The sequence below is a fragment of the Cantharellus anzutake genome (genome assembly GCF_015039405.1).
Source record: "Cantharellus anzutake strain C23 chromosome Unknown EI90scaffold_71, whole genome shotgun sequence".
NCBI lineage: Eukaryota > Fungi > Basidiomycota > Agaricomycetes > Cantharellales > Hydnaceae > Cantharellus > Cantharellus anzutake.
The window spans coordinates 306,977-379,065 of NW_024067021.1; the positions used below are offsets into that span (position 1 = coordinate 306,977).

Below are 72,089 nucleotides of genomic sequence, written 5' to 3' on the forward strand. Positions count from 1 at the left end.
GTGATACAATAATGTGTATTTTACGGTGGTGTGTAAGCAGTTACCCGGAGGTTCCCACTTACCCACGTGACTATATGTATCTAATTTACATATGACTCGGGGTTCGGGGCTATTGCCCTGACATAATGGGTGCAGCGCTCCATTCCGAGTCACTGAAGCTGAGTCCCTTCAACACCCTGTCACCCTTGGAGCTCCGCCCCACCTCTGGCCTGTCTCCAACCCACCATCGGACAACCCAGAACATCAAGCTCCATCAGACACACCTGCCTGGGTAGCGATCGGATCTTCCCCAGGTGGGTTCATGACACCCTCTTGCACCCTCAAAATTTATTTTCCAAAACAAAATGTTAAAAAATTCCATTCCATTCTCTCTGCTAAATATATCACTGACCCCATATTTATATCTATTTTTTTCACACATATTTCACTTTTAATTTCACTTGCACCTGTTATATCCATACAATCCTGACCTCCACTCCAGGCTCCTGGAACTCCAAAACTGACTCTGGAGCCCCACTTCCCTTCTCCTTGCCGACTCCCAAGAGGTTATCCCACCTCCGGCTCTGACACCACCTTTGGTCTGACTCCGGACCATTCCGGGTCCAACTTCAACCTTGACACCTTCCAGACAAGTATGCAACTATGCTCCTGACTCCGGACCTCCACTCTGGAATCCCATTCGCATCTCCATCTTGGAACTCTGGTCTTAGCTCTGACCTCGGACTTTGACCCCACCTCCGCTTATACCCATTGTATTGGTTAGCCGATTCCATTTATTTACCTTTGCCAATATTTCGGAGTTTAACTTCTGAGTTTGGACTTTCCGGACTTACTTTGGACCTTGCAACTATTGCATTGTCCCATTCAATTCCGCTATTCTCCCTCATTCCCGACTCCCATCCTCCTTCCATCCTCCTTGGGCCTTGGCCCTTCACTCCTCCTTTGGGAGATGTCAGAATACAGCTGGGAGGGACATGTCTGGACCTTTCCCTGGAAGGGAGGCCAGAGGTAGAGGACAAGTGGAAGGACTGTGGCCTCAGCAACTCAGAGGGGAGTGCATGCCTATGTTCGGTAACGCTTAGTGTTGGGTCCTTAACTTCAGAACGTGGGGGTGCGAACTCTGGGGGAATAGTCGTTGTTGTCGATTTTGCACTGAGGTGCCATCAACTACAGTACATGACTTATATACATAATACAAGACAAATAGGAACAAAGGGAAAACCCAAGGGGGACTTACCCACTTGCTGGGTCAGCGAGCTTGTGAGAGAATCTGTTACGGATACGGAGTCTCCAACGACCATATCCATCGCATAGTCAAAGACTTCTCCTCTCTATCGCTCCCCCTCTTTCTCCCTTTCGTCCTCTATCCCAATACCCTGCCCTCCTTACTCGTTCTACCCCTTTCCCCCCCTCGTGCAAAGCTTTCCCCATTGGGGTTTGGTGCTGGCCGAGGTTGCTTGTGTTTCGTGGGATTTCCCACAACCTTACCATTTGTAGATAGTCACGCATCTTGTACGGAAACTGCCGAAGGCGGTTCCCGCTAACTAACAACTGCTCTACAACTGTCTTGTGTGTCATCTTCTGTAACAACCCTTCCTGTGACTCAACTGAACCCGTGTGACTGTACAACTCACAACATGTCTTATAAGTCTGGTTATGTCGAGTCCTCTAACGGCCCTCACCATGAGAACTCGAGGTCGCGAGTCGAAGACTCTCGACATATGTATCATCCTATGGAATCTGTACCCTACGGGACCTCATCACTCTGCTCTCCCCCCAGTGCTCGACATATGACATCACATCACGATCATGGAGATCGTGAATACTCTGAGGCCCACTTTCCCGTGATGCCGGCACGTTCGCTATGTGAATGCCAAGTAGCCGCCCATCCACCATCTGTTCCCTCCTTCGTCAGTCATCATGTTCCCCCGCCAACGGTACATTCCCTTTGGGAATGCCAAGTCACCAAAGGCCCTGTTAGTCAATCCTCATTGCACGCTAATGATATCAACCCGCTACCGGTACGTTCGCACTGCAAATGCCAAGTACCCAATGGCAGTTATACGAAGTTCTCGCCCACCTCACAAGTCATGACCTCGCACATGGTACGCTCCATTGAGGAGCGCCAAGTACCCGTGGCTGACCCATCCGTCCTGACATCTCCGACTACCTACCATCAATCCCTTAATAGCTCACTACATCACCAATCATGATCGATGGGAATTCACTCGTCCACTCCCATGCAAGACTGGGATCACTCATCGATTACATATCCCATTATGGTACAGACTAGATACGACCTTCGTCATCCCACTATAAGAACGGATCGAGGAATGGGGATTTTCCCCCATCCCCATAACAGAATCGCCTTATTGAGCGTTGTGGAGTGGGTAGGTGAAGGGTGGAATTAGTGACAGCTACTAGAAGTGGGAAAACCTTTGCAGAGTGAGTGGCGGTCCTAGGAGGTCCATAGTAATATTGGGTAGATAGAAATATTAATAAACATGTAGGATGAGGATAAGAGGTACTGGAGAAGGTACCGGAGATTGGAGGCGGAGGTGAACCAGAGGTGAACTGGAGGGCATAGCAGAGGTGTGGGGGGAGGATGAACCAGAGGTGGACCAGAACGGTGGTGGAGTGGAGCAGAGGTGAGATGGAGTTGGTATGGATGTGACAGCTATGCTCGATCCTTAACTCTGCAGTGGGTTTTCTGCAAGGTCCGGGCTCAACAAATCCACTACCCACTCGTTGCAGGCTAGATTGCTGCCCTTATTCCTAGTGTTTGAATTCCACTCACTCTCACCAACTCTAGTGCATCCTAGCACCTTAGAGAATTTGGGGGAGGGGAGAACTTCTTTTCAAAATCCGGTATGTACAGGATTATAAGAAATAATTGATGGGGAATATTGGTGCCATATGGCACCTGCATACCTTATTAGGCACAATAATAAAAAGGGTAACAGTAACAATAAAAGAAAATCTGAAATGATGGCAAAATAAGAAAATATATAGAAAATAAGCGATTTCTCAACGGATTGGCGGAACTAAGAGCCGAAATTGAAAAGGAAGCCGGGGATAACTCCCACGTAGCCGATAAACATTTTTACCAATTTATCAGATGCTGTGGGAACGAGTGAGGCCGGAATTCTGGGTTACCGCTTGAGATTCCCATGCCCACACATACTCGTGACCTGCCATGCCTAACTTGCCCAGCATAGAACTCCGTCAATTCTCCACCGATTAGGATGTTCTTGATATCGTCGGAATTGTACGAATTAGGACTATTTCTAGATGTCAAATTTGTATCGGGTTGTTGCATGAATGGAAGGGGTTTTCTAATCATGGAAGCAGGTATCCGAGCCGAGTCTGTGTGTGGGCGATTTTCCTGCCTACAGCAGCATGGGGTGCAGTGGAGGGGTCAGGTGGTGTGTGCCCTGACAATTATCCACTGGACATCAGTCAACCACTTCCTTGGATAACTTGGGCTGGGATGGATGGAAGGGCGTTGTCAGGATACAGCTTGCTATTCTCACGGCTCCAGGTGGGTCAGTCACTTGCAGCCAAAGGAAGCCATGCAACTTCATCGAAGTGCTCCACAATCTCTGTCCTCACCTTGTTGACCAGGGTGGCAGGAACTGTGAGGCTTTCTTTGAACATTCCCCATACCTCCCAGTATGCCATCCGTGGCCACCCACTGGTTGACCAGGGAGCAACAGCACCTTTTTGGAGAAAAACAACCCAATGTTCTGCAGTACTGGATTCTCACACTCTGCAGTCCATAAACACCTTTGCCAGATTGAGGGACTTGAATAGCCCCAGAGTGGCCCCTTCTGATTCCACCTTGGAGAGTCAGAGATGTGTGCCTTGACTGTGCTTGACTGTTGGTGACATGGCAAACACATCCCTTGCAAAGGAGCTCCACATAGACTTGAGCACATTGATATACCGTCTCATGTCCTCAGTCATTCATTCTCCAGGGGGGAGATCATTGCCATCATCATGTCCAATGGAGAGCGGTGCTTCTGTCACCTCACCCAGATCAAAAGAATCACCCAGGCCTTCCTCCATCACTGGGGCCTGGATGAGCTGTGTAGGCCTTGTACTCCTTGGGACATGGTGTCAGGGCAATAGCCCCAAACCCCAAGCCATGTGTAATTACGAGGTACATATAGTCATGTGGGTAAGCGGTAACTTCTGTTAACTGCTTACACACACCGTAAAATACACACCTTCGTATCACTTATGGCTCTGTGTGCTGAGCTACCCCACTGAGACCTCACACATGGTCTGGGTGCTTTTCTGCTGTGAGCTGGATCTGCGATGTCTTCAGATGGAGCATTTGAAGGTCATGCCCAAGCAAGGTAGGCCAGGCCTCCTGGGGAATCCAGTGCCATGGTGAATGCATGAACTGAGGGCAAGCCATGTCAGGCTGGAGGACCAGTGCCCAAGTCATGAACATGCCAAATGGCATGTGGGAGAACTGTGGAGATTCATGACCATTACCCTCCTCCCCTCCTTCTGGCTCCCAGTGATGGTCAGCTGCCCTCTCACAGAACAACTCTGGGATTCATGCAGGCGCATCAGTGAAGTGGTCAGCTTCAGCATCTTCTGTATGTGGGAGGGCATAGTCTGCCAAGGCCCTGAAAGCAGGAAACAAACTTGGCTGACTGTTAAGTACATTCATCATCCAACATGCTGTTGCTCTCAGTGCTAGGGATTGTTCTCTTCCCCATCACTGATTTGTTGCCATGAACATAGAGCATTGAGTGCAACCAGACAGAGTTGTTGAATTCCCTGCCACATGCAAGCGATCATCATCGGTCTTCTTTGACCCCCACAGTGATGCATACAAGAGATATGGGGCAGTGCACTTACCAGATCACATTGGGGGGAATCACCAGTGTCATGTGGAGCAATGTGGCTAGAGAGAGCGTCTGTTGTGTGCATGCCAAATGGGAACTTGGGCCTCAAAGCAGGCTGTAACCACTGTGCATTGCTTGTCCATAGATGGAGTACATGCCCTTGTACCTGTCATATCCCGGATCTTCCACCTCCCCCTGCTCTATCCATACATGACTCCTATGACCTCCCCCAGCCCTCCCAATCTCTCTCTGCTGCCTCTGGTTGATGCCAACGACCCTAGGACTACCTCCTCCGACTCTCTCTGACACTGCTACCCACCTATGTCCACATCACCTCTGGACCTCCACCACCATACCTCCACCTCCTTGGACCCCTTGTTCAAAGGAGATGGGCTTGCTTGTTGTTGATGAATCCCAACTTGTCATTCCACCCTCCTTCCTACCTCTGGTCTCCACACCTCCAGTACCTCCTCATCTCACCTCCTGTCAGGGCACATACCCTGACTTAGCCCGGACCCGGACCTGCGTCCGGACCCGCTCCACTTCCCGCGCACTTCCTGCGCCGCACGCTCCGCGCGCCGCATGATCCGACCCCGGATCCCACCTCATGTGACTTCCGGGTATCCCTGGAAGTTTTCGCCATATTGGGGCCACTGTGGGAAAGTGAGAAGTTAACCTTCTTCTCACTTTCTTACCCACAGTAGGCAAGTGTAGCCTACTCTTCATTTATCTATACACTTTCTTACCCACAGTAGTTATGCCCTGAGATGGGCTGTGTTTACAGGCTAGACTGTGGACTGTAGAGAGGGGTCATGGGGACCCGGGGTCCGTCCCCTGACACCTCCGGTCTTGATAATCCTTATTGTTTTATCATTTGATATTTTCTACAACCCCAATCTTCCAGACTACAACTTCCGGGCTCCGGACCTTTCCGGATGCCTCTTCTCTGTAGTTCCCTGCTTGTTCATAGACGCTTCCAGACCTTGCCATTCAGTTGGCTTTTATTTCTCTCACTCCACAAAACCTCAGACGTAATTTGGGCTTTTCACCTATTCCTATTTGTCTTGTGGACTTCTTTCTATTTACTTCCCCTTCCCCTTGGTAACCTTTGTTTACCTTCGGATCCAATTGTTTCCACTATATGTATGTGCGTACCCCTCTAGTAAATAGTTCCCCAGTTATAATATAAACAGTCTTCAGCCCTCCAAAACCTCTTCCAGGATGTCTATGGCATCCCACTTGTCTGCTGCTCCTAAGAACTGAGTAACAGGCGCTTGTCAGGGCACAGCCCTCAACCCCACACACCCTCAGACACCCTTTCCCCCTCCTAACCACCCTTCCCCCATTTTCCCCCATTTTTCCCCCACTGTTCCACAATGGTACCGGTACGCAAACCCATGGGAACACTCTGGGCAAGTGTCAGGGCAATAGCCCCGAACCCCAAGCCACATGTAATTAGATACATATAGTCACGTGGGTAAGCGGGAACCTCCGGGTAACTGCTTACACACCACCATACAATACACATACTTGTATCACTTACGGCCCTGTGTGCTGAGCTACCCAAAGACCTCACAGCAAGCAACTCGCCCAGAAACCAGCACAGCCACAACCGTGGGAATGTTCTGTGCAAGCAGCTCGCCCAGAATCTTCCCACGGTACCTAATATGGAAACTCGGGAAAGACCTGACAACTGCACAGTTCCCAGGCTCCTTTTGTAGCGGCCTCACAGGGGGTTGAGAAGGTTACCCTTCTTCTCAACTCATTCCCTGTGAAGGCAAGTGTAATTATCTATTTCCTAATGCACACCAACTCATTCTCTGTGAAGCCCAGGGCAAGTCCCCTCAGCGACTTTGAGGAATTAGTGGCTGGAGAAGACTCTCCAGTGCCACTCCTGGACCTCATTGCTACACCTCCTCTGGACAAGGGGCAGACCCTGACAGCGCTCCCAGAGATGCCTTGGTATAACACCCAACAAATTGCATGACAAACGATTGACCCTCACTAACACCTCCACCGTTAAGTAGTGAGGGGGGGGCCTCCAGCCCCCTTCTGCTGGCAGCCTTGGTTCCTCCGTCGCCAGCTCCCCTGGAAAATTGGGGACAATGAGAACATACCAGGTGCAGTGCTCCATTCCAAGTCACTGAAGCCAAGTCCCTTCACCCTCGGAGCTCCACCCCACCTCCGGCCTGTCTCTGACTCACCATTGGACGACCTGGAACACCAAGCTCCATCTGACAGCATCGCCTGGATAGCGATTGACCTATCCTCTAAGGAAAGATGTTCGTGACAGTACTATGATGATCCTTTTTCTGGGTCCTTGGATGTAAGGACTGCATCTGCACTGAGTCCTTTGGTGACCCCAGTTTGACTTAGGTGGTAGGTGAGCTGCTTGTCAGTGTGGTACACACTCAGGTAGGCAACATTGTATGTGTTTTGTCACTTGGCTGGCAATAACAACTCCATTAGGGATCTAACTTGGTGTGCTCAATCTGGTCCTACCATGAGTTGGAACCCTGAGATTTCAGTAAACTGGGCCACTGGATCCCTGGCATTGTTGGAGTGGCCTCTTTCAGTGCACCATCAGTGTTCCTCCCCTGTCCAATCAGGCAATATTTCTGCTAGGAGGTGCCAGTGCCCATTGCTCCTCCAGAACAATGATGGTGGCTCAACTTTCACCTTGATCCCAACATCCACATATCTGCTGTATTCATCTGATATAGTGCACCAAGGTTGAGGCCAAGAGACATGTTTCCAGTTCCCTCTCAGACTGTGAGAGAAAGAGCTCATTGGACTCATTGTCAAATTCTGCATCATGGCAGCTGATGTCCTTGTGTCCTCGAACATCAGTGAGGAAGAATGCGAATGCTTGTTGACCCCAATCCTGTTGTGCCAGTCGGTACTGTATTTGGTTGCCAAAAGTGGTGATGTCTGCTGCAGCGAGCATCACAGATCCAAATGCATGGCTGTTACAAAAATGGGGCTGGAGGCGCCCATTTTTGTCTGTTCTAGGCACAGGAAGAGGGAAGGGTGAGGGGAGACAATTCATAAGGTTTGACAAGTGATACATGTTGTTATCAGGTAGTGTGGCAGCAGGTTTTTCGTTGATTATTGATTGGATAAACTTATTACTATACAAATCATGTGATACAGAACCCATAAGAGTCTAAAATAGCATTTCTATAACAATGGCTCCCAGAATTGGTTAACATCTCAGCATCATAGGACACAGGCCAGGAGGCTGCAGCTGATGGGGCAACAGCTAATGCAGCTGGGTGCATGATGAAGAAGATGTGGATGGAGGTGCATTCACTAAGATCCAAGACCAACATTGGGGATCTGGTGCATACTGTTCCATTGGTGTTAGTGTATGAAGGCTGAAGAGGAAAAGGAACATGGTACTTTCCCCTGGGAAGTGATCAAACCTTTGTACATCACACTGGATGGTATTCTTGTAGAGTGCCACAGGATGAACATGAAGGGGTGCTGTGACATGTTGGAGGGATGTTGTCCAGCATATCAAGTCTCTTGTCAGTCTGAATTCTGTCTCATGGTGCAGTGAAAAATGAAGTGCATCAACATATGCTTGGTGGCCATGGTCTGGGTGCCTTCCACTGACTGCAAGGTGCATGAAACGTACCAATGCCTTGGAACACCCTTCATCCTGAACCTCTCCCTCCCTGTTGGAGAAAAGTTTGAGGCATTCATGATTGAACTCCCTGATGGTGTAGTCCTGAGATGGGAGCAGATCATTGGCACTGTCATGGCCATGGGGATGGATGACAGGGCTTGCCATGCTGAACTATAGAACCAAATGGTTATATGCTCCCCATGGGAGATGAAGTGTTCATCTTTGCCAGACTTCCATGGCATGCAACATTCCCACAGCTTGTTCAGCACAAGGCTCTGCTCCCACCTGCATTCTGTCATATGCATGCATACCCGATCCCGACCTGACTCCCAGACCTCCTTCTTCACCACCTCCAGAGTCCTACCCTACCACTGCCCATTCTGATATTCACCTTCAGTTCTGACACCACACCTCCTCTCACCTCCCATGTCACCTCCACTCCTCTGTCCCTCTCCTGTCCTATCTCCATCCACTGTAGGAGGGCACAGCAAGTACCACACAAACAAGGCCAGAACCACATTTTTCGAGGCTCCAACGAGCACCCTCAAGCCTCCGACACAGGCACAATGCCCACGGCACATTTCCACATTTTTTCCAATTTTTTCCATGCTTTTTTCTCAAGACTCATATTGCCACTTCCCCAAAATTCACGGATATCCACCATTTCCCCCATATCTCCACCAAATTTCCACCAATTCACACGATTTTGAGCTTGAAGGACAGCGACGGATCATGTCAGAGTGAGGAATATTGTCAGAGATCTGGGATGCTGTCAGAGACTGGGAATATTGTTGGAGTCTGGCAGACTGTCAGAAGACAGATAGACGACGGATTGGGTTCTGTCTGAGTTGAGGTCGGAGGTGATGCAGAGGTCTGTTGGAGCGCGCACGCGGATATGCGGGCAGAAATATGCGGTGCGTCCGGAAGTGCTGTTCAAGGTTAGCAGAGTGGGATCGCGGCCTCAGTGACTCAGGTGGAGCGCTGTGCCCTGAGCTTGACGTTTGGGGGAGATCCCGTATTTACGGATTGACACTCACAGCGGACTTCAAACAAGACTTGCAGGCGGAGCAGACCTATAGGAGGAGCGCGGACTCCGCGAGCACGGACTCAGAGGGGGGGAAGCCCCCTTTGCAGAAGGAGAGACTCAGACCAGACAGGGGGGTACTCTAGTTGATTTCAGACTGAGGTCCCCAAAAGTATTTACAAGGTATATAAATAGGCAAGAGGGAATATAGAAAGGCCGGTCAGTCCGGCACAGTCCGGCGTGGAGATAAGCGGGGATTGTCAAACTAAATAAGGACAAGAGCCCGGGAACTGGAAACGAGGAACAGATCAATAAACAATAAGTGGCAAGGGTTATTGCTGAATAACTGAATGAGATCAATAACCTAGTGCCAATAAAGAGGGGATCAAATGCCGATATTGGCAGGGAAGCAAACAATAAATGGCACTCAGCAAGGAATGAATGATAAGCTGCCAAGTGACAAATGGCCAGAGGAAAAGCAGAGGTCAGCGCGCGGCGCCGATACAAGTCCGCAAATAAGCGGGGTCGGTGCGGTGCCGACACAAGTCTGCGAACAGAGGTTGATCTGCCAGCACTGTCACACAAGGACAGCATGAAGGCCAACAGAGGTACAGAGGGGAGTGGGAGTGTTGACCTGACCAGAGGTGTCAAGGGAAACCAGAGGTGGCCAGAAGGTGCAGAGATGGGCAGAGGGTGTGGAGTGGGCAGAGGGTGCGGAATGCATGGAAGCGGGGCATGGCTGTGACCACATAGCGGGAAGTGATGAGTGTGGTTCAGATGGAGACGAGGCAGGCATGACTGAATGCCGGGAGCGCCAAGGGCTCAGGAACTGGAGGTAAGGTCGGAATACCGGCAGGGTCTAGGTTCTGATTATTGGCCAAGTCTCATGCAGTAAGGCAGGGGGCCAGACATGGGGTTGGGGGCTGGTTAGGATGGGTTTCGGGTCGGCAGATTCGCCTATCGGCATTGGTTCGCCGCTGACGGAGCCCCAGGATTTGTCGGTCGTGACAGATCAGGAGAAGAGGATGAAAGGACGGGACGGGAGTTAGGATGACGGATATGCGGTGGAGAAGCGAGATTGATGGCTGATATTGACCATATGGGCCTCAATTATTGATTTTATTGCTACCTTGTTGACACTTTTTTGCCTTATTGTTTCTTAGCCAAGTTCTCAACATTCTTCCTGTTTCCATTGACACCATCTATCGGCTATTTTCTCTTATTCTTTTGTTCTGATTTCCCTTTTTTCTATAAATATGCCCAGTTTATCTTGTACTTATGTTGTTGGACCCCTCATCTGTGCCACAAAGACTGTGGTGTTGAGCGACCCTTCCATACGTTTAAAGAGCTTAGTCTGACTCCCTGACGACTGTCCAAGAAGGACCAGGGTGAGTTCTGAGTTTTAAAAGAGTTTATTAGTATCGTGCACTTGCACCGGGACCGTGTGTGGCCTTACTGGTAGTAAGATTTTCTTTGCCCCCTTTTTCTTTTCTTGTTTGCTGCTGGGTTACATCCCTAGCATGCTTACACTGCTCCGATACTCACCTCAGACTGAACACTACTCCTCTCGCCACCCTCCTCCTACTCCTCCCACTCCTCTGCTCCCTCCTCACAACACCTCCACCCTTCCATCATCCCCCTACTCTTCTCCCGTCCACTCCGATACTCACCTTCAGACCTGACAACTCTCCTTTCCGCCACTCCTTCCCTCTTCCCTCTGGTCCTCTCCGCCCAACTTCTGTTACCACTTACACATTACTGTACTATACACATCTTCGTATCAATTATTGTTCTGGTGTGCTGAGCGACCCCTGAGACCTCACACTTTTTTAAGTGTATGAGGTGTGTTTCAAAATAAACACAACCACACAACTTTACATCAAACTTTACACACACTGACTGAATAGCACTAATGGCATCAAAACATACCTGTAAGGGCAAGGTCACATCTGCAGCAACAAAAAAAAACAAATGGTTCATAAAACTGCAATCTCCCATTAGGGGAGATTCACAAAAGCAGCCATTGTAGGCAGGCACAGCTGGTACTGCACAAACAAACCAAATATCGTGATTCCCCCATCCCAGCACATCCCCACTTCATGAAACACATCTCACACGACCTCATATACCATTCCTACCCTTCCATGATTTTTTCCTATTTCTCCAGACACATTTCCAGTCCCCACAGACCAAATTCCCATGCCCACCAGCACAGCCACACTCAGATTGGACTTCACTTATCTCAGCAACCACTGCACTGATTTGGACGATATTGGTACTACTGGAAATGCGCCATTTAGATTTGTTTTCCCTCCCATTTTCGATATTGATTGTTGCCCATATGGTCCACCTAAGCACATGGGTACATCAAATATTTTTTATCATTTTCCCTGATCATTTCTCATATATACTGTACATGAGGATATATCTACCTTCTCCTTTGGACTAGAAACTACCAAGTTTGCCCCTCCCAAGCTAGTAGGGAGTAGTATGACAAAGAAGATGACCAAGAAGACCTCTGAATCAGTCCTCATCTTAGTGTCACCCAGAGAGGTGGGGTGAGAGATTGATTAGAGCCACCCATGCACCATAACACACTGGACCATTTTCACCAATTCCCATTACCCCTTTTTCCTGACCTGCTGGATACCAATCCAGTCCCCATCCTTTCCTGTTTGCCTGGGTTAGATCCCTAGCCCACTGTAAGGGGGCAAGGGATCTACCACCCTAACAAGAGAGAGAGGGGGCCACAGAGTTGGGAATGCTCAGGGGAGGTTCAGATGAAGAGGAAGAGGGGGGGGGAGAAATGGTCCAGGTGTGATGTGATAAAAAAGATAAACTCATAAATCTCACTAATAATCAAACTGATGGGGAACTCTGCCCCTCTCTTTGGCTTCATATTCGCTGCTCTGGGCATGGGTAAACTTCTTGCTAAAACTTCATGTTTGTTGGGGAGCACCTGGGTCACGTGACCCCTATATACATGGACCATGACCTGACACTGGGTGAGTTGCTCGCCCAGAATCTTCCCATGCTCTTGGCTGTGGGCAATTGCCCTTCAGCTTCACTTTTTCCGCCTCCATTTTTGGGGGCATAGTGATGCCGAGAGTTCCCTATCTTCTTTGATAGGGAGATTTTCTGGTTCCCTCACATTTTGTAATGTGAGGTACTCGTCCAGGCTGATGAGGTCGTTACAATTTCCTAGGGGTTCCCATGTGGTGTCCCCTAGCTCCCATTTGACCTTAAACCAGAGTTTGTTATGAACCCATGCATGGTTTAAGATGCGAACTACTGCTTTGTGATCAGGGTCTTCCCTGAAATCATAAAATATGTTTACTTCCCTATTTGGGAAGATTTCTTGGTCGTTCGGCTCATGAGGCGCAAGCCAAGATATGTGGAATCTTGGGTGGACTCCACATTGTTCAAGTTGTGGTGGCAACTTGAGAATGTAGTTTGACATCTCTGGAAATATTTCCAGAATTTCATAAGGCCCTATATACAGGGGCTTTAGTTTGCCTGCCCTTCCATTGGGTAGGTTGAACTTATCCATGGATAAGTATGCGAGCTCACCTTTTCTCAAAGGCAGGTCCGGGTGTCTTGTCTTATTCACCTGGATTGTTTGGGCAGTGCAATTGTGTATTATCGTGTCGTGTGCTGCCATTAGGTTTTCCTTCACCTTTTGGGCAACAAACATCACTCCTCTCACCATCCTCCTCCTCTTACTCCTCCTCTTGCTCCTCACGACACCTCCACCCTTCTGTCTGCTCCAATACTCACCTTCAGACCTGACACCATTCCTCTCCTCCACTCCTCTCTTCTCTCTCCTCCCTCCAACCCTCTTCCACCAAACCTCTGCCAAGTTACGACCCTCTACTGCTGTCCCATACCCTGTACTCAGACACTGCTCGTACCTTCGCTCCGAGATTCTGTCATAATTCTGACCTTGGACTTTGACTCCACCTCGGCTTAAGTCCATTGCATTGGTAACCTCATACTACGTAAACACCATTGCCAACATTCCTCGGACTTTCAACCCTGCCTCCATAACCTCCGTAAGCTCTGCAACCTCCAAGCTCCATGGATCATACTCGGTACTTTCACTGATTGTAATGTATCTTTCGCGCTTTCCCCTCACCCTTATTTGGACTACTGCTTCTCTCCATTCTAGCCAGTTAGTCATCATCCCCACTTCACCTCATCTTCCTGCCCCTCTGGGCTTTGCCCTCCCTATCTCCTTTCGGATGTACCACAGGTTCTAACCTATGACCTTTCGGTGCCACTCCACTTCTGTCATCCCTTTGTTCCCGTTTGGACACCTTTGTTCCGTTTCGGACCCCCTTTGATTTCCTTGTGCTTTCGTCTCCCTATTATATACAGGCACTTGTACATACTCGTTTTGGACCTTCAGTCTAAAATTGACCTGAAAGCCCCCTAGAGACTTCCTGCTCACTGCCTCTGAAATTAAGGACCAAATGGACAAACAGCAATGGCACAGCACTCTGCATGAGTCACTGAGGCCAAGGTCCCTCCTTGCTAAGTCTCCGGTTCCCCTCCGGAATTGTCCACCCTTGCCCAGTTCTAACAGGTAGACCATGAAGTCTTACAACTTTGCAAAGGAATATGAACGCTAGTTCTAATGCATTCATTGTTGTTTGTATTGGGATCAGGTGGACATTGGACATCAACCTGCAGATGATTACCCAGAGGTAATCATATCCCAAGCTTGTTGGGAATGGACCTGTGAAGTCCATGGCTATTGACGACCACGGTGTTTCCGGGGTTGGGAGTGGGTGAAGCAGTCCAGGATTTCTCTTGGTGCTTTTCTTTGTTGTCTGACAAGTTCTGCAAGACCTGCAGAACTTGTGAGTGTCCTTCCTCCTTGATTTCCACCAGAAATATCGATGGAGGGTTTCCACTGTTTTCTTGGACCCTGTCACGAACCTCTTTCCTTAGAGGATAGGTCAATCGCTATCCAGGCAGCGCTGTCAGGTGGAGCTCGGTGTTCCAGGTCATCCAACGGTGAGTCAGAGACAGGCCAGAGGTGGGGCGGAGCTCCGAGGGTGATGTTGAAGGGACTCAGCTTCAGCCACTCGGAACGGAACGCTGCACCCAGTACATTCTCATTGTCCCCAATTTGCCAGGGGAGCTGGTGATGGAGGAACTGAGGCCGCCAGCAGAAGGGGGCTGGAGCCCCCCCCCTCACTACTTAATGAAGGAGGCGTTAGCAAGGGTCAATTGTTCATCATGCGATTTGTTGGGTTTTATACCAAGGCATCTCTAGGAGCACCTGTTACTCCGTTCTTAGGAGCAGCAGACAAGTGGGAGGCCATAGACATCCTGGAAGAGGTTTTGGAGGGCTGAAGACTGTTTATATTATAACTGGGGAACTATTTACTAGAGGGGTACAAGCAGACATATAGCGGAAACAATTGGATCTGAAGGTAAACAAAGGTTACCAAGGGGAAGGGGAAGTAAATAGAAAGAAGTCCACAAGACAAATAGGAATAGGTGAAAAGCCCAAATTACGTCTGAGGTTTTGTGGAGTGAGAGAAATAAAAGCCAACTGAATGGCAAGGTCTGGAAGCGTCTATGAACAAGCAGGGAACTACAGAGAAGAGGTGTCCAGAAAGATCCAGAGCCTGGAAGTTGTAGTCCAGAAGATTGGGCATCAGCAAACCTGGATGCGGAGGCCTGAGAGCTCATAGAGCTCTCAGAGCTCTCAGAGTTTCAGTACTTTGAAATTGCAGGTCCCCTTCTCTCAGAGCTCCCCAAGGTATATTGGTCCTCCAGAGTGTGGTGCTGATGACTCTACCAAACTATACAGCGGGTCCCGGAAGAGTCCGATAAACAAATAAGGAAAGAACATCACATGACAATAAGGAAATGGAAACATTGGGCTCTAGACACTGGAAATGGAATCAGAAAAATAAGGAGTGTGTATGAGAAGCATATGAGAGTGCATGCTGTGTGTCTAGGATGTGGGGAGTTTGTTGAGCATGGTGGAATCACGGGATTTGGCTCGGTACACCGGCAAATCCCCATTACAACGTAAACACCATTGCCAATATTCCTTGGACTTTCAACCCTGCCTCCGTAACCTCCGTAACCTCCGTAACCTCCAAGCTCCACAGATCATCTTCAGCACTTTCACCGCTTGTAATGTATCTCTCATGTTTTCCCCTCATCCCTATTTGGACTGCCGCTTCTTCTCATTCTAGCCAGTTAGTCATATCCCCACTTCCCCTCATCCTCCTGCCCCTCTGGGCCTTGCCCTCCTTACCTCCTTTCGGACGTATCACAGGTTCTGCCTTATGACCTTTGGTAACACTCCGCTTCTGTCATCTCTTTGTTCCCGTTTGGACGCCTTCGTTCCGATTCGGTTCCCCTTTGTTTCCTTGTGCTTTTGCCCCCTCCATTATATATATCGGCGCTTGTACATACTTGTTGGAGGCTCAGTCTGAAATCGACCTGAAATGCCCCCTAGAGACTTCCTGCTCGCCTACTGTGAAATTAAGGACCAAATGGACAAACAGCAATGGCACAGCGCTCCGCTTGAGTCACTAAGGCCGAGGTCCTTCCATGCTAAGTCTCTGATTCCACTCCAGAGTCGTCTGAATCCGCCCATTCTAACACCAGTGATAAAATCGACTAGAGTTTCCCTCTTCTAAGTTCTCATTGCCAGTTAGTAAATTAGGGCACAGACATGTAACTAGGCACAGCGCTCCTGGTCTAAGTCGCTGATGTCAGGAACATGGGGAGGAGGGCAGTGTCCCTGGACCTTTCCCCAGAAGGAGGCCAGAGGTAAAGAATGGGTGGAAGGAGCGGAGCAGTGGTGGAGTGGAGCAGAGGTGAGGCGGAGTTGGTATGGATATGACAGCTGAGGCCAAAGCCCTCTGCCACAGGGACGTTTCCTTCATCCTGCATCCAGTCTCTGACAAACTCCACACTTGCTTTGTTTAGGCAATGCAGTCGTGGAGGGCACTTCCTTTTCATGGAAGAGTCTGTTCGCTGATTTTTCCTTACTTCCTCAGCGAACTCTCTCATTTCAGTTTGCCTTCTCTTCATAATCTTGGGGACCTCCTCTGAGGTTGGTGACCTTGCCTTGTCTGGCATGGTGTGGGGTTGTGCAGACAGCGGAAGTTCTTTTTGAGCTTTCGCACTCTCAGGCATTCCTTTGTGCCTTCTCAGGCCTTTAGCCTGAGAAGAAGTTGTTCTTTGTTTCCTGTCCTCCATTCGGACGGAACCCGGAACAAGTCCAGTAATTTGTCAGATAGCCGATGCGGAGGTTCTTCCCTCTGTTCCCCTTTGTCTGCCTTTGGGGCTTAACTTGGGGAAACAGGGGATGGCTCCAGGGGATAGTGGGGCCCTGGAGTTTCATCCAATCAACTTTTTGGGCTGATTGTTTGGCACTTACGCATTTATTGTGCAAGTCGATCACCTCCTCTGGAGGCAAGAGATCTTCCCCAACTTGGGTGAGATCAATGTGACATGGAGTTCTAGGGGTATTAGGCCCCGCACTTACTCCACATACATTTTTAAAACCCTCAGGGACCAGCCCTGAAGTGGTTGTTTTTTTTGGATCTTGTTAATCCTTGTCATCATCTGATGATGGCTGTTGTTTTGAATCTCCCATAATGGGAGATTGCAGTTTCTTTATAAACTGCTCATTCTTCTTTATCGTTGCTGCAAAAGCAACCTTGCCCTTGTGGGTGTGTTTTGGCACCATTGGCACTACTGAGTCAGATCGTTAAGATGTTGATGTTGCAATAAAGTTGTGTGGGTTGTGTTTTTGTAAAACACACCTCATACACTTAAAAAAGTGTGAGGTCTCAGTGGGGTTGCTCAGCACATGAGGCTGTAAGTGATACGATGGTATGTATTCTACAGTGTGTGTAAGCAGTTAACAGGAGTTCCCACTTACCCATATGACTTTATGTACATCGTAATTACATATGGCTCGGGGTTTGGGGCTATTGCCCTGACACCACTCCAACTCCCAACATCCCAAAGGTTGAACATCCAAGTCCAAAAATCACCCTATAACTCACCTAACTCAACCCCTCTGCTGGTTGCACTCCTTACATATACGATCCCTCTTTCTACACTGGTTGTGCTATACACTTCCACTCTCTTATCCCCTCTCCTCTTCCTTCTCCTTCTCCTTCTCTCTACTCTGTCATATCCATACAATCCCAACCTCCACTCCGGGCTCCCAGAACTCTGAAACTGACTCTGGAGCCCTACTTCCCTTCTGTCTCCTTCTCCTTGCTGACTCCCAAGAGGTTATCCCACCTCCGGCTCCAATGCCACCTTCGGTCCGACTCCGGAACATTCCGGGTCTGACCCCAACCTCGACACCTTCCAGATGAGTACACGACGCCTATGCTCCTGACTCCGGACCTCCACTCCGGAATCCTGTTTGTGTCTCTGTCTCTGGAACCTCCGGTCTTAGCTCCGACCTTGGACTTTGACCCCACCTCCACTTATACCCATTGTAGTTAGCTCATTCCATTTAATTATGTTTGCCAATATTCCGGAGTTTAACTTCCAAGTTCAGACTTTCCGGACTTACGTCAGACCTTGCAACTATTGCATTGCTCCATTCAGTTCCGCTATTCTCCCTCATTCCTATTTGGGCTGCTGCTTCCTTTCTATTCAGTCAGCTGGCCATTCCCCACTCCCATCCTCCTTCCTTCCTCCTTGGGCCTTGGCCCTTCACTCTTCCTTTGGGAAACACCATTGAGTCAAACCCTTGACCCTCAGTGTTGTTCCTCTTTCCAGCTCCCTTTGTCTCCTTTCAGAGTACCCTTGCTCCTTTTGATTCCAGACCCCTCCTTATATACAATGTACATAGTAACTGTCAGAGACCAGGTCAAGACAAAGGAGTGTCACTGTGGCAGAGGGCTTCAGCCTCAGCAACTTGTGCCAGGAGCGCTGTGCCAAGTAACACATCTGTGCCCTAACTTACTAACTGGCAACCAGAACTGAAGGGGGGTAACTCTAGTCGATTTTATTACTGAAGTGCAACCTATGTACAAGTTAGGTATATATAGTTACAGCAAAGGCGGGTCTGCAAATGGTGGAGCCAAGCGGAGCGGAGCTAACAGGGTTAAACATTAGCCGATTGAATATTACTGATGAGTCGGGTTATGGGGTTAACGGAAAGGCAGGCGATAACCCAGAAACAGAAAGGAGGGATAGACCCAAAGGTGGGCTCTGCAGGGCAAGCGAGTGTATTGGCCAGTGGAGGTGGGAGTGTGCTAGGGGACGTCGGAGCTGTCCGGAAGCCTTCGGGGCTCCGTACTTAGGGAGGTGTAGGTAATAAATTGAAAGGAGGGGGTGGTGACCATCGAGGGGTACTGAGGGGATTGCAGGATACAGGAGCTCCAAGGTTGGTGAAGAAGGAGTGGAGATGGACCGGAGGAATCGGAGGGATCGGAAGTCGATGGCTGGGGATGGATATGACAGTAACTTGTAACCTCAGTCCGAAATCGACTTGATTTCCCCCCAAGAGACTTCCCCTCTGCTAGATCCGAAATTAGGGACCCCCAGGACAACCAGCAATGGCACAGCGCTCCACCTGAGTCGCTGAGGCCAAGGTCCTTCCATGCTAAGTCTCCAATTCCACTCCGGAGTCGTCCAAATCTGCCCAATCTAACATACTCCTTGGGTTCCACCACCCTCTTCTCTTTCTTCCCTACTTTCAGTTCCCCCCTTCTTCAGTTCCCACCTTGTCTACTTGTCTACTTCTCTGGTTGTCAGGTCCCCTCCCTAGTTCCACAGTTCCAGTTCTCACCACCAGTTCCACAGTCCCCAAGTCTAGTTTTCCTCTTCTTCCCTTATCCACTTCCACCCAAGTCCACTTCCACAGTTCTCTAGTTACCCTGTTACGGGGATGGGGAAAATTCCCCATTCCTTGATCCGTTCTTATAGTGGGAAGACGAAGGTCATGTCTAGTCTGTACCATAACGGGATAAGTAATCGATGAGTGGTCCCAGTCTTGTCTGGGAGGGGACGATCGAATTCCCATCGATTGCGATTGGTGATGTAGTGAGCTATTAAGGGATTGATGGTAGGTAGTCGGAGATGTCAGGATGGACGGGTCAGCCACGGGTACTTGGCACTCCTCAATGGAGCGTACCGTGTGCGAGGTCGCGACTTGTGAGATGGGTGAGAACTTCGTATAGCTGCCATTGGGTACTTGGCGTTCGCAGTGCGAACATACCGGTAGCGGGTTGATATCATAAGCGTGCAATGAGGATTGACTCACAGGGCCTTCGGTGACTTGGCGTTCCCAAAGGGAACATACCATTGGCGGGGAAACATGATGACTGACGAAGGAAGAAACAGACGGTGGATGGGCGGCTACTTGGTGTTCGCATAGCGAACGTGCCGGCATCACGGGAAAGTGGGCCTCAGAGTGTTCACGATCTCTATGATCGTGATGTGACGTCGTGTGTCGAGTACTGGGGGGAGAGCGGAGTGATGAGGACCCATAGGGTACAGATCCCATAGGACGAAATACATGTCGAGAGTCTTCGACTCGTGACCTTGAGTTCTCATGGCGAGGGCCATTAGAGGACTCGATATAACCAGACATATAAGACATGTTGAGAGTTGTACAATCACATGGGTTCAGTTGAGTCACAGGGAGGGTTATTACAGAAGACGACACACAAGACAGTTGTAGAGCAGTTGTTAGTTAGCGGGAACCGCCTTCAGCGGTTTCCATACAAGACGCGTGACTATCTACAAATGGTAAGGTCGCAGGAAATCCCGCAAAACACAAGTAACCTCAGCCAGCACCAAAACCCCAATGGGGAAAGCTTTGCACGAGGGGGGGAGGAAAGGGTAGAACGAATAAGGAGGGTAGGGTATCAGGATAGAGGACGAAAGAGAGAAAGAGGGGGAGCGATAGGGAGGAGAAGTCCATGACCATGCGACGGATATGGTTGTTGGAGACTCCGTATCCGTAACATACCCACTTATCCACTTCTTGTCCTCCTGTCCTGTTGCCTTGTTCCATTCCATGTTGTTAGGTTCTCAAGTTCTCAAGTTCCAACCTTTTCACATTTTTGCTTCTTGCCTTGTCTAGTTGTCCAGTTGTCCAGTTGTCCCATTCTCACCTTGTTGCATCCAGGTCCTCAAGTTTGTTTCTCAAGTTCAGTTCTTCTTTAGTTGCCCAACAGTTCTAACCTTCATGACCTCTCTCACCTTCCACCTTCTTGCTATTAAAATTTTTCCCAAGTGGCTGTGCTCTCACTGCCATTTCTCTTTTTGCTTTTATAACTTTCACAAAAATCACTCCTTCCTATCCCTATCAACCATTTCAATTTTCATCCATCCAGTCAAAAGTTATTCCACTTTTAATTTCACTTGCACCCTCTTGCACCCTCAAAAACTTTTGTCCAAAAAAATATATTAAAAAATTTCATTCCATTTTCACTCCTAAATATATCACACTGAAAAAGACCCCATATTTATATATATTTTTTTCACTCCCATATTTCACTTTTATTCACTTGCACCCTCACTGCACCCTCTGCACCCTCTTGCACCCTCAAAAAAAAATTTCATGAAAGAATTCCAAATAAAATACTTTTCCGTTCTATCTACTCAACATATTCCACTCCAGAAGACCCCGCATTTTTCCCTATTTCTTCCATCTACTTATCAAATTATCAACTATTTTTTTGCTCAAAAATTTATTTTTCCCATATCTCCTTACCTAGAGCAGCTATTCACATGCTCTTTTTTCATCTTGTATATCTCGCCAACAACTATCTGGAATGCCTATTGCCGCCCCTAATTCTCAAAACTGACCAAGAAAAATCAAGGCTTCACCTTGATGGTGCAGGGTGCAGAAATGTTGGCACTTATAACTTTTCAACCACTGCACCAAATTTCAAATAATTAGTACCGTCAGAAAGGTGTGATTTTTCTCTTTTTCTCAAGCCCGGAAAGTCCCGAGGGTGCAGCGGTTGCCAGGTTCTTCTATAGATCCTGCTTCTTGTCAGAGATGGGCAGAATCACTGTCAGAGTCAAGGTACTGGCAGAGACTGGGTTACTAGCAGAGGTCTGTTGGAGCATGTGTGCATGGATGTACAGGCAGAAATATGCAGTGCATCTGGAAGGGCTGTTCAGGGTTTGCAGAGTGGGATCACAGCCTCAGCGACTCAAGGGGAGCTGTCATATCCATCCATGGCCATCACCCTCCACTACCTCCAGCCCTTCTGGATTACCTCCACTCCTTCATCACTAACTGTCATATCCATCCCTGGCCATCAACTTCCGATCCCTCCGATCCCCCCGGTCTACCTCCACTCCTTCTTCACTAACCTCGGAGCTCTCATATTCCACAATCCCCTCGGTACCCCTCGATGGTCACCACCCCCTCCTTTCAATTTATTACCTATGCCTCCCTAAGTATGGAGCCCCGAAGGCTTCCAGACAGCTCCAACATCCGCTAGCGCACTCCCGCCTCCACTGGCCAATACACTCGCTTGCCCTGCAGAGCTCACCTTTGGGTCTATCCCTCCTTTCTGTTTCTGGGTTATCGCCTGCCTTTCTGTTAACCCTGTAACCCGACTCATTGGTAATATTCAATCGGCTAATGTTTAACCCCGTTAGCTCCGCTCCACTCGGCTCCACCATTTGCGGACCTGCCTTCGCTGTAACTATATATACCTAACTTGTACATAGGTTACACTTCAGTAATAAAATCGACTAGAGTTTACCCCCCTTCAGTTCTGGTTGCCAGTTAGTAAGTTAGGGCACAGACGTGTTACTTGGCAGAGCGCTCTTGGCACAAGTCGCTGAGGCTGAAGCCCTCTGCCATGGAGACACTCCTTCGTCTCAACCTGGTCTCTGACACTAACCTCCAATGGAGCCTCCAGATCCCACAACCACCTCCAACTCCCCTGATGGTCACCACCCCCCCAATTCAATGTACTACCTACGCCTCCCTAAGTATGGAGCCCTGAAGGCCTCCAAACAGCTCCGACATCCACTAGTGCACCCCCACCTCTGCTGGGCAATTTAGTTGCTTGCCCTGCAAGCCTACCTTCAGGCTGATCCCTCCTTTCCATTTCTGGGTTATAGCCCATCATTCCACTAAACCCATAACCCAACTTGTCAGTAATATTCAGTTGGCTAACATGTAACTCTGTTGGCTCCACTCCGCTTGGTCCCACCATCCATGGGCTCACCCCTTACACTATGTAACTATACATAACTTGTAGATAGGTTACACCCTAGTGATAAAATCGACTAGAGTTTCCCCCCTTCTAGTTCTCTTTGCCAGTTAGTAAATTAGGGCATGGACGTGTAACTAGGCACAGTGCTCCTGGTCTAAGTCACTGAGGCCAAAGCCCTCCACCACAGGGATGTCTCCTTTGTCCTGTATCTGGTCTCTGACAGTGTTTTATCACTCCCTGACAGTACACATCTTGTATGGCACCCAAAGTTCCCTGCACTCATTCACAACTATGTACATTAGTTCCTAACTCAGTGTCAAAAACCCGGATTGTAGGGGTAAATGCGTGAGTCCGAATGCAGGCAGGGCTCAACTAGAGGGGGATCCGAGAGCTCCGGTAGTGGACCAAAGCTTCTCCAGGAAGCCCGGTTCTGCTGGATGGTACAAGAGGCTCTAAGAAGGATGTGGCCTCAGCGACTCGGAGGGAGCGCTGTGCCTCCGTTACATCTCAGTTAGTCCTTGTATTTCTTATGTCTGAGGTATCTTGTGGAACGGGAATGGGATTCACTCAGAGGGACTTTGGGTAACATTTTAGTCGAGATTAGAACTGAGTGTCACAGCCGTGCATTCCGGCCCGTTCCCGGCCCGTCCCGATGCTGCCCAAGCCCGTTACCACTATGCGAGCGTGAGCGCGAGCCCCGACCTCAGCCCTATCCTCCATGAGGACTCCCTGCTCACTCCCCCGCTTGCCCCTAGGCTCCCCTGCACCTGGCCGACTCCCCCACAGCCCCACCAACCTTCCTGCCCCGAGTCCGCCTCCGGCACCATGCCCAGTGCGACTCCTCTACCCCGCCCACTTGGCCCCTACAGGGCTGCTATCATCCCCGCACCCGACTCCGGCCCAACTCCAAGTCCAGCGCTGCTATGATACCATCGCCGCTATCGCGGCCCTACACTCTTTCCTTTATTTATCTGTTATTGTTTGTTTTGACCCTCGGTCATTGCCGGCCACTATGTGGCCAACCCCACTCCTTATTCTTGTTTGCTTCCGGACCCTTCGGCCTCCGGCCCGGGTCCGCTTCCATTCATTTCTTCCTCCTATATATATCCTGTATGATACTTTATTGTACCTTAGCTCTAATATCGATGTGACCACGACCCCTAAGTCCTGACCCCAACAAGGCAACCCCAGTGAGTCCGAAATGAGGGCCAAGAGACAACTAGGGGGCACAGCGCTCCTTTAGAGTCGCTGAGGCCAAATGCCCTACCCCCGGGCCTTGTTCGCGGCATCATGGCCATTGCAGCCTATAGCGGCCTGCATAGGCGACCTTCGGTGCCGACCCCGGACCAGTGTCTAACACTGAGGGACTACAGGTTCTAATCTACGGGTATTTATAAAGTGGAATGGAAAGGACTTAGTCAAAGTCTGAATGACAATGGGACAACACCGAAAGGTGCCGAACGATATCTTTAATGGGGAACCGAGGTGTCGGACCAAGGAGGGCAGAGTAAGAGGCTGGAAAATGAATGGGAACGAGAAATGGGTAAGGGGGGGTTAGCCGACTGAATGATAAGAAGAAGATAGTTGTGCTAAGAATGGAAGGTGACTAATAAGTGATGATGTGGGTGAGATCACCGAAGGATGCAGGTAACTCCGAAAGTGGAGTTGCGTATCCAAAGGATGTTGGGTGACTCAAATAAATGAAATGGGTGGAGGAATGGTTTAAGGGTATGTCACGGGATGTCAGAGGTCCGTTGGGATATCGGAGCAAATCCGGAGTCTCCAAATGTTCTGACTCGGGACCGAGCTTCCGGGATGGGAGTGGCCAAGGTTCGGTGTGCCGCAACCAGACCGGGGCTGAGACAGTCAGGAGGGAAGGTGACTTGGGGAGTGGGGAGGCATGGTGTAGGGGATGGTGAAGTTGTTAGGAAGGTGTGGTGTGGTGGGAGTGCGCGGGGTCGGGATTCCGGGATATGACACTCAGCCTCCCCATCTCCCAAACCCTCACAGCCTGGTCCTAGTCATCTGGCAAGAAACCCAGTTGAGTTTCAAAGCTTCTCTAATTTAGAAAACCCTCTCCCATTGACTCTGATCATGTGCCCCGCTAGGTATCGATCACCTGTTGTAGATTCCGACTTCGGAGACACCACTGAACAACCCATAGATCCAGTCCACTTCCTTGGACTCAGTTCCAAGGTTCCCAACTTTGTCAACCCTCCTCCTGATGATCCTCCTATCCCTACTGCCCCAGTCACCGATGGTGCCAAGCCTATTCCCAACATAGCTATCACACAGCTAGCCCATGTCATATCCATACAATTCCGACCTCCGCTCCGGGCCCCCAGAACTCCGAACTCCGACTTCCGGAGCCCTACTTCCCTTCCGTCACCTTCTCCTTGCCGACTCCCAAGAGGTTATCCCACCTCCAGCTCGGACACCATCTTTGGTCCGACTCCGGAACATTCCGGGTCCGACCCCAACCTCAACACCTTCCAGACGAGTATGCAAAACCTATGCTCCCGACTCCGGACCTCTGCTCCGGAATCCCGTTCGCATCTCCGTCTCCGGAACCTCCGGTCTTAGCTCTGACCTCGGACTTTGACCCCACCTCCGCTTATACCCATTGTATTGGTTAGCTCATTCCATTTAATTACCTTTGCCAATATTCCGGAGTTTAACTTCTGAGTTCGGACTTTCCGGACTTACCTTGGACCTTGCAACTATTGCATTGGCCTATTCAATTCTGCTATTCTCCCTCATTCCTATTTGGGCTGATGCTTCCTTTCTATTCAGTCAGCTAGCCATTCCCCACTCCCAACCTCCTTCCTTCGTCCTTGGGCCTTGGCCCTTCATTCCTCCTTTGAGAAACACCATTGAGTCAAACCCTTGACCCTCGGTGTTGTTCCTCTTTCGCCTCTGCGGAAGGGGAGACTTGCTCTTCGGTCTTGGCCATGCAGGCTTTAGACATGTGAGAAGAAGACTTAGGGTAGTCCTTTACCCTATGGCCAGACTGTCCACAGAACATGCAAAGTTTCTTGTCAAGACAACGCTTACACTCTTGTGGCATGAGCTTGCCGTTGTTTTGATGGAGATCCGGTTTGGCCAAGCTGGACTTCTTGTTGTCCTTCAGAGGCTTGCTAGCAGAAGCAGGGTTGAACAAGGAGGAGGAAGGGACGGTGTTGGAACAGGAAGCAGTAGTGGTCTTGTCAAAGACATTGGAGGTGGAGGGTTTTGCATGATGAGTTACTTCGGATTTACACTCCCAATAGCGTGTGTCAAAAGTCTGTGACAAAGTGCAAAGTTCCGAAAGGGTGGATGGTTTCCCTACCCTAGCAATGTCATCTTTGATGCATTCTGGCAATCTGTTGTAAAAGAAACAGTGGAGCGCAGCTTCTCCATAACCATGAAGCTGTGATGCATGTCAATTGAACTTGACGACGTACTTGTTAATATGGTGACTGTCCTTCATGTCTAGGATCATAAGTTGGACTTTGGCATTGCCCACAGGATCGTGGGGACCAAAGTTGGTCTGGAGTTCATTGACAAACTCCTGGTAATTATTCATCCAATGAGGGTGAAGTAAGGAATTTTGGTCGAACAGTAGGTCTGGCTCAAACCAATCAAGAGCCATCCCCTTGAGGTAGGACTGCACGAAGATAACCTTGGTGCAGTCACTAGCAAATGCAAGGGGGTGGTCCTGGAAATTTAGTTTGCACTGGACCAAGAATACTCGAAGTTCATGGGGGTCTTTACTGTCGAACTGTTCAGGCTTGCAGACCTTGGTCCAGAGAGCAGAGGATGGTGGAGGAGGTGGGTGACCGGTGTGATGAGCCAAGCTGGCGATGGCCTGGGCTGTTAAAACCGGGCGGATTCGGACGACTCCGGAGTGGAATCGGAGACTTAGCATGGAAGGACCTCGGCCTCAGCGACTCAGGCGGAGCACTGTGCCATTGCTGGTTGTCCTAGGGGTCCCTAATTTCGGATCTAGCAGAGGGAAAGTCTCTTGGGGGGAATTCAGGTCGATTTCGGACTGAGGTTACAAGTTACTATGTACATTGTATATAAGGAGGGGTCCAGAATCAAAAGGAGCGAGGGTAGGATGAAAGGAGACAAAGGGAGATAACAAATTAGTCCACACCCCTGTGGACTCCGCACAGACCGGGGGTTGTGATTCTTCCCTCCGTGCACTCAAAGAAATACGCCTAAATGCATCTTCCATTTCCAACTTGTCCTCCCTCCACATTCCCATTTCTTTTTCTCTTCCTAATGGTCTACTTCCTCCTTTAAATGTTGACCCTTCAGTTAATGTTCTACCCATTGTAGATAGTGTTGATAGTTCACTTTCTTCTTCTCCTCCACCTCTGACTACATCTGTAGATTTTTCCACTTCTCTTCCCTTCTCTTCTCTCACCTCACCTGTTCCTACTTCCCTGTCCGATATTAGGACAAGAAATAAACTCTTCTGCACCTATGAGAACGTTCCAACAGTCGTAGACTCTGGGTCCTCGGACTGCTTCATCAATGACAAATTTGTGAAGGAGCTGGCCCTGAAGACATATCAGATAAAACCTCTACAACTATGCCTTTTCGACAGTAGCACCAACTCCATCATAACCCATGCTGTTGATATTTCCCTCTGCTTCGCTTCCGGAAACATCACCCCCACGACTTTCTTTGTCACATCGCTGGATGGATCTTGTTCTCTAGTCCTAGGACACAACTGGGTTACCTGCTACAATTTACTGATTGACTGGGTCTCAAGCAGTATTATGTTCTGAACTCCTGAACTAACGTTCCATTAGCACCTGTGCCCCAGGCTCCCATTCCTCCGGTACCATCCATCGAGTTCGTCAGCCATTCCACATTCACAAAGACATGTCGACTCGAAGGATCAGTATTCTTCAGCCTGACCATCCCTTCCCAGGACAGCTGCTTGAGGGCTGCCTCTTCCCACACCGATTCCGTTAACCTTTTGGCCATTCTGAAGGAGTACCACAAGTTCACAGACATGTTCAGCAAGAGCAAAGCCTCAATGCTAGCACCACACTGTGAGCATGACCTGAGGATCGACCTTGAGGAAGGCACTTCACCACACTTGGGAACTATGTATTCCCTCTCTACTTCAGAACTCCGGGCATTCTTAGATGAACACCTAGCCTCTGTGTTCATTTGTCCCACTACTTCCACTCACGTGGCACTGGTCCTCTTTGTCTGCAAAAAGGACGGATCCCTCCATCTTTGCATTGACTTCTGAGGGCTGAATAAGATTACCAAGAAAGATTGCCACTGTCACAAATGTCTTTCCTTTAGAGGATAGGTTGATTGCTATCCAGGCAATGCTGTCAGGTGGAGGTCGGTGTTCCAGGTCGTCTGACAGTGAGTTGGAGACAGACCAGAGGTGGGGCAGAGCTCCGAGGGTGATGGGGTGTTGAAGGGACTCAGCTTCAGCGACTTGGAGCGAAGCACTGTGCCCGGTACATTCTCGTTGTCCCCATTTGCCAGGGGAGCTGGCGATGGAGGAACTGAGGCCGCCAGCAGAAGGGGGCCGGAGGCCCCCCCCTCACTACTTAATGGAGGAGGCATTAGTGAGGGTCAATCGTTCGTCACATGATTCATTGGGTGTTATACCAAGGCAGCTCTGGGAGTGCCTGTTACTCAGTTCTTAGGAGCAGCAGACAAGTTGGATGCAATAGACATCCTGGAAGAGGTTATTGGAGGGCTGAATGTCAGGGACGTGTCCAGGGTAGAGGGGGTCCAGATGTATCGCCTGGCAGAGGGGCCCTTGTGGGGTGCAAACCGGGCATGTGCACTGGCAGGTCTGGAAAGGGACAGCAGTCCCTGGCCCCTCAGACTGAAGTGGAAAATGTGAATTGTCATTAAAAGGAAGAACTACCCTACTTACCTGAAGTGGAAAATGTGAGAATGTCACGACCCGGCGTTCCCCGGGGTCAGACGACCTCCTCCCCGACCTTCTCCCATGCCCGAACACTCCCCGCACACTCCGCTCGCTGCCCGTCACCGCCTAACCCCTTCCCGCCACCTCTCCACAACCCCTCTCCTAATTGTTGTTGAACGACCTAGCGGCACAGAGCACCACGACCTGTTGTTCCATGTTTCGCTGCACATTGTTATCTCGCAGCAAAGGTCACGCTTGACCTTTGCTGTCTTGAACACGTGCTTCTTGTTTGTTTTCCTCCTTCTTTTCTCCGCCTGCAATCTCCGCGAGATCTGGCGACTTATTCCCTATTCAGTTCCCTAGCGCTTATATACAGCTTGTAACTAATGCCTGTACTGTAGTTCGAAATCAACTAGAATTCACCCCTAAGCTTACCTCTGTCCCCTGTAAGACCTCCGACCTTCTGAAGTATTGGGACCACGTCGAGAACGAGGCACAATGCTCCTCCTCGAGTCGTTGAAGCTGAAATCCCGGCTCACTTGCCTAAGTAGCCTCGGCCTCGAGATCGGTGGGGTTTATCCCTCACTAAAGCTCGGTCGTGTGTAGGACGCCTTTACCACCAGCGGGCAACGTTCGGTCACCTACAGCTAGCATCGGCGAAGATTCGCACAGTTCTGACAGAGAAGAAGGTTACTTCTTCAGTTCCCACTTCAGGTACTGTCAGGGCACAAGCCCTGGGCCCCCATTACATGTAGTCCCATTGTAGATTAGTGTCACGTGACAGGCGACGGGTTGAAACCTATCACTTATCACCCCGTAATACCCACACCTTTGTGACACTTATGGCCTGGTGACCTGAGCAAACCCCACAGACCTCACACTTTTTTAAGTGCATGAGGTGTGATTAAAACTAATCTACACATCCTTTTTACATCTGTTCTGGGGACAGCGCCTGACATGGCACCGTCATACCCCCAAACGGGGAAGCTTGCATCTGCAGTGAGAACAAAGGGTGGCTTTGTTAAAAAGCCGCAATCTCCCAATTTGGGAGATAACCTAAACACTGCGTCATCAGATGATGACAAAGACCTGCCACATATTGGTAGGACCTCAGGGACAAACCCTGAGGATCCCAAAAACTTACATGGGGGAACAATACCCTTAGAACCCATGTGCCAACATGATCTCTCTGTCATATCCATCCCCGGCCATCGACTTCCATTCCCTCCGATCCCTCTGGTCTACCTCTGCTCCTTCCTCACTAACCTCGGAGCTCCCGTATTCCGCAATCCTCTCGGTACCCCTCGATGGTCACCACCCCCTCCTTTCAATTTATTACCAATGCCTCCCTAAGTACGGAGCCCCAAAGACTTCCGGACAGCTCCGACGTCCGCTAGCGCACTCCTGCCTCCGCTGGGCAATACACTCGCCTGCCCTGCAGAGCCCACCTTCAGGCCTATCCCTCCTTTCTGTTTCTGGGTTATCGCCTGCCTTTCCGCTAACCCCATGACCCGACTCGTCGGTAATATTCAGTCAGCTAATGTTTAACCCTGTTAGCTCCGCTCCGTTTGGCTCCGCCAATTGCAGACCCGTCTTCGCTGTAACCATATATATATCCAACTTGTACATAGGTTACACTCCAGTAGTAAAATCAACTAGAGTTACCCCCCTTCAGTTCTGATTGCCAGTCAGTAAGTTAGGGCACGGATGTGTCACTAGGCACAGTGCTCTTGGCATAAGTTGCTGAGGCCAAAGCCCTCCGCCACAGAGACTCTCCCTCGTCTTGAATCTGGTCTCTGACACTCTCCTAGAAAGAGAGAGTTCTCACCACTGGGTGAGGAGGCAAACATGCACACACGTAAGCGCATGGCTGCCACACTAACAGCCTTAAGGGCTGGGTCAGACACGCCAAAAGAAGTCCCTGAGCCCCACTATCCTCAGGGAACCTCTCACTTGGTGCAAGACACTGACAAAAACAGCAGTAACTCCTGCTGGTGCAGGGGGCCGTTTGTGGCCCCAAGCAATGTGGAAAAATTGTCCACATCGTCTCGAGTCACCCGCATGATATCCAGCTTGCAAGATTGCAGCAAGCCGGTTTACTCCCAAGTCTATTTGACTGGGAGTTACACAAAACCATCAAACGATCACTCCCACTGGCACAGGGAGCCGTTTTTGATCCCAAAAAATGTGGAAAAATCTTTCACATGTCCAGCATCGTCTCGCATTAAACCCAAGACGTCCAGATTGCAATATAGCAGCAATCTGGCTCACTCCCCAGTCGATGCGACTGGAAGTTGTCATAAACAACCAAATGACCATTCCTGCTGGTGCAGGGAGCCGTTTGGAGTTCCAAAAAATGTGGAAAAATCGTCCACATCTACGAAATCGTCTCGCGTCAGCCACGAGACGTCCAGCTTGCGATATAGCAGCAAGCCGGTTCACTCCCCAGTCTATGCGACGGGTAGTTGTGCAAATCGATCAAACGACAACTCCTGCCAGCACAGGGAGCCATTTGTGATCGCAAAAAATGTGGAAAAAACTTCCACATTGTCTACATCGTCTCACATTAACTGTGAGACGTCCAGCCCGCAAAATCGCAGCATGCTGGTTCACTCCCCAGTCTATGTGACTGGGAATCGTGCAAAACAATCGAACAACAACTCCTGCTTGCACAGGGAGCCATCTTTGATTGCAAAAAATGTGGAAAAAACCTCCACATCGTCGTTACCGTCTTGCAACTATAGTGAGACATCCAGCTCGCCGCCTAGGCGTGAGCCGGTTCAAACCCCAGTCTATAAGACTGGGAATCATCAAAAACCCTCATGGGACGACCCCCGCTTGTGTAGGGAGCCAGTCCTGAGTGGAGGAAATGTGGAAAAAACTTTCACACCACCGACACCATCTCACAACCACTGTGAGACACTCAGCGCTCTGTCTGAGAACGAGTGTACACACTCCAACATGGATATAAAGGCCATGTCATCCAGATCGACACAGACTCACAGGTTGAGCTCACTTCCGGACTGTCCTCAGATGGCCTCAGACCCAGCGTGGACACAGCAAAGGGACCAGGTGCAGGAGGATGGGGAAGCTCCCCGAAGTTGATTGTCCAAGAAACTTCTGGACTTTTTCCAGGTCCCATCCGAATGGAGGACAGGAAGTGATGAAGAACTCCTTCTCAGGCTAAAGGCCCAAGAAATAATAGGAGAAAAGGTCGAGGGCAGATGCTCAGAGAGCACAGAGGCTCAGGGGAAGCCACTGCTGCCAAGGCCGAACCCAAAACTTTTGCCAAAAAAAGCGAAGTCACCAACTTCAGATGAGGTCACCGAAGTCTGTAGGAGTGCAATGTGGCAGAAGAAGGAGCCTAGTAAGGAGAACCCACAAATGAGCAGGCAACCATCAACACCAGGCCCCATCTTAGGTGATAAATGGCCCTCCTTGGTCACTTCACCCAGGCAAAGGATAAGTGGAAGTAACCTTCTGCAAAACCCCTCCAGTAATGCTGGAGAGAACCAAACAAACCCTCGTGAAAACTTCACAAGGAAAACTTCCAGCAAAACATTGCTGGAGGATAACGGGCACCTCGAAAGATGGTACCACAAGGCCACACGGATGGCCGAACTTCTAACTTTCACCCCACACATAGACAGGGTGAAGTGGGACTGGTTAAATAATGGTCCTACTCGACTCCCTGACATGAAGTGGTCAGGCGAAAACGATACAGAAATTTTCTGGCAGTGGTACACCACACTGCTAGGATTCCTCACATCACGAGGATATAGAGGTGCACACTATGATGAAATCCATCTGGATTGTCTCATTGGTGGATTGGCAGAGCCTGCACTCTCACACGGACTAAAACTCTGTGAAGAAGCCCTCCTTAGAGATAAAGGGGGGAAATTTCTTGAAGTTCTTGATACTCTAATGAGGACATATATCAAGGAGCCCGCCACATTGAAGGTGATGGAAAAATACTGCAATGTAAAGTACAATGCAGGAAAAGGACCCAGACAGTCCTACCCAGAACCATCGCTTAATGCTAGGTTTCTGGAAAACATCCTCCCTGAATGCAAGGAGGAAATAAGGATAGCTCCAGCCTACAGGCCAGAATGCTATGCCAGACCTGAAACCACTGCGACCACAAATCGTGAAAAGCCCAACCAGGTGGGAAAGGAGAAACATGCAGAGGCAAGAGCCAATGTGCAAGACCCTAAACCCAAATGGAAAGGCGAATCCTCCCTGAAGCAGTCAGGGAACACCAACCAAAGGCCAGTACAAGTACGCAATAATTGCGGAATACCAGAGCGGGCAAAGAGCTGCCCTGAGCACCAGTTAGTCGGAGACAGAAACCCAAGGCACAGGATCGCCAGGGAAGTCAACTACAAAACAGAAGGTGAAGTTGGAGACGACTCTGACGAAGAAGAACCGGAGAATATCTCTGGTGATTGCGAAGTGGAGGACACCTCCAATGACTTTGAACCAGAGGACCCAAACAAGGGACCTCACTACTTGCCCAGAAGAAAGGGCGAGGACATCAGCGTTGGGACCACAATAATGGCCCCAAGATCCGACGTCATTGAAAACAATGACGAAAAAAATACACTAAAACTGGCGATAAGCCAGACCAAAAAAAGAACTACCAACTCTTTGGTGATGACACCAAAGAGGGATTCCCCTGAGGAAAGTCACTCAGAAGACAACACCCCCGAGAAAAAAACCTTGGAGGGAGACCCACTGAAGGAGGACCCTTTGGAAGAAACCACCCCGGAGTCTCCAGAAGAAGACGAGCTCTGGGTGGAGTTTATACTCGGCTGGCTAGTGGCCACAATCCGCCCTCTCCCCAGTAGAAATACTGGGCTGCATCATGCACGATTGGCTGACAAGGCCAATCAGCCCTCCTCGTACCTGAAGGAGGACCAAGAATTGGCAGATAAGATCAAGTAGAGATCCTAACTCCCACTTGTGCAGACAACCCAGTCCGTGCAATCTTGCTGCCAACTATTGGCAGCCTTCCTCTCATACCGAGAGGTTTTTGAAGGTCTACCCGACCATCGACCTATAGTAATATGCTATAGTTTAACTCCTCAGACGGAGGAGACTCCATTGTGTCTGGAAGTGCTCCAGGCCCTCTTTTTTTTTTTTTCTTCTTCTCTGGCTCTTTCCTTGGGAAGGCCATAAACACGGTGAATGAGAAAGTCACCGATGCTTTGGTAGAAATACCAAAGAAACAAACAACCCAGTCCTAGCTCAGAGGAACTGGAACTCCCAGATAAATACCATCTGGAAAGCAATTGCTCAAGGAACCAAACTCCTTGAACTCACAAACAGGGATAAAGCTGAATAACTGTGATACTCATTTTAAATATTATAAATTTGCTCTGTTTTGAGCAATACAACCTTTGTACTAATTTCCAAAGTCCTAATGCCCCTACAGCATTGGTTTCTCAGACTTTGGTTCTCTATTCCATCTTCTTCATGTCGCAAGTGTGTGACATTGAATTGCGTTGCAGAGCGTGACACTTAGATGTGTCACAGTGCATGACAGAAATTCCTGTCATGCCCCCGACTGAGTAACTTCGGGTAAAGCCAAGCAACTCAGCTTAAGTCACCTGACATTCATCATGGTGTCGAATCGAAAGGGCAACTGTGTGGTCTCAGGTTTAACCCCACTTATCAATGGCGGGGAAAAACTCGGATAAACATCTGAGGGATAACAATAGGGGAGAAAACATCCCTAATACAATTCCTTGATAGGGGAATTCAGTTTGCTTCCGGTGCCAGCCTGAGACCTCTGGCTGACCACAAACGCAAACAAATCAAACTGGCATTAGAAGACCAGTTGTAAGGAGTCATCATAGGCATCATGCCTATGAACCCAAGATACTCTCGAGACCAAATAACCTAGAGGAAGCTCTAGGGGGGAGCGACAACCTAGAGGAAACTCTAGGGGGGAGTACCCAAACCTGGGAAGCAACCACATCCCAACAGACTTGGGATATGATTCCATCCAAGGAATTGTCCACAGGCAGACACAACAACGTCCACCTGATCCCATTAAAACAACCATGAATGCATTAGAACTAGCATTCATGTTTTCTCGTGAAGTTGTATGACTTCACAGACTACCACACTCGATTGCATCAGATCGAGATTCAAAATTCACGACAGAAAGTAGTACAGATACTACACGTGATGGTCAGACCAGATCAACGCGACTGGGCAGCAAAGCTGTCGATGGCAGAATTCGCAATCAATGCGAGCTCGAACACATCGACAGGATTTGCCCTGTTTGAATTAATCTATTGCCACATGCCAAAGATGTGCCTAACAGCACCACCCTTGGACTACCCAGGAGTGAATGATTTCACCCAAAAGGTGAAGGAAAACCTAATGGCAGCACACGACGCGATAATACACAATCGTGCTGCTCAAACAATCCAGGTGAATAAGACAGATGCCTGGACCTGCCTTTGAGAAAAGGCGAGCTTGCATACTTATCCACAGATAAGTTGAACCTACCCAAAGGGAGGGCAGGCAAACTAAAGCCCTTATACATAGGGCCTTACAAAATTCTGGAAACATTTCCAGAGACGTCAAACTACATCCTCAAGTTGCCACCACAACTTGAACAACGCGGAATCCACCCAAGATTCCACATATCCCGGCTTGTACCTCACGAGCCGAATGACCAAGAAATCTTCCCAAATAGGGAAGTAAACATATTCTACAATTTGGGGAAGACCCTGATCACGAAGCAGTAGTTCGCAAAATCTTAAACCATGCATGGGTTCACAATGAACTCTGGTTTAAGGCCAAATGGGAGCTAGGGGACACCACATGGGAACCCCTAGGAAATCATAATGACCTCGTCCACCTGGATGAGTACCTCACATTACAAAATGTGAGGGAACCAGAAAATCTCCCGATCTAAGAAGATACGGAACTTTCGGCATCACTATGCCCCCAAAAATGGAGGTGGAAAAAGTGAAACTGAAGGGCGATCACCCACAGCCAAGAGCGTGGGAAGATTCTGGGTGAGCAACTCGCCCAGACAGCCACACCATGGGCTAGACATCACATGGGCTAGGCGAGTAACTCGCCTAGACCACGTGATCCCCAGGCTCACGTGTAAAACCATATGCAGTACAAACTGCACCGATGGCACAACAAGCGCCATTCCAGGGGCAGCAATTGCTGCTGCAGCCCCAGGCATACTCCCCAGGGAACTTCCCTGGCCAAATCACTCCCTGGATCAGCCAATTTGGCCCAGATCCGACAACCCAGCCAAATATAGGCTGGGAATCAGCTATTGCATCAGTGGTAGCTGCCCAGACAGGTCAACTTCATCAGGAGTTGAAAGAGATAAAGTCCCTTGTAGGAGGGAGATGAGGGAGCGACAGCGGCTCCTTGTCCAGGCCGTCCAAACGGGCATGGTCTGACAACTCAAGGGTGTCAGATGATGCCTGCGATAATTGCACCCATTGGAGGCATGAATACAATAAGGCATGCAGAGATGCTTCGGCATCTTTGCCTCTCTGAAAGACACAGAGAGAGAAGTCGACCTCCAGAAGAGGGAGATCGAGTTGTTAAAACGTGAGCTTGAAGAGGCACATGCACTGGCAGACCTTGCTGCCAAACCCATTATGATGGGGGCCTCCCAGGTCAGGGGGAGGGGATACGGTTCTGGGCCTCATGAGGCATGACCCCATATGGGGACTAGCACACCAAGGGGTGGGGCGCCGACTATCCTGCCACCCCATGGGCAGGCGACCCTGTCCGGGTTGCATAAGGGCCCGCCCTCAGGAGGGCAAACCCATGTCGAGGGTAGATGGGAAGACGGTAGGCAGCCAATGACAGACCCCCAAAAGGGGACCACTACCAGAGGCAGCGGGCCGCCAAGTACCATGACACCCTATGGGCAAGCCACCCTACAGGGAAGTGTCCACATGCTTTTCGAGATGGCCAAAGCCAACAAATTCTCGGCCCAACCCAAGCTGAGAGCAAGCTATCACCCCCGGTGATAGTGGACAACACAAGCCAACTCCGAAAGGAGTTGGATGAGACAGAATCCCTCATGAAAGGGAAATGAGAGAGCGAGACAAGCTCCTCACTCAGGCCATCCAAATAGAGACGACCTGATTACTCAGAGGTGCCAAGAAATGCCTATGAGAACTGTGCCACCCAGAGGCAGGAGTACAAGATTCGCATAGAAGTGCGAAAGATTACCTCTCTCCAAAATGAAGAGAAACCGATTTCCAGAAATCGAGGAACTTGAATGTGAGCCTGAGCTCACTTGCGCACAGGCAGAATCCCACTGCCAAGTCCAACATGATGGGGCCTCCCAGGTTAGGGGGAGGAGATGTGATATTGGGTCTCAGAAAGTGTAACCCAGACAGGGACTAACACGACTGGGATGGGATACCACAATTCTTGCTACCCTGTGGGTAGGTGACCCTGTCCGGACTGCAGAGTGGTGCTCCAACAAGAGCACAGACCCAGGTTGAGGGGAGGAAGGAAGGCAGTAGGCAGCCAATAGCAAACCCCAGGCTGGGACCACTGCTAGAGGCGGCGGGCTGTCAAGTACTTCGACACCCTATGGGCAAGTAACCTTGGTGGGAGGCATCCAATGCAACAGGGAACCGTTCAACCGAGATAAGATAGATCTCGGTCCAAAAATCCTCATGAACACTGGGGAACACAGCATGGGAGCTGTGGCAAGAGGCAACAGCCTCCAAACAGCACCGGAACAAAGTTCCGGGGACTCATGCTGGCCATGAAGTCGAACAATCATTTGCTCCCAAACCAGGAGCAACTAGTACTCTGTCAAGCTCCGCACTTGGCAAGGTGGCTCTAACCATGGAAAACCATCCAGCTAAACAGCCAGATGAACAAACGAAAATCCAGAGCACAAATTTCTCTGGCAAAGTGGAAACCACTCCACTCTGGTGAAAATGCAAGAACTTGCACACAAAACAGTATGCGAAGCACTGTAAAACAATATTTTACAGACCTAAATTATCAATTTGAGGAGGAAACACAGGCTGAAGATGCAAAACATCTTTGGAGAATTTCCCATTGGGAAACCCGATATTTTAAGGACTTCATATATACTTATCCCTATGTATAACACTGCCCACTTTAAAAGACGTTCACTCCTTTTCCTTTTCTTCTTTTTATAACTTGATGTACAATGTTGCCCACTTTAAAGTGGCAAACACATTCCTTATTCATTATTCCTTTTAAGCTTAAACTTTCCTTTTCTTTTTATCTTGTATGCGTTGCAACTGCAATGCAAGGGGGGAGAGTGTCAGGGCACAAGCCCTGGGCCCCCATTACATGTAGTCCTGTTGTAGATTAGTGTCACGTGACAGGCGACGGGTTAAAACCTATCGCTTATCACCCCGTAATACCCACACCTTTGTGACACTTACGGCCTGGTGACCTGAGCGAGCCCCACAGACCTCACAGTCCTCCCCCCTGCACCTCTGCTTACCCTCCGGTTCACCTCCGCCTCCGATCTCTGGTACCTTCTCTGGTGCCTCTTATCCTCACCTTATACATTTATTAATATTTCTACCTACCCAATATTACTACGGACCTCCTAGGACCTCTGTCCACTCTGCAAAGGTTTTCCCACTCCCCAGTAGCTGTTGCTAATTCCACCCTTCACCTACCCACTCCACAATGCTCGATAAGGCGATTCTCTCACAAGCTCACTGACCTGGCAAGTGGGTAAGTCCCCCTTGGGTTTTCCCCTTTGTTCCCATTTGCCTTCTATATAAGTCCTGTACTGTAGTTGATGGCATCTTAGTGCAAAATCGACAAGACTATCCCCCCAGAGTTCGCGCCCTCTTGTTCTGAAGTTAAGGACCAGACTCCTAAGCGTTACTGAACATAGGCACAGCGCTCCTCTCCAAGTCACTGAGGCCATGGTCCTTCATTGCTGAAGTACACCTTGGCCACAGCTCCAGTCAGGGGACATCCTATGAAAGTGTTAGGTTACAGGCTCTATACTGATGTGTCTGACATGGCCTTGGCAGGCACGTTACAGCAGATACAACCAATGGTTATCAAGGATCTCAAAGGGACATGCACCTACAAGAAGTTGAAACTTGCATATGATTGATGGGAGTGGGTCCCTGAGATGGTAAAGAAGCTGAATGCCAGGTGAGATGACTGCCCCCTCCCTACACAGTGGGCACCAGTTTTTGAGGAATCTACTGTCCAGGTGGAAAGAGTCATCGTGTATTCAAGTCGAACATGCAAGGGCCCCCAGATGCGATACTTGGCAACTGAGAGAGAAGCCTTAGCAGCTAAGGAATCGTTAGTCAGGTTCATGCCGTTCATTGAAGGCAAGGACCTACTCTTAATCACAGACCATGCAGCACTACAATGGGTGAGGACTTTCGAAAACTACAACCATTGTCTAGCGGCATGGGGTCTAGTCTTTGCAGCATTCCTGAAGATGATCATAGTCCATCGTCCAGGCCTCGCACATTCTAACGTTGACCCCTTGTCATGTCTGGCCTGGACCCCAGAAGCGATATCCCCAAATGTGGAAGAGTTACTCAGTCTGGAGACCAGGCTGGCTCAGGAGGACATTATCCAAAGCTGGAGCACATACCTGTGCAAGGACCCTGTCATATCCATACAATCCTGACCTCTGCTCTGGGCTCCTGGAACTCCGAAACTGACTCCGGAGCCCTACTTCCCTTCTGTCACCTTCTCCTTGCCAACTCCCAAGAGGTTATCCCACCTCCAGCTCCAACACCACCTTCGGTCCGACTCTGGAACATTCCAGGTCTGACCTCAACCTCGACACCTCCCAGACGAGCATGCAACACCTATGCTCCTGACTCCGGACCTCCACTCCGGAATCCCATTTGCATCTCTGTCTCCAGAACCTCCGGTCTTAGCTCCGACCTCGGACTTTGACCCAACCTCCGCTTATACCCATTGTATTGGTTAGCTCATTGCATTTAATTGCATTTGCCAATATTCCGGAGTTTAACTTCCAAGTTCGAACTTTCTGGACTTACCTCGGACCTTGCAACTATTGCATTGTCCTATTCAATTCCGCTATTTTCCCTCATTCCTATTTGGGCTGCTGCTTCCTTTCTATTCAGTCAGCTGGCCATTCCCCACTCCCATCCTCCTTCCTTCCTCCTTGGGCCTTGGCCCTTCACTCCTCCTTTGGGAAACACCATTGAGTCAAACCCTTGACCCTCGGTGTTGTTCCTCCTTCCAGCTCCCTTTGTCTCCTTTCGGAGTACCCTTGCTCCTTTTGATTCTGGACCCCTCCTTATATACAATGTACATAGTAACTTTGTAACCTCAGTCCGAAATCGACTTGATTTCCCCCAAGAGACTTTCCTTTGCTAGATCCGAAATTAGGGACCCCTAGGACAACCAGCAATGGCACAGCGCTCTGCATGAGGGACTGAGGCCAAGGTCCTTCCACACAAAGTCTCCGATTCCACTCCAGAGTCATCCGAATCTGCCCAATCTAACAGACCCAGTGAAAGGAGTTGTGGTTACCAGGGCAGGGTCAAACATCATGGACAAGTTGAACCTATCACACAATATGGATATCGTTGATGAAAGTTGAGAGGAAAGGAGCATGACAAGCCTCTGGCTGGGTATAGCCATGAGAACAGCTGAGGAATTCCATCAGGCCTACTCCATGGACAAAGAATTTGGGGACATATACTGTGAAACTCTTAACAGTGGTGTAGCAGGTGGTGCGTGTCAGAGGAAGGGTTACTACTTTGGGATGACGCACAAACCAACCAATGCCTGTGCATTCCAAGAAGTCTGAGGACCACGATCCTCAAGGGAATTCATGACACTCCTCATGCAGGCATAGAAAGGACAATTGGAAGGACCTTGGGAAGGACACTCGACAGTATGTGGGAACTTGTGACATCTGCCAGAAGATCAAGCATGACAGAGGCAAAACACCGGGTCTACTAAAGCCCTTGCCTGTCCCAGACTTGCCATATCACACCATAACTTTGGACTTTGTGACAGGACTTCCTCCTCCTAAGGGGACCACACAACCAGATGCCATCTTGGCAGTGATAGACAAATTCACAAGATATGGGCATTTTATCCCATGTTCCTCAACCACAGATGCAACAGGTGCAGCAGACTTGCTATGGCACCACATAATTAAACATGTGGGGTTACCCACAGTAATAGTCAGCGATCAGGACCCTTGTTTTCTCTCAACGTTCTGGTCATCCTTAGCGCATCACTTCGACACTAAGCTGGTGATGTCTTCAGCTGTGCACCCACAAACGGATGGACAGATGGAGATAATGAAGCAGCAATTGGAAGTTATGCTGCGAGCTTATGCCAATAAGGACAGGGATGACTGGCATGAATTTTTGGATGTCTGTCAGGGACATGTCCAGGGTGGAGGAGGCCCGGGTATAGCATCCATCTGGTGGGGTGCGGATGGGGCATGCGTACTGACAAGCCTGACATGGGACAGCAGTCCCTGGCCACTTAGACTGAAGTGGAAAGTTGTTATTATCATTAAAAGAGGAATACTGTACTACTTACCTGTTGAGAAGAAGGCTACTTCTTCGGCTCCCACTTCAGGTTCATTTATATACATGCGGCTTGGGTCACATGACAGGTGCCATGTCACCCTTGCACACAGCTGTAACCACCTGGGTGTCTTCATGGGAGATCCTGAGGGCATCTGGTGCAAGCACACATGCTGGGCACAGCGGGAAGTTGCCCAAGGTGCCTGGGCCAGGTGTGTTGTGGGTGCACTGCAGATGGGTCAATGGTACATTGATACAAAGGAAGGTCGTCTGTGTAGAATAAAGAGAAAATAAAGAGGATGTAAAAATGGGAAGAGTGAAGAAACAGAAATGAGAAGAGAAGGGGGAGGAGGTGAGGAGGGGTGGACAGCAGGGTACCGGGTCAGGTGGGGCCGGGTGGAGCCAGGTCAGGTGGGTGTGCCCTGACAATGTCCTTATGTTAGCATACAACCATAGCCCTCATCTACTACAGGAGAAGCCCCTGCCATGCTATTGATGAGTTTCTGACCCTGCCTGCCTAGCTCGTTCCTTATTCCCAAAGAGTCCCTTACCATCAAAGTGGAAGAAAGGGTGGATGCATTGAATGCATGCACAAGATGGGCACAGGAAGCAATCCACCTGGCTCAATTGCATCAAGGCAGGGCACACAACACCAAACTGTCAGGGGATGCCTGGTTATCTGGCCCCCCTTTACTCTAAGTGATATCAATGAGGTAATTGTTAGCCGAGATTGCGTGAGATAATTACGTAGTTAGAACGCAGATATAACTCATTGTGCTATATTCGCTATCATGTCACCCCTTACCCAATATTCCCTCATTTCCCACATCTTCTATCTTCCTATTTGATGTCGTGTTTCTATTGGTTACCATCTTCCCAATGTAACTGCGCTCTCGTGAGTTAGCAGAACTCATGTACATAAGGCTACTATGCCAGCTGGGCTATCCCCCCAGCTTCGATATCAACTAGTTTCCTGGGGATACTCTTACTCTGACACAAACACTGGAGGGTAACATACAAAGTGGGAGACTTAGTACTGATCGACCCTCATAAGCTTAATCTCCTGGAAGTGAAGGGCATGGGGTGGAAGCTAATGCAGAGACGTATTGGGCCATTTGAGGTGATGGAAGTGATAAACGAGAACGCCTACCAATTAAAACTCCCCAACTCCTACCCTATGCATAATGTGGTGAATGTAGCGCACCTGAGGCCTTATCATTCCCCTGGTGACGTCTCAAGGCCATTACTGTCCAACCCCAGAGATGATATAAAAACCTCAGAAGAGTTCAAGGTAGAAGAGGTGGTGGGGCACAGGAAGTGGAAAGGGAAACTCCTATATGGAAGGGATATGGAGCGCAAGAAGACGCATGGGCAACCGAGAGAGACCTCCCAAATGCCCCTGAGATCCTTGGAAGGTACAGGTCAAAGTTGGGCCTGAGCAGACGTGAATAAGCGCCCACTTCCCAATCAGGTACTTGCATGAAGCCAATTAGTGGCACATGATCAGGTTACACTTTGATCATCCCCCACCTCCATCATTTTCACAATCCCATCAATGAATCTAACTGACAATGTCTCTTGGACTGGCAAGTATGAGCTGCAGGCCCACCCCATGTAACTCCATTGCGATCATGGACAATTACCGACAAGACTGCCCAGGCCTCAAGGCAGCTGAAGCATCGTCCACACCCTTCAAGAGAGCCCCATCTGATCCCATGTGGTTAAACAGGCAGATGGGACCACTCGACCCGACATTCTTGTATGTAGCTCTGCACCACTTAAGATCCGGTGTTTGATCTCTGGATTGATTGTGGCTCTTGCCACCTGAGGATCATCATCTCAATGAGGCTGAAGTATTGAGAGTAAATGGGAACCAGAACATTCCACCTCGATCTCTGTCCCCATTGGTGGAACATTGGGAGGCTTCAAAGGCCGCTGTGCTCAAGGTGGAGGCCCTCATGAAGTTATGATTGCCTAGCAAACTAAGGGATGTAATATACGAGGTCGAGTCCAGGTCAGGTGGCGAGCACAAACTAGACAGTCACATCTTCACCTTTCAATTCATTCCCTGGCAAATCCCTTCGCCATACTATCTTGTTATACCTACATACTAGATCCAAGTGTCAGGGCACACACCCTGACTAGCCCGGACCCAGACCCGCATGTGTGCTCCACCCTGCATGCTCTGTGTGCCGCATGCTCCAGGCCTGATTCCCATTCCTCATGTGACTTCCGGGTATCCTGGAAGTTTTGCTGATATTAGGGCCACTGTGGGAAGATGAGAAGTTAGCCTTCTCATCTTCTTACCCACAGTAGGTTGTGCCCTGGATAGGGCTGGTTACACCATAGGGCTGTGGACCATAGGGGAGGGTCATGGGGACCTGGGAGTCATCCCCTGACACCAAGACGGACATAAGATATCCTGGTTTGAACATCCAAAAGGAATCTTCCTCGAAGAAAACTCAACTGATGGGCAAGTTCACCTGAGTTTGCTGTATACCTAGCTTGTCAGCTGCTGTGTTGTGTAATCAAGAATGGATTGTTCAAAGAATTGGATCTGAGCGAACATGTCAAGGCAGCTCACAGTTATCGGCTCCCGTTGGCCCAAGGGACCAAAGTCTTGTGGTTCCTTGACTGGCCCAGATGGGAAGATGCACCAGGGCCATTGCCTGGTGCTGAGGACAGGGATGCCTATGAATTCCGACTCGTATGGCCAGGCCCCCCTTAATCTAACAAAGACCCATCTAACCTCAAGCTGGTGGAGAGATGTTGTCTAAGCTGAACATTCTACTACCTGGACACTGGACACTTCATGACTCACAACAAAGCTCAGGAGGTGGTCATGGATGACGCTGAATGTCAACTGGCTCTGCCAGATTCACCGACTCCCTTTGACGATGGCTCTGATGAGCTGACATCACCAACGTTAGGGTTACACCTTGGGGATATTTCAATCCTGCATCCATCTCCCAACTGGCCAGGTGTGGGCAGTTTGGTCTTCCTCCTCCAAATGTGGTGGCACTGCAGTTGAACGTTTTTCCTATCAACACCCCATCTGCCCTTTCTGCTGACAACCTCATCCTCTCCTTGGGTTTGTTGAGCCAAAACCACTGGAGGGAATTGCCTTGGGAAGAGAAAAGGATGCATCCATATCCCAGCCAAAGAGATGGATCAGTCTTGGGTCATTTGGGACAGGCTCATTGGCAAATGGGGAGTGAAACTCGTCGACCTTGGATGGACTCATATTGCCCTGAACCCAGTAGATCCGACCATGACAGGGATGCGGATAGAAGGTCTCCACAACAGGCATCAAGAGATTTGTCAGGTCACAGTCCATGTATGTAGGGTCACGTGACCCAGGGAGGTCACTATCGTCCTGCCCACTGTGAATCATACATATTTGATACTCACAGCTGGGTTCTAGGACACCAACCTTACAAGATTCAACTACTCAAGGGGACACCTGTACTAACCTGAGAGATTTGAATATCGATCCTTCCCCATCTAGTCTGGTACTGTATAGCACCGGAAGGTCACCGTCTATCCCACAGATGTTGTCAACCTGGCTGCACCCCAACGAGTGTTCATCCTCCTCCTTCAAACCAGCCCTACCCTCTGCCCACACGATATTCAGGATTGGATCCACACCCATCCACCTCTGGTGGAGCTCAGTATGACTCCCTCCCTCTGGAACCCTATCACAAGCATTTGAGAAGCCAGTCACCCTGGAGATACACCCCTTGGGGACCGCATTATGGTTGGTAGGAGACTGGGGGGTGAGGTTATGGATACAGAATCTCCAACAACTGTTAGAAGAGCATGTAATTGTCCAGAAGTGGAGAAGGGACTCAGGAAAGGAGGGACCTTGGCCTCAGTGACTCAAGTGGAGCGCTGTGCCGTTGCTTTGTTGTCTAAGGTGGTCCTTAATTTCAGGTTAGCATGGGGAGTCTCTTGGGGGACAATCCAGTCGATTCTGGTTCTCTAGTCATCGATTTCAGACTAGGGGTACAGGAAACTATGTACAGAGTGTATATATAATAATACAGGAGTGGAGTCAGAGGACAAAGGGAACTGGAAGGAGACAAAGGGGGACTGGATGAGGGAACAACCCCAAGGGTCAAGGGTTGGAAATCTATGGTGCTTCTCAAAGGGGCAAGGCTAAGAGGGGAAGGAGTGGTGTTATAGGAATGGAGTCTCTTGTGACCGTGTCGACTGAACGCCAACCACAGTGGGTCCTCCTTCTCCACATCCTCCCATCTCTTTATTACATTCTCCCATTTCCCCCCCTTCCTATACACTCACTCCATGCTAAGCTTTCCCTTATTGGGTTTTGGTGCTGGCTGGATTATTTATTCCATTTCGCAAGACTTCTCGTGATCATTCTTATTCAATAGTTAGCATCATGTTCATGTACGGCTACAGCCGAGAAAGATGGAACTTAACGAATAACACACTCTCACCTTCTGTGCAACAACTGTAAACCTCCTTGTGCCAACACTGTAACGTCAGTGTAAGATTGTATATGTCTTGGTCACCATCTATATGGGTCATCCCTACTGAGGTTGACAACTCTAGCCATGGATCGTCAAGTTCGCACACGACTCAACTCAGGTATGTGCAAACACTTTCTGTTACGACTCATGTCACTCGCCCAGGTACCAGGCTCTCGTCTGTCTCACCACACAGTGAAAATCTGGTTAACTCTATGGACAGATTAGTATTCGATACAAGCCCATTCCCTTCGTTGCCAGTATGCTCTCATGAGTGCCAAGTAGCCACCGATCCCACCATGTGTCGTTCGACCTATGATCGACTAACCCCTCCATCACCGGTACACTCATATGAGCACCAAGTACCCATTGACACGAACACAGACCGTTCACCAAACGAATGGTCTTATACCCCATTGCCGGTACACCCATCTGGGCGCCAAGTATCTGTCAACCCAGCCTCAAGTAGCTCCCTCAAGGAGCTGGAATCTCATTCGTTGCTGGTACGCCCATCTGGATGCCAAGTACCTGTCAACCAAATCTCAGGAAGCTCCCTCAAGGAGCTGTTATATCACTCGCTATCGGTACACTCCCTCAAGCGCCAAGTACCCACTAGCCCTATGTCCTCGACTGGTCCAGTTCTAGATATCCCCTTTGCTTGTGATCCTATACACCCGTGCACAGTATGCTCACGTAACGAGTGCCAAGTATCCGTTGTAGCAGACTCCCACTCACTGCAAGGTCTCAGCTTTCTGTCAAAAGCTCTAAGGTTATCAGACAATACTCATTACACGACTAGGCCACCCTACATACACAAGGTAGATGATTCCAAGTCGTCTATAAGGACAGAAAGAAATGGATTACCCATAACCCATTTCTTTAACAAGTGGAGTGGGTTGTGGGGAATGACAGCTGACTAATGTGGAAAGGAAGCAGCCATCTAAATAAGAAAGAGGCAACAAGAGGATTAAATGGCACCATACAGTAGAGACTGCAGGGTCCAGAGTAAGTTCCAGAGGTCCAGAGTCAGAAGTCTAAGTCCGGAATATTGGCAAGACATAATAAATGAAATGCAATAAGGAATACAAGGAGATAAGACGGAGGAGGTCAAAGTCCAGAGGCAGAGATGTGACCAGAGTTCCAGAGGTGGAGGTGCGATGGGGTTCTGGTACAGGAGTCCAGAGCCGGAGGTGTAAAGCATCACAAACTCTGGTCTGGAAGGTACAAGGTTGGGATCGGACCCGGAGTAAACTGGAGTTGGACCAGAGGTAGAGTGGGCTCTCGACAACCAACAGGGGGAGGTGGAGGTGGAGGATGTGGAGTTCTGGAGGAGAAGATGGAGGTCCAGAATCAGGAGTGGAGGTCCAGAGTTGTATGGATATGACAACAACCATATCTGTCGCACAGTCAAAGATCCCCCCTTCTCACTCTCTTTCTCACACTCTCTCTCCCTCTCTACCCTACATATCCTCTCCCATTCTATCCCTTCCCCCCCCTCGTGCAAAGCTTTCCCCATTGGGGTTTTGGTACTGGCTGAGGTTATTTGTATTTCATGGGATTTCCCATGACCATTTCACTTTGTAGATAGTTATGCATCATGTACAGAAACCACCAGAGGCGGTTCCCGCTAACTACCACAAACTGCTACAAACTATCTTGTGTGCTGTCCCTGTAACAACCTCCCTTCTGTGACTCAACTGAACCTGTGTGTGTGTACAACTCTCAACATGTCCTATATGTCTGGTTATGTTGAGTTTTCTGGCAGCTCTTGCCAGGAGAACTCAATGTTGTGAGTCAAAGCCTCATGACCTGTGTATCATCCACTGGAACCTGCATCCTATAGGATGTCACCACGTTCTTGTGATACCAGCAAACTTGCTACACGAGTGCCAAGTAGCTGCCCATCAACCATCTATTCTCTCCATCACACCCCACCACCATCAGTATGTTCCCTTTGGGAACGCCAAGTCACTGAAAGCCCCATTAGACACCTTCCTGGATACACGTAATAACAACCTGCTACCAGTACGTTCATACTACGAATGCCAAGTAACTGATAGCAACAATACAGACACCTCACATGTTGTACAAGTCACAACCATGTGCATGGTACGCTCCACTGAGGACTGCCAAGTACCCATGGTGTCTCCAACTACATGGAATCGAACCCTTAATAGCTCACTCCATCATGAACCATGATTTATGGGGATTTGATCATCCATTCTCACCCAACTGGGATCACTCATTGATTACACATTCCATTAATGTACTGTGTTGAACTAGTTCTCAATATTCACCAAGATAGCAAAAGTTCGTGCACTCTGTCAGTAATCATGTGGCTGACTTTAGTTGATCCCCAAAGTGTCCACACTCAGTGTGCAGGTGATTTCCATTTTTGGGCAGAAACTGGTTTTGCAATCTTCCAACCGGTATTCTTGACACCACCACTCATGTGCTTTGACATAGTGTGGCCACAGTAGGTCAGAAAAACATGACTACCATTCTTCACAATGGCTGATTGGCCTGAAACTTTGCAAATCGCTAGATCCTTTTTATATATTTTATATGTCAAATTTGTTATGGGTTTTCAATCTGGATATTGCAAGAATGTTGCACGTTGACCTTAAAGCCATTCAACTGTTTGATGAATAACTTGATAATGCATGAATGTTTTTCTATGAATTTTTGTGGACCTTGAGATCCAATCTCCCTCCTTCCAATGAACTTTCAAATTCATCTCAGTTGTCGTTATTTCTCCTACAATGGTACTCAATGTTTCCATTATTCAATTTGACTATACTTAGTTGGATACAAAAATTCCCATCACAGCAGCCATTCTAGTTACTTGCTAAATCCCCATTTTTGATCCACTATCATAACTTCCCCCATTCATTCATATTTACCTCTCTGTCCTTAATTGGACACTTGTTATTTGTGTCTGCCTATTGAGCTGTTTGCATTCCCTCATTCCATTCAATCCATATAAAGAGACAACCTTGTACACAACAGAACAGTACTGAATAGACTGGGTACACAAGAAAAAGAGATTGTAAGGAATGGGTATTGGATGCAGAGGGTGAATGCATGTGCTTTGGGCAGAGTAATTATGTACTGAGGAGAGAGCTAAGCCTTGGCAGTGCAGTGGTAGTGAGGTCCTTAGTGTACAGAGTGGCAACAGTGTTGGCACTTCTCCTCAAGAGGTCTCTGTGGTAGGTGGTAGTGCAGGCAGAGCCAGCATCCAGACTGCTGAGAGTGTCAGCACTTCTCCTTGAGAGCCTGTAAGGCCTGAGAAGGCTGCACATGCTTTCCCATTTCCATTTATATCTGTTAGATACAGTGGATTTGGACGATCCTGGAATGGAATCGGAGACTTAGTGTGGAAGGACCTCGACCTCAGTGGCTCAGGTGGAGCGCTGTGCCATTGCTGGTTGTCCTGGGGGTCCCTAATTTTGGATCTAGCAGAGGGAAAGTCTCTTGGGGGCATTTCAGGTCGATTTCGGACTGAGGTTACAAGTTACTAGGTACATTGTATATAAAGGAGAGGTCCAGAATCAAAAGGAACAAGGGTAGTCTGAAAGGAGACAAAGGGAGCTGGAAGGAGGAACAACACCAAGGGTCAAGGGCTTGACTCAATGGTGTTTCCCAAAGGAGGAGTGAAGGGCCAAGGCCCAAGGAGGAAGGAGGATTGAAGTCGGGATCCCGCTCTGCCTCCCATCTATGTCTGCATCACCTCCAGACCTCCACCACCATACCACCACCTCCTCGGACCCCTTGTTCAAAGGAGATGTGCCTGCTTGTTGTTGATAAATCTCAACTTGCCTATCCACCCTCCTTCCTGCCTCCAGTCTCCACACCTCCAGTACCTCTGGTACCTCCCCATTCCTATTTTACCTCCAGTCTTGAGAATCTTTATTGTTTTATCATTTGATATTTTCTACAACCTCAATCTTCCGGACTACAACTTCTGGGCTCCGGACCTTTCCAGATGCCTTTTCTCTGTAGTTCCCTGCTTGTTCATAGACGTTTCCAGACCTTGCCATTCAGTTGGCTTTTAATTCTCTCACTCCACAAACCTCAGACGTAATTCAGGCTTTTCGCCTATTCCTTATTTGTCTTGAGGATTCTTTCTATTTACTTCCCCTTCCCCTTGATAACCTTTGTTTACCTTCGGATCCAATTCTTTCTACTATATGTACATGCATACCCCTCTAGTAAATAATCCCCCCAGTTATAATATAAACAGTCTTGAGTCCTCCAAAACCCCCTCCAGGACATCTATTGCATCCCACTTATCTGCTGCTCCAAAGAACTGAGTAACAGGCACTCCTAGAGACGCCTTGGTATGAAACCCAATGAATCACATGACAAACAATTGCCCCTTGCTAACGCCTCCTTTGTTAAGTAGTGAGGGGGGGCTTCCAGCCCCCTTCTGCTGGCGGCCTCAGTTCCTGAAGCTGAGTCCCTTCAACACCTCATCACCCTTGGAGCTCTGCCCCACCTCCGGTCTGTCTCTGACCCACTGTCAGACAACCCAGAACATTGAGTTCCACCCGACAGCGTCACCTGGATAGTGATCGGACCTATCCAAGGAACGTCTTCTTGACAGGTTCCACCACCCTCTTCTCTTTCTTCCCTACTTTCAGTTCCCCCCTTCTCCAGTTCCCACCTTGTCTACATGTCTACATGTCTACATGTCTACTTCTCAGGCTGTCAGGTCCCCTCCCTAGTTCCACAGTTCCAGTTCTCACCACCAGTTCCACAGTCCCTGAGTCTAGTTTTCCTCTTCTTCCCTTATCCACATCCACTTCTACAGTTCTCTAGTTACCCACTTATCCACTTCTTGTCCTCCTGTCCTGTTGCCTTGTTCCATTCCATGTTGTTGTCATATCCATACAACTCCGGACCTCCACTCCTGTTTCTGGACCTCCATGCCCTCCTCCAGAACTCCACATCCTCCACCTCCACCTCCCCCTGTTGGTTGTTGAGAGCCCACTCTACCTCTGGCTCCAACACAATGTCCAACACTACCTCTGGTCTGACTCCGGTTTACTCCGGGTCTGATCCCAACCTCGTACCTTCCAGACCAGAGTTTGCGATGCTCCATGCCTCTGGCTCTGGACTCTTGTACTGGAACCCCATCGCACCTCCACCTCCAGACTTTGACCTCCTCCTCCATCTTATCTCCTTGTATTCCTTATTGCATTCCATTTATTACATCTTGCCAATATTCCAGACTTAGACTTCCGACTCCAGACCTCCAGAACCTACTCCTGCAGTCTCTACTGTATGGTCCTCTTGTTGCCTCTTCCTTATTTGGACAGCTGCTTCCTTTCCATTTTACTCAGCTGTCATTCCCCACAACCCCCTCCCCTCCTTCCCCTCTTGGCCTTGCCCTTTTGGGAAGCACCATAGAGTCCCAACCCTTGACCCTTGGGGTTGTTCCCTCATCCAGTCCCCCTTTGTTCTCCTTCCAGTTCCCTTTGTTCCCTTTGGGTCCTCTGACTCCACTCCTGTATTGTCCCCCAAAGAGACTCCCCCTGCTAACCTGAAGTTAAGGACCACCTTAGACAACAAGCAGTGGCACAGTGCTCCACTTGAGTCGCTGAGGCCAAGGTCCCTCCACTCCTGAGTCCCTTCTCCGCTTCCAGACAACTCCGCATGCTCTTCTAACAGTTGTTAGGTTCTCAAGTTCTCAAGTTCAAGTTTAACTTCAGTTCTCACTTTTTTAGTTCTCCAGTTCCCAAGTCCCAACCTTTTCACATTTTTGCTTCTTGCCTTGTCTAGTTGTCCAGTTGTCCAGTTGTCCAGTTGTCCCATTGTCACCTTGTTGCATCCAGGTCCTCAAGTCTGTTTCTCAAGTTCAGTTCTTCTTTAGTTGCCCAACAGTTCTAACCTTCATGGCTGTGTTGTCCCTTCCACCTTCTTGCTATTAAAATTTTTCCCAAGTGGCTGTGCTCTCACTGCCATTTCTCTTTTTGCTTTTATAATTTTCACAAAAATCACTCCTTCCTAACCCTATCATCCATTTCAATTTTCATCCATCCAGTCAAAAGTTATTCCACTTTTAATTTCACTTGCACCCTCTTGCACCCTCAAAAACTTTTTTCCAAAAAAATATATTAAAAATTTTCATTCCATTCTCACTCCCAAATATATCACACTAGAAAAAACCCCATATTCATATCTATTTTTTTCATTCCCATATTTCACTTTTAATTTCACTTGCACCCTCACTGCACCCTCTGCACACTCTTGCCCCCTCAAAAAGAAACTTCATGAAAAAATTCCAAATAAAATACTTTCCCGTTCTATCTACTCAACATATTCCACTCCAGAAGACCCCGCATTTTTCCCTATTTCCTCCATCCACTTATCAAATTATCAACTATTTTTTTGCTCAAAAATTTATTTTTCCCATATCTCCTTACCTAGAGCAGACTCGTACCCAGTCGGAGGAGCTCCATGGACACGCAAAATAATAGCTTTTTTACGCAATGTAAATAAATGTTCTCACACTGGTACTTGACTGCTTCCGATGCTAGTCATGTTCTGTACTCAATACAAAAGATCACATGGTATGGAGTTAAACAAATATCCAATCACCTACTCTGAAACTTAGCCTGCGACACTTTGCTCCTCTGACTGGGGCAAAATGTAGGTGGCGATGCATCAGAAACACCCAACTCTCACGCTAAGCCTGAATGAGTTGTACATAGAGGTTGCGCAATGTAATTGTTAGTGTTGACACATGCAGTCATTATACCCAACCCAACCCATAGAGACTTGGAAGCACCTTGAGGGTTGTGAAATTGACAACCTGGGCATGTGCGGAAATTAACACTTCATATAATACTTCTATAGCATTCTGTAGTTGGTGCTTTGTAGTGAACCAGTACAAGCATGAGCTGAGGCTATGCAGCCTTTTTTGGCTGTGGGTGTTCGATTCCCACTCAGTGAACCTTTTTTTCTCCTTCTTTACTCCTTAGTGTAAATGGGAGGTTGTTACAATTATTCCTGAGACCATAAAAAAAGGTTCATTGAGTGGGAATCAAACACCCGCAGCCAAAAGAGGCTGCATAGCCTCAGCTCACGCTCGTACTGCTTCATTACAAAGCACCAACTACAGAATGCTATAGAAGTATTATATGAAGTGTTAATTTCCGCACATGCCCAGGTTGTCAATTTCACAACCCTCAAGGTGCTTCCAAGTCTCTATGGGTTGGGTTGGGTATAATGACTGCATGTGTCAACACTAACAATTACATTGCGCAACCTCTATGTACAACTCATTCAGGCTTAGCATGAGAGTCAGGTGTTTCCGATGCATCCCACCTACATTTTGCCCCAGTCGGAGGAGCGAAGTGTCGCAGGCTAAGTTTCGGAGTAGGTGATCAGATATTTGTTTAACTCCATACCATGTGATCTTTTGTATTGAGTACAGAACATGACTAGCATCGGAAGCAGTCGAGTACCAGTGTGAGAACGTTTATTTACATTGCGTAAAAAAGCTATTATTTTGCATGTCCATGGAGCTCCTTTGACTGGGTACGAGTCTGTACCTAGAGCAGCTATTCACATGCTCTTTTTTTCATCTTGTATATCTCACCAACAACTATCTGGAATGCCTATTGCCGCCCCTAATTCTCAAAACTGACCAAGAAAATATCGAGGCTTCACCTTGATGGTGCAGGGTGCAGAAATGTTGGCACTTATAACTTTTCAACCACTGGACCAAATTTCAAATAATTAGTACCGTTAGAAAGGTGTGATTTTTCTCTTTTTCTCAGGCCTGGAAAGTCCCGAGGGTGCAGCAGTTGCCAGGTTCTTCTATGGATCCTGGTTGTTACAAGGATGGGGAGAACTTCTTCCTTGTCGAACCATTCTTGTAGCTGGAAGATGATTGCAAGATCTTGTATGTACCTTTATGGGATGTGTAATCGATGGGAGGTCCCAGTCATGTATGAGAGTAGACAATTGAATCCCCATTGATCATGGTTCACAAGGGAATGAGTTATTAAGGGTTTGATTACATGCAGTCGGGGATGCCAGGATAGATAGGTTGGCCATGGGTACTTGGTGCTCCTCAGGGGAGCGTACCATGTGCATGGTCATGACTTGTAGTAGTTAGCGGGAACCACCTCTGGTGGTTTCTGTACATGATGCATGACTGTCTACAAATGGAATGGTCATGGGAAATCCTGCAAAATACAAACAACCTCGGCCAGCACCAAAACCCCGATGTGGAAAGCTTTGCAAGAGGGGGGGGATGGAACAGAACAGGTGAGGATAGTAGGGAATCGGGAAAGAGAGTGAGAGAGAGAGTGAGAGGGTGATGGAAAGGGGAGGTCTTTGACAATGCAACAGATATGGTCGTTGGAGACTCTATATCGGTAACACTGGTCCTTGTCAGAGATGGGCAGAATTACTGTCCGAGGTCTGTTGGAGCATGTGTGCATGGATGTGCAGGCAGAAATATGCAGTGCATCTGGCAGCGCTGTTCAGGGTTAGCAGAGTGGGATCACAGCCTCAGCGACTCAAGGGGGGCACTGTGCCCTGAGCTTGACATCTGGGGGAGATCCCTTATTTATGGAGTGACCCTCACAGTGAACTTCAAACAAGACTTGCAGGCAGAGCAGGCCTGTGTGTCAGGGCAATAGCCCTGAACCCCAAGCCATATGTAATTAAAGATACATATAGTCACATGGGTAAGTGGTAACCTCTGGTTAACTGCTTACACACCACTGTAAAATACACACCATTGTATCACTTACGGCTCTGTGTGCTGAGCTACCCACTGAGACCTCACACTTTTTTAAGTGTATGAGGTGTGTTTTACAACACAACCCACTAAACTTATCAATCTTAACATCTTGACTCGGTAGCACCAATGGCACCTAAACATGCCCACAAGGGCAAGGTCGCATCTGCAGCGATGATAAAAAGAAACGAGCAGTTTATCAAGAAACTGCAATCTCCCATCATGAGAGATTCAAATCAACAGCCATCATCAGATGATGACAAGGATCAACACAATCCGAAAACAGCAACCACCTCAGGGCTGGCCCCTGAAGGTTTTGGAAACTTATGTGGAGTAAGTGTGGGGCCCAATACCCCTAGAACTCCATGTCATACCGATCTAACCCAAGCTGGGGAAGATCCCTCACCTCCTCAGGAGGTGATCGACTTGTGTGACAAACACATAAGTGCCAAATGATCAGCCTGAAAAGCTGATTGGATAGAGTCGCAGGAAACTCCAGGGCCCCACTATCCCCTGGAGTCCTCCCCCATGTCCCCAAGTCAAGCCCCAAAGGCAGACAAAGGGAAACAGAGGGAAGAACCTCCGTGTCGGCTATCCGAAAAACTACTGGACCTGTTCCAGGTTCCGTCTGAATGGAGGACAGAAAACGAAGACCAACTTCTTCTCAGGCTGGAAGCCAAGAAGGTGCAAAAAAATGCCCTGAGAGCAGGATCTCCCAAAGTGTGGAAGCTCCAAAAGAACTTCCGCTGTTTACACTACCCCATGCCATGCCAGACAAGGCAAGGTCGCCAACCTCGGAGGAGGTCTCTGAGATAATGAAGAGGAGGTGAACTGAAATGAGGGAGTTCGCTGAGGAAGCCTTACAGAAAAAAAACCAGCAAACAGACCCCTCTATGAAAGGGAAGCACCCTCTGCAATGGCCTTGCCTAAACAAAGCGAGCGTGGAGTTTTCACTCCAAGAACCCCTTCTGGAACCCCCAGAAGTGGCAATGTCAACTGGGGAGAGTCACTGCTTGCCCAACCAAACTTCCTCCTGGAAAACCAGGAATCGTGCATAATAAACACAATAAACTCGATCCAAAAAAAGATCGAGGAAATGAGCCACAAGAGCACAGCTCATCTAGAGATAACTCTAGAAAGAATGGCCAATGCAATTGACACGTTGACTGACAAAATCAGCGAGCAGACGGACTTGCTGAAAGAGATAAACTTCTCACAAAATAGTGAGGAAACAAAAAAAATACCCCTGGGCCATGGGCCAGGACAAAACCAGAACTCGTGAAAAATTCACAAAAAGAACCACCAGTGAAAGTACACTGGAGTATCATCAGCGACTCGACAGAGACACTAAGGAGATCCTTTTCCCAAGGATAGGAGAAGACGATGCCAAAAGAAGGCACCATTCAGAAATTAGGAGGAGAATCGGCACATACCAAAGGTTTGGCCAAACATCCACCTTTGATGAACCTCTTGAACAGAGAGGTAACACAACCACACTCTCTCAAAACAATGAGAGACCAAATACAACTTCAGACGAATTTGCCCAAAATCAAAGAAACACTGCGAGGAAAATTCCCCCCAGCAAAAACCCCCCCAACGGAGTGATCTCCATTGGATAGTGACCCCTCAAAGGCAGGGGAGCAAGAGGAGTACCTGGAGAAATGGTATGAAAAAGCCATAAGAATGGCTGAAGTGAGAATACTCACTCCCTACCCAGAGGGAGTGAAGCCTGAAGCTCTAAAATATGGGCCGGCTTTCCCTGACAAGAAATGGTCAGGGGAGAACAACATGGAATCGTTCTGGCAGTGGTTCACAGAACTACTGGGATTCCTTGCCTCATTAGGATGCAAAGGTCCCCAATTTGACAAAGTCCATCTGGACTGCTTGATTCGCAGATTAGGGGGACCCATGTTCGATCTCAGAATAAGACTCTGAGACAAAACTCTCCTCAGAGGAGATGAGGGTATGTTCCTCAAAGTTCTCAACATATTGATGAGAACCTTCATTAAAGCCTCTGCCGTGTTGAAGTGACGCCCACCAGACCAGGCATCCTTCAATGCCAGGTTCCTAAACTACAATGGAAGAGGAAAATGATCGCTCATGACAGAATCAGAGTGGACTTCTCCTCAAATGAGGAGATGTTGAAAGCAATATCTTGTGTAGACGAGATAATCGACAGGCTGAAGATGTCTTCAGCCTACAAATCGGGATATTATACCCAAACAACCACCACGGCAACCATGAGACATGGTAAAGCTCTCCCATCAGGAAAGAAGGCTGAAGAGCCCAAATCCAGATGGAAAGAGGATACATCCTCGAAAAACTCGAGGAAAACTGACCAAAAGTCAGTCCCAATTTGCGGCAAATGCGGCAAAATAGGGCAAATGAAAGATTGCCCAAAACATAATGCAACAAGCGATGAAAAACCAAGGCACATAGCCACCATGGAGATTGCGAACACATCAGAAGAAGAGTCGGAAGACTCATCAGACAAAAAACCAGAGAACAACTCTGGTAAGCTTTGAAGTAGAGGACCCATACGAAGGACCTCAATACTCACCCAACTCAGAGGGTGAGGAAGTCAACGTTGGGACCATAAGGATGGGCCCAATGTCAGTTGTTGATCACGATGGCATAAATTATAAAATCAAACTAGCCATAGTGTGCCAGTTAGAAAACACGGCAGACGAGAAAGTCGCCAAAGCCTTGGTGGAAACACCAAGAAAAGATGCCTTGGGAAAATACACCAAAGCACCCAAGGAAAACAGGAGAAAGGGAAGAAGGACCAAAAGTCCATCAAAACCCAGACCCCCTTGTTTGATGCGAAATTCCGCATCTCAAAAGACGTGGGAAAATACCCTGCAAACAGACCGCTCTCAACAAGAACGCTGACAGCTCATATAAAAATAGCAGGCATAAAAGCCTATGCGCTATTTGACAGTGGAGCCAAAAAGGAGGCTATATCGCTGAACTTCGTCCACATGATCCATATCCCAATTCTCCAATTGGAGAACCCAGTCATCCTTCAAATGGGGACAAAAGGAACAAGATCACAGATCCTGTTTGGAACAAACGTGGACGTTGAGATCAATGGCCACATAGAAAAACACTACTTCGATGTAATTAACATCAATAGATATGATGCCATATTCGGCACCCCCTGGTTAAACAAAAACCAGGTAAGTTTAGACTTCCAGTCCCACAAAGTGAGAACGGTGAACAAGGGCAACATAGATACCCTTGGAGTCAGTGAAGACTGTGCGACGAGATCACACAGATGGGAAACTCAAGCAAGAGCTCAAGAACAACCAAAAAAGAAGCCCCCCTGACAGGGAGGTGGGATTAAAACACACCTCAGGGTAATCGAAAAAAAGTACCCTGAAGGTTGGCCCAATCCTAGTCCAGAAGGACTAGAACTTCCAGACATACAACATCTGGAAGGTCTCTCCATGAACAACCCCGAGTTTGAAATACTCAGGGAGTGGTGGAGAGAGAAATTCGAGACTGTAATGGTGCCAGCACCATTAGAAATGCCTCTCTTGAGCTTTCAGGAGGTGAACCATCGAATCCCATTCAAGGATCTGAACAAGAAATTTCAGGAAAACACCCCGAGATGTCCTGCAGCACTGCAGGAAGCACTAGCGACCAAAATAGATCGCTATGTAAAAGCAGGATGGTGGTATCCTGTGAGCATGCCTGCTACTGTGTATCTGCAAAGCAGATGGATCTTTGCGCATGGTAATAGATGTGAGGAATCATAACTCAAACACGAACCTCGATGTCACACCAATGCCAGACATGCAACTGATCCAAGAATCAGTCGCCAGAGCAACATACCGATCTAAGATCGACATGTCAGACACGTATGAACAAATATGCATGGATCCAGATGATGTCCATAGGACGACATTCTCTATGCCCCATGGGATGTACAACTCAAACACGATGCAGCAAGGAGACTGCAATGCTCCCTGTACTTTCCAGGATGTGTTGACCTGGGAACTATGAGGAGAAGTAGGCAGATGCCCACACGTCTGGTTCGATGATATATTCACCAGCACAAGCTCGGTGGAGAACCACAATAAAGCATTATTGTGGTTGTTCACTCACCTCAAGGGGGCAAAGTTTTACATAAGCCAGAAGAAATTCCAGCCATTTGCTCCAATCCTAGGCATTCTAGGAAGCCACGTGGACGAACAAGGCATCCATGCTCAAGTGGGTAAAATGGAAAAAATCTGCAACTGGCAAGAGCCAGTAGACCACACAGGAGTCCTAAGATTCCTGGGAATGGTAGAAAACCTATCGATATTCATGCCGAACATCAGTGGCTACACAGGGCCACTGCAAACAATCTGCTCAAACAAGCAGACATTCAGGTGGACACCACTCCATCAGAAATGCTTTGATGAGATCAAACGTCTCACATGCAGGGCTCCGATCCTGAAGCCCATCCAGTGGAATCCACTGGAAAGCCTCTCGGAAGAAGAGAGGAGCAAACTCCATGTATGGGTCATAACAGATGCATGCCCAGCAGGCATGGGCACACTAATTGGACAAGGTGAAAAGTGGCAGACTTGCCCCCCAGCCACATTCATGTCCAAAAGGTTCACCAACACTGTTAGAACAGGCGGATTCAGACAATTCCGGAGTGGAATCGGAGATTTAGCGTGGAAGGACCTTGGCCTCAGCAACTCAAGCAGAGCGCTGTGCCATTGCTGTTTGTCCATTTGGTCCTTAATTTCACAGTAGGCAAGCAGGAAGTCTCTAGGGGGCATTTCAGGTCGATTTCAGACTGAGCCTCCAACAAGTATGTACAAGCGCCAATATATATAATGGAGGGGGCAAAAGCACAAGGAAACAAAGGGGAACCGAATCGGAATGAAGGCGTCCGAATGGGAACAAAGGGATGACAGAAGCGGAGCAGTACCGAAGGTCATAAGGCAGAACCTGTGATACGTCCGAAAGGAGGTAAGGAGGGCGAGGCCCAGAGGGGCAGGAGGATGAGGAGAAGTGGGGATGATGACTAACTGGCTAGAATGGGAAGAAGCAGCAGTCCAAATAGGGATGAGGGGAAAACGCGAGAGATACATTACAAGTGGCAAAAGTGCTGAAGATGATCCATGGAGCTCGGAGGTTACGGAGGTTATGGAGGTGGGGTTGAAAGTCCAAGGAATATTGGCAATGGTGTTTACGTAGTATGAGGTCACCAATGCAATGGACTAAGACCAAGGTGGAGTCAAAGTCCGAGGTAGGGACTATGACAGAGGCTCGGAGCAAAGGTACGAGCGGTGCCCAAGTAAGAAGTATGGGACAGCGGTGGAAGGTCGTAACTTGGTGGAGGTCAGCAGAAGAGTACCAGAGGGAAGAGAGAGGAGAAAGGGAAGAGGGAAGGAGTGGTGGAAAGGAGAGTTGTCAGGTCTGAAGGTGAGTATCGGAGTGGACGGGAGAAGCATAGGAGGATGACGGAAGGGTGGAGGTGTTGTGAGGGAGGTGCGGAGGAGTAGGAGGAGGAGTAGTAGGAGGGTGGCAAGGAGGGCGGTGTTCGGTCCAAGGTGAGTATCGGAGCGGATGGAGATAGGGGAGGAGAGGGAAGGAGGAGTGGAGGTGGCATGGGAGGTAAGAGGAGGTGTGGCGCCAGGACCGAAGGTGAATATCGGAACGACAGCGGTAGGGTAGGACTCCAGAGGTGGTGAAGGAGGAGGTCCAGGAGTCGGGTCGGGATCGGGTATGCACGGATATGACATAATCCTCAAAAACATCCACAGAACACTTGTACACTTAGCATCCAAGAAAACAGTGGAAACCCTCCTTCGATACTTCTGGTGGAAGTCGATGAGGAAGGACACCCACAAGTTCTGCAGGTCTTGCAGAACTTTTCAGACAACAAAGAAAAGCACCAGGAGAAATCCTGGACTGCTTCACCCACTCCCGACCCTGGAAACACTGTGGTCATCAATAGCCATGGACTTCACAGGTTCATTCCCAACAAGCTTGGATATGATTACCTCTGGGTAATCATCTGCAGGTTGACATCCAACATCCACCTAATTCCAATAAAAACAACAATGAACACATTAGAACTAGCGTTCATATTCCTTCGTGAAGTTGTAAGACTTCAGTCTACCACATTCAATCATATCAGATCGAGACTCGAAATTCATGTCAAAACTTTGGCACAAACTACACTGAATACTCGGTGTGCAGTTGAAATTCACAACTGCATTCCACCCACAAGGTGACGGTGTTGTGGGGACAAGTCCGTGCAGGTCAAACCAACGCTTATCACACATTTCACCCCCTACTGCATCAGGGACTAGGATTGGTGAGTCGTAGTAATAGTAGGAGTTGTAGAGACTGTGGAGGTGGTTCTGACGAGTCCAAGATCGTCAAATTTGGTGGAGTGGTTGAGGAGATATGACTTTTGCTTTATTTTCCTTACTCTTTTCATTCATTCACGCATGTGACTTTCCTTTTATGTTTGTATCGGACTCTTCCATGACAACTGTACAGACAGTTAGTTAGAGGTTGGACAGAGTATCAGCACCGTACTCGCAGGACCCATATCTACCTGAGAGATAGAGAGAGACCTACCCCCCCAGACCTAAGTTGCGAGTCTAGATTGATAGACCCGTTACAATGGCCAAGCGGAAAGAATGATACAAAAAGTAGTACAAATACTACATGCGATGGTCAGACCAGATCAATGCAACTGGGCAGCGAAGCTGTCAATGGCAGAATTCATGATCAATGCGAGCTCAAACACATCAACAGGATTTGCCCCATTTGAATTAATCTATGGCCATATGCCAAAGATGTGCCTAACAGCACCAACCTCGGACTACCCAGGAGTAAACAACTTCACCCAAAAGGCGAAGGAAAACCTCATGGCAGCACATGATGCAATAATACACAATCATGCTGTGTTAGACACTGGTCCGGGGTCGGCACCAAGGGTCGCTGTTGCGGGCCGCTATAGGCCGCGATGGCCGTGATGCCGTGAACAAGGCCCGAGGGTAGGGCATTTGGCCTCAGCAACTCTAAAGGGAGTGCTGTGCCCCCTAGCTGTCTCTTGGCCCTCATTTCGGACTCACTGGGGTTGCCTTGTTGGGGTCAGGACTTAGGGGTCGTGGTCACATCGATATTAGAGCTAAGGTACAATAAAGTATCATACAGGATATATATAGGAGGAAGAAATGAATGGAAGCGGACCCGGGCCGGAGGCCGAAGGGTCCGGAAGCAAACAAGAATAAGGAGCGGGGTTGGCCGCATGGTGGCCGGCAATGACCGAGGGTCAAAACAAACAATAACAGATAAATAAAGGAAAGAGCGTAGGGCCGCAATAGTGGCAATGGTATCGTAGCAGCGCTGGACTTGGAGTTGGGCCGGAGTCAGGCGCAGGGATGATAGTGGCCCTGTAGGGGCCAAGTGGGCGGGGTAGGGGAGTCGCACTGGGCATGGTGCCGGAGGCGGACTCAGGGTGGGGAGGTTGGTGCAGCAGCGGGGGAGTCAGCCAAGTGTAGGGGAGCCTAGGGGCAAGCAGGGAAGTGAGCAGGGAGTCAGGGAGGATAGGCTGAGGTCAGGGCTCGCGCTCATGCTCGCATAGCGGTAACGGGCTCGGGTGGCATCAGGATGGGCAGCTAATGGGCCAGGATGCATGGCCGTGACATGCTGCTCAAACAATCCAGGCAAATAAGAAAGATGCCCAGACCTGCCTTTGAGAAAAGGCGAGCTTGCATACTTATCACAGATAAGCTGAACCTACCCAAAGGGAGGGCAGGCAAACTAAAGCCCCTGTATATAGGGCCTTATGAAATTCTGGAAACATTTCCAGAGACATCAAACTACGTCCTCAAGTTGCCACCACAACTTGAACAACACGGAATCCACCCAAGATTCCATGTATCCCAGCTCACACCTCACGAGCTGAATGACCAAGAAACCTTCCCAAATAGGGAAGTAAACATATTTTATGATTTTGGGGAAGACCCCGATCGCGAAGCAGTAGTTTGCAAAATTTTAAACCACACGTGGGTTCACGACGAACTCTGGTTTAAGGTTAAATGGGAGGGGACACCACATGGGAACCCCTAGGAAATTGCAATGACCTTGTCCACCTGGATAAGTACCTCACATTACAAAATGTGAGGGAACCAGAAAACCTCCCGATCAAAGAAGATAGGGAACTCTTGGCATCACTACGCCCCCAAAAACGGAGGTGGAAGAAGTAAAGCTGAGGGGTGATTGCCCACAGCCAAGAGCATGGGAAAATTCTGGGCAAGCAACTCGCCCAGACAGCCACACCATGTGCTAGACATCACATGGGCTAGGAGTAACCTACCTAGATCACATGAACCACAGGCTCACGTGTAAAACCACACACACTTGCAGCGAATCCCATGCATGCAAGAACCTAAACTCCTCCCACCACCACAAGAAACAAAATGACAAAAATGTCATTCTTGGGGGGAGGCAACCCTCGATTTGACCCAAACAAGCTGCCAGATATCGAGATACGACAACCCGGGGAGCAAGGCTCCCCAGAACAACAACAACACCAGGTGCAGATAAGTGCCATGGACTACATGATGCAGGCGGCACAAATGAGTGCCGCAAACCAACAACCATCTGTGTTGCCAACAGGCACCGCATACCCCCAGCCTCCCCAAAGGGGCTTCCAACCATACGTGGTGCAAACTGCACCGATGGCGCAACAAGCACCATTCCAGGGGCAGCATTTGCTGCTGCAGCCCCAGGCATACTCCCCAGGGACCTTCCCTGGCCAGATCAACCCCTGGATTGGCCAATTCGGCCCAGGTCCAACAACACCTCAGCCAAATGCAGGCTGGGAATCTGCTATCACATCAGCAGTAGCTGCTCAGACAGGTCAGGTCCACCAGGAGCTGAAAGAGATGAAGTCCCTTGTAGGAGGGAGATGAGGGAGCGACAGCGGCTCCTCGTCCAGACCATCCAAATGGGCACAGTCTGATAACTCGAGGGCATCAGATGATGCCCGCAACAATTGCGCCCATTGGAGGCATGAATACAACAGAGCACGAAGAGATGCCGAGGGCATCTTTGCCTCTCTGAAAGACACAGAGAGAGAAGTTGATCTCCAAAAGAGGGAGATCAAATTACTAAAATGTGAGCTCAAAGAGGCATGCACACTGGCAGACCTCGCTGCCAAACCCATCATGACAGGGGCCTCCCAGGTCAGGGGGAGGGGATACATTGCTGGGGCACCGACTATCCTGCCACCCCATGGGCAGGCGACCCTGTCCAGGTGGCATAAGGGCCCGCCCTCAGAAGGGCAAACCCATGTCAAGGGGAAGAGAGTGGTAGGCAACCGACAGCAGACCCCAAAACAGGGACCACTGCCAGAGGTGGCAGGCCACTGAGTTCCTCAGCACCCTATGGGCAAGCTACCCTGCAGGGAAGTGTCCACATGTTATATGAGACCGCCGAACTCAATGAGTTCGGCAAAGTTGAAGCTCCAGTCGATCAGTCGATGTAAAAATTGACCCCAACTTCCCCATGAAGAGAATAGTGGGGTCAGAAGTGGCACACGACACCACATACACTTGGTGGACAAGTGTGAGTGGAAAAGAATTCATACACTGGTATGAACAGGCCGGGGCCACCTTCAAAAGCGGCAAGGTACATAGGGTCCTTTGCGAAAAAGCGAAGGAAACCGAGAAATACTTCTTGGGACTCCCAAGTATTGCAAGACTCACGGAGGAGTACAATTCCCCAGAGAACAAGGGAAAAATCTCCTGGGAAAGTCTAGGCAAAGCTGCCTATATAAAGTCCCAGTTCAAACCACTCAGGACTCCTGAGGAACGTGCCACAAGAACTGCGGAGTGGGAAGTGAAAGCCTCCAAATACCGGGAAAGAGATGCAAGTCTCCACACTGGACAACCAGGCTGTCATATCCATGCAAACCCGATCCCAACCCGACTTCCGGACCTCCTCCTTCCCCACCTCCGGAGTCCTACCCTACTGCTGTCCATTCCAATACTCACCTTCGGTCCTGGCAACACACCTCCTCTTACCCCCAATGCCACCTCCACTTCTCCTCCCCTATCTCCATCTGCTCTGATACTCACCTTGGACTGAACACCGCCCCTCTTGCCACCCTCCTACTACTCCTCCTACTCCTCCGCTCCTCCCTCACAATACCTCCACCCTTCCATCGTCCTCCTATGCTTCTCCCGTCTGCTCCGATACTCACCTTCGGACCTGACAACTCTCCTTTCTGCCACTCCTTCCCTCTTCCCTTTCTCCTCTCTCTCCCCTCTGGTACTCTTCCGCTGACCTCCCACCAAGTTACGACCTTCCACCGCTGTCCCGCACTTTGTACTTGGGCACCACTTGTACCTTGCTCCAAGCCTCCATCATAGTCCCTACCTCAGACTTTGACTCCACCTTGGTCTTAGTCCATTGCATTGGTGACCTCATACTACGTAAACACCATTGCCAATATTCCTCGGACTTTCAACCCCGCCTCCGTAAGCTCCACAACCTCCGAGCTTCACGGATCACCTTCAGCACTTTCGCCACTTGTAATGTATCTCTCGCATTTTCCCCTCATCCCTATTTGGACTGCTGCTTCTTCCCATTCTAGCCAGTTAGTCATCATCCCCACTTCTCCTCATCCTCCTGCCCCTCTGGGCCTTGCCCTCCCTACCTCCTTTCAGACATATCACAGGTCCTGCCTTATGACCTTCGGTACCGCTCCGCTTCTGTCTACCCATTGTTCCTGTTTGGACGTCTTCGTTCCGATTCAGATCCCCTTTGTTCCCTTGTGCTTTTGCCCCCTCCATTATATATATCAGTGCTTGTACATACTCATTTTGGGCTCAGTCTGGCACAGCGCTCCGCTTGAGTTGCTGAGGCCAAGGTCCTTCCACGCTAAGTCTCCAATTCCACTCCGGAGTCATCTGAATCCGCGCCTCATCTCTAACACAGGCCAGCAACCACCCTTCCCCATGGGAAGAATGGTAGACCTACTGTACTCTACACATGAGCCAAGTAGCTCAGGAACACAACAACCCACTCCCACCCAGGGAGTGCCCACTTCGTCGAGCCCACAGCTCGACAATGTGGCCCAGGCTACATCATCGCATCCGATGCAGCAATCGGATGTCCAGATGGATAACCCTCCTCTGGGGCAATAACTCTACCCTTGAGGAAAGGGAAAGTGACATGGTAATATGCCATTGAGGCACCCATGAAAACACCTTCCCCCAACTTGAGGCCCCACACATAATATTGTATGTGAGGAACTGCAAGTAACAATTGCGGAAATCCCTACTTTGCCAAAAAACCCAGATCCACCACCGCTCATGTGTAAACACCATTTGCACATGAATCCTCATGGAACAAGTGAGGAACACCAAAGACATACAACCTTTGGGTCGAAATTCATTTTCGAAAAAAAACTCCATTACTTTCCTCTCTGTGATACTCATGTATCGCTGTTCACTTCAAAGCAATGGCCCACACTCACTCATTCCCTAAATCTCTCTCCTTCACCGACATGTACAAATCACCCACTTTAAAGTGGTGACAATAAAACACTCATTGATAATTTCAAACTCAATGTAACTCAATTTTTAAATTTTATTCTCTTCATCATTAACCTTGTATGTGTTGCAAATGCAACACAAGGGGGGAGAATGTCAGGGCAATAGCCCTGAACCCTGAGCCATATGTAATCAAAGATACATATAGTCATGTGGGTAAGTGGTAACCTCCAGTTAACTGCTTACACACCACCGTAATATACACACCATTGTATCACTTACGGCTCTGTGTGCTGAGCTACCCACTGAGACCTCACACTTCTAAAGGAAAGACGTTTGTGACAACGTGCACAATCAGTAATCATGTGTGTTGTTCTCGTACTCGTTTGTATGCAGGTGCCATTTCTGTTTAAATTTATTGTATGCATGGGTGTTTGTATCCTCAATACAGGCTTCCATGATTTATTTCAGATTTCTTTCCTCATGATCTAAGGTGTTTTCACATTCTCCATGCTTTGTTTTGACCGGATTCTTCCATATTTGGCCAGAAATTGGTCTTCACGATCTCCCAAAGTGCGGATCTCAGTTCCAATGGCCAGTTCCCTTTGCATTGCCACCCTCACGTGTCCTTTGACATAGTGTGGAATACTCTATTCCCATCACTGGCATAACTTCACAACGGCAGGGCCGTTTGGCCTAAAACCTTGCATAGTGGTAGTTTCGGATTTATCATATTTTCCATGTAAATTTCGTTGTGTGTTTTAAATATGGATTTCTGTGTGAACATTGACTTTTCCTTGAGCTATGACTTCAATGTTGCTCATCCCATTAATGAATACCTCATTGATGCGGGAACCTTTTACTATGAAAATTTGCGTGGATTAAGAATAGATCCATTCCTTTCTAATGAGCTATCAAACTCGTCTCAGTCATTACTGGTTGTTCTTCACGCTTTCCTTTTGAATGTTGTCCTCATTTCCCGCAAATTTTGGCCATTTCTCCATCGTCTATCAGTAGCTTTTCCTGGATTTACCTTTATTGAGTCTATATAAAAGGCATCTACATTCCCTATTATAAATACAACATCGATTTTTGCATTGGTTCCTACAGAATCCTTGTTCTGTGGTACTTCCGGCCTCAGCTACACATGCAGACATGGGAAAGCAGTTTCTGTGGAGGTTTTCTGGTTGGTTTTATAGACAGATCTTACCTGATTGACCTCATTCCTTGTTTGATATTCGCTATAAACTCTCCTGAGCATTTCGTCTTGTTGATGCTAAGCTTGAAGTACTTTTATTAATTTTCTATCTTCCTATTTGTTGTATGTAGTCGTAAAAATTTGTTAAAATTCAGGATCTTCTATCGTCTCATTTCTACCTGTCAGGGATCGCTCGTCAGTCCGAGTCGAATATCGCCCGAAAACCTAGTCATAGACAAAGCTGAGGTTCCAACCCTCAGCGGCACATAGAGCTATATACATGAGTGACATCAGTCAATCGGAAGAGATAGGATCAAAGGAACTAAACAATGATCCAATAGAAAATGAAGTGAAGGAACACTTGGATCAGGGGGCAGAGTTGGATCAGGAGACGGTGAGGGATTTACGATATATGAGGGCTGATGCAGCTACATGCGGTGATATAGTCTTATGCGATATCGATAGGGTAACAGAGAACCACTTACGCTATGTCCCCTGACACTACCTGTTGTATGAGGGTTTTGTGATTTTCCTGGCATATTTTCATGATGAGTTTTCATAGGGTGACCATTATTGTTACAGGAATGGGTTCCGGGGAACCCAACCTGAGCCGTTCAGCTCACTAATGGAGGTAGCTGCATAGCCATCGGAGGGAGAGCAGAATAGGATGAGGGTATGGGAGTACAACCTGTGTGTCGGCCAACAGTAACTTGGCGCTCCTGGGAGCGTACTGGTAGCGAGTATGATGTGGGCTCCTTGAGGGAGCCACCTGGCTGTCTGCTAACGGGGACTTGGCACTCCTGGGAGTGTGCTGGTAGTGGGTGTGCTGGGAGTGTCTGGCTAGCGGTGACTTGGCGCTCAATGGAGCGTACTGGTAGTGAGGGATACTGGGACTCCCAAAGGGAGTCACCCAGTTGGTGGCTATCGGTGACTTGGCGCTCATGGGAGCGTACCGGTAGTGGGAGTTGTTGGGGAAAGCGGGCTGGTGGACCAGTGCACGGTAGTGGGTGACCGTGGGAAGTGGGACCCGCGGGTGCATGGCCAGGCATCCTGGAGCTGCCTGGACTGTATCCTTCTCCTGAGGAGGTGGGATAGGCTACAGTTCCTCATACTTCTGGTTGGATGGGAGTAACCACTCGACCACCCGGTGGACTGGTGGGAGCGGACAGCAGGAGGTTGGGCATGGGAATGCCCTCCTCGTTGCGGTTTTGTCATGGAGAGGAGGAATAGGGAGGTGGACATGGTTCCAGGGTTACAGGTTGAGTTTACAGTGGTGACACAGTGGTGAGGATGTAACAATCACGGTACAAGGTTTGTGGGTTATGTATTTGATAATGAGAAAACATTTTCGGCATCTGCCTTACACATCATATGACTTCTAACTATCTAATATAAAAGTTATAATGGTCAAAGGAAGTCCCTTGAAACTCAACAAATCCCCCAGCCAGCACCAAAACCCGGTGGGAAAGCTTGGCATGGGGTTTAATGGAGAAGTAAAATGGGGGGAGGCCCTGGGTCCACCCACGGACCATAAGATTCTAGTCTATATCCATAACAGTTATTTCTCCTGCAGCATGGAAGTGTTAGAGACCAGATCAAGATGAAGGAGTTGTCTCTGTGGTGGAGGGCTTCAGCCTCAGCGACTCAGACCAGGAGTGCTGTGCCAAGTTACACATCCATGCCCTAATTTACTTACTGGCAATGAGAACTATGTAAAGGGGGATCAACTCTAGTTGATTTTATCACTGAGGTGTTACCTATGTACAAGTTAAGATATAGGAGGTAGTCTGGAAGGATCGGAGGTAGTGGAAGATGATGGCCATGGATGGATATGACAGAGGAGGTCTCCAAGATTATGAGGAGAAGGCAAACTGAAATGAGAGAGTTCATTGAGGAAGCCTTACAAAAAAGTAAGGAAAAATCAGCGATTAGACTCTTCCATGAAAAGGAAGGGCCCCCCAACCCCCTCAACCCCCTCACCTAGACAAAGTGAGTGTGGAGTTTACACTCCAAGAACCCCTTCTGGAACCCCCAGAAGCAGCAACATGAACTGGGGAGAGTCACTACTTGCCCAGCCTACTTTCCTCCTGGATAACCAGGAATTGTGCATAATAAACATGATAAACTTGATCCAAAAAAAAGATCAAGGAAACAAGCCACAATAGTATGGCTCGTCTAGAGATAACTCTAGAAAGAATGGCCAACATGATCAACATGTTGACTGACTTGCTGAAAGAAATAAATTTCTCACAAAACAGTGAAGAAACAAAAAAAATACCCCTGGGCCATAGGCCAGGAAAAAACCAAAACTCGTGAAAAATTCATGAAAATAGGAGAAGACAATGCCAAAAGGAGGCATCGTTCAGAAATCAGGAGAAGGATTAGCACATACCAAAGGTTTGGCCAAACCTCTTGAACAGAGAGGTAACAACTCGCTCTTTCAAAAGAATGAGAGAATTTCTATCCAGCCTTTGGTGCAACCACCCAAAACAAAAGAACCACTGAGAGAACAGTCTCTCCCAGCGAAAAACCCTCCAAAGGCGAAATCTCCATTGGACAGTACCCTGCTAAGGCAGGGGAACAAGAGGAGTACCTGGAAAAATGGTACGAAAAGGCCATAAGAATGGCTGAAGTAAGAATACTCACTCCATACCCAGAGGGAGTGAAGCCAGAGTGTAAGGTGGGTGTCCTAGAACCCAGCTGTGAGTATCAAATATGTATGATTCACAGTGGGTAGGATGATCGTGACCTCCTGGGTCACGTGACCCCTACATACATGGACTGTGACCTGACACAGAGGCTCTGCAGAATGGCCTGGCTTTCCCTGACAAGAAATGGTCAGGGGAGAATGACATGGAGTTGTTCTGGAAGTGGTTCACAGAACTACTGGGATTCCTTGCCTCACAAGGATGCAAAGGCCCTCAGTTTGATGAATGTCAGGGCCTGGCCCTTGTTCCGTGATGAGCCCAGCAGGATCCTCTTAGTCGCTGGGGTATCTAGTCCCAGTCCAAGATCCTCAAACTCACTGAGGGGGCTAGCCCCAGCCTTCACAGGAAATGAGTTGAGAAGAAGGGTAACCTTCTCAACCTCCTTGTCAGGGACGCGTCCGGGGTAGAGGAGGCCCGGGTGAGACGCCCGACACTAGAAGCCTCGCAGGGTGTGGAGCGGGCGTGCGTACTGGTGGGCCCAGCTCAGGAGGCAGTCCCTGGCCACTTAGACTGAAGTGGAAAAGGGTGTTATTATTATTAAAAGGGAATACTATGTTACTTACCTGAAGTGGAAAAGGGTGAGAAGAAGGCTACTTCTTCGGTTCCACTTCAGGTATGTTTATATACATGCGGCTTAGGTCACATGACGGGTGCCACGTCATCCTCGCATACAGCCGTAGTCACCCGGGTGTCCCCGTGGGGGATCCTGAGGGCGTCCGCTGTGAACGTGCGAGCTGGACATAGCGGGGGTCGCCCGAGGCGCCCGGGCTGGGCGTGTCGTGAGCGCGCTGCAGGTGGGTCAATGGTACATTGATACAAGGAAAGGTCGTCCGTGTAGAATAAAGAGAAGGTGAGATAAGTAAGGAGAGAGTGGAATGGAGAAAGAAAGAAAGAAGAAGGGGGGAGGAGGTAGGGGAAGACTGGGTGGCGGGGTACCGGGTGAAGTGGGGCCGGGGGGGCCGGGTCAGGCGGGTGTGCCCTGACACTCCTGTGAAGCCACTACAAATGGGAGCCAGGAACTATACAGTTTTTGGCTCTTTGCCAACTTTCCATAATTGGCACTCCCCCGTGGGAAGATTCTGGGCAAGTAACTCGCTGTCAGGAACGTGCCAGAAGCGTATCTGGGTGACCCGCGAGGCGCGCGAGGTCATCCGGGCTCGTAAGGTCAGAGGGGCGGGACTTTAGCTTCAGCGACTCGGGTGGAGCGCTGCGCTTCGTTCTTACGTTGGTGTCCCAATTTCAGATAGAAGCCTTACGATGAGGATAGAAGTTTAGAGGGGGAATCCAAGTCGATATACGAACTGAGGTACATCTGGTGTAACCTACACGCATTATAAACACAAGTAACTAAATGAGAGCGGCCCGGAAGGAGTGGCGGATCAAGCGCGATATTAATGAATGAAGAAAGGAACAAATAATCAATATCGGCAAACTTGGTCAACAAAAGGCAAGCAAGGAACAATAGGAGGAACCATAGTCCGCAAGCGGACAAAAGAGAAAAGGCCATCCGGCCGTCTTGCAAGCCATCCGGCTGGGGCGGACAACAATGAAGCGGGCAACCTAGGTTGGAAGGTACGCGCGCGAGGAGGAAGTGCAGATGAGGGTGACGGGTGGACGGATGGGTGGACGGATGATGATGATAGCGGGAGGGACGGGCCAAGTGACACTAGGACGCGTAGAGGGAAGTGTCGGATATGTCGGGTCGTGACACTCGCCCAGAATGTTCCCACAGGTCTGCATGCATGCGGGATTGTGGAATAGTGAAGGGAAAAATAAGGGAAAATGGGGGAAGGGTACCTGAGGGTGTGTGGGGTCAGGGCTGTGCCCTGACAATGAAGTCCATTTGGACTGCTTAATTTTTGGACTAGGGGGACCCGCATTCGACCTCAGAATCAGACTCCAAGATGAAACTCTCCTCAGAGGAGATGAGGGCATGTTCCTTGAAGTTCTCAACATACTGATGAGAACTTTTATAAAAGCATCTGCCACATTAAACGCAACAAAGAAGTACTGCAATGTAAAATACGAGGTGGACAAGGCTTAAAACAGTTCTATTTAGAACTGTCAAAAGCAGCATCCCAAATGGTGACACTGCCAGACCAGGTGTCTTTCAATGCCAGGTTCCTAAACAACATTCCCTTTGAATGGAAGAGGGAAATGATCGCTCATGATAGAATCAGAGCAGACTTCTCCTCAAACAAGGAGATAAGAGCAATATCTCGCATGGACAAGATAATCAATGGGCTGAAG

The 72,089-nt window shown here is 48.9% G+C and overlaps 2 protein-coding genes across 2 annotated transcripts; both read left to right on the top strand.

The window, feature by feature from the left end:
• Positions 1-29,566: 29,566 nt before the first annotated feature.
• Positions 29,567-29,962, top strand: EI90DRAFT_3131010 (uncharacterized protein; the record flags this gene model as incomplete). Its single annotated transcript, XM_039064357.1, has 1 exon — positions 29,567-29,962. One exon carries the CDS (start codon positions 29,567-29,569, stop codon positions 29,960-29,962), a length of 396 nt encoding a protein of 131 aa, XP_038910892.1.
• A 495-nt stretch (positions 29,963-30,457) lies between these two features.
• EI90DRAFT_3020078 (uncharacterized protein) lies at positions 30,458-33,553 on the top strand (the record flags this gene model as incomplete). Its single annotated transcript, XM_039057471.1, has 2 exons — positions 30,458-31,681; positions 31,745-33,553. The coding sequence occupies 2 exons, from the start codon at positions 30,458-30,460 to the stop codon at positions 33,551-33,553; spliced, it is 3,033 nt and encodes a 1,010-aa protein (XP_038910893.1).
• Positions 33,554-72,089: the final 38,536 nt, after the last annotated feature.